We start from the raw sequence: 71,565 nt of genomic DNA on the forward strand, positions 1-71,565 counted from the left end.
GGTCACCTGCCACCACCACCATATCCTGCCTGGCCCTCGTACCAGCAGGGTCACCTGCCGCCACCACCACCATTTCCTGCCTGGCCCTCGTACCAGCCACCTCCACCCTTCCAGCCACCTCCCCCCTTCCAGCCATCTGCTGACCATCCACAGTCCCTGGCCCCTCCACCACCTGGCACCTTTGTCCAGCCAAGGCAACGTACGTGGAGACAAAAAAAAGCTGCCCAGGAGAACGAGGAACTGATGGCTAGGGGTGAACCTCCACGGAAGAAGTTCAGGGATACCTACCAGTACATTTGCAAGCAGTGTGGGCAGGGAAAAAACAAAAGTACTGGTCACACCCAGCTGAAGGGGCGGTGGTACTGTCCAGCCTCAGGACTCACCCTGGCAGAGTGGAAAGACCAGTTGACCAGTCTTGCCAGTGGTAAATAAATGGTAGAATACTGTATATAATAGTTATGTGTAAATAGTTAAGTATTGTATATAGTTGATATTGATATTTTAATTTCTGTGTTTGTGCATTGCATGGTGTTCTAAAAAATTAAACAAACAAAAAAAAGATAAATGTATATATTTGCTAAATATATACTTTCAGGTTTAATAAAGTGACCAAAGTTCCTTAAATTGTATAATACTGTATATAATAGTTATGTCTAAATAGTAAAGTATTGTATATAGTTATGTTTTTAATTTATGTGTTTGTGCATTGCATGGTGTTAAAAAACAAAACAAAAAAACAAAAAATTAAGATGTATATATTTGCTAAATATATACTTTCAGGTTTAATAAACCGACCAAAGTTTCTCAAATTCTGACTTCTGGATTTTTTTTCTCCTATTCCTCCTATACTTTATTCCTAGAACTCTTGCAAAGTAACTAAGTAGCCTACCAGTGCTATTACACTTTTTGTCAATTGTTTACACACAAATACATTTTAGTCACAAATACTGGTACTTGAGACACAATGACCACAACATGTAACTCATGCACCAACCCCCTGAACCAATTCTGCTACAAGCACAATTCCTGCTTTACATTCAAATTGCAGTTCTAAAACACACTTTTTTCAAAACGCTACACACAATCTCTGTATTTGGCTCAATTTTCATGAAGAAAATCTTTTGTTTTCACAAGGCACACACAGGAGAAGTGAGGGGTTTAGCCCATTGTGTGTGTGTTTTTTATTTGTGAGTAGAAAGTATGAGGTATGCGTTCAGAAAATGTGTGTTAACAATCGAGAAAAACTATTACATTTCAGCAATTCTGGAATATCCCTCTGCCAATGACAATACATTTCTGGCTTTCTGGCTTTGATCTTCCTGACCTCTTTTCTCACCTGGTTTGTGGAGAGGGACAGAGTGGAGCACAGCAGGGGGGGGGGGATGAGTGTTTGATGTTGTAGGGGGTGTTGACAGAATGAGAGGGGGTGGGGGTAAGAGGTGAGATGAAAGGGATGGGGCAGGAGAAGCTGGAGGAGTGGGGGTCTGTGACCTGAGTGCTGTGGAGGTTGAGGTAGGGCAGTGTTCTGGGGGTGCACCTGCAGCAGCTGGGGTGACTGGGCCGGGGGAGGGCCGGGTGGCTGATCAAACCTGTTGAAGAACAAGTTCAGGTCGTTCACCCACTTCTGGTCCCCCGAAGTCTGGGACAGTTGCTAAATATATATATATATCTGGGACAACTAACCCCTTAATCAGGATGAATGACACATAGCACTTTAAATACATCAAAAACAGATTTATTGAGTATGTTATGACACACATTTCTGGCTACTCTTAAACAATACATAAAATATTCACACAATTCACTAACAGTTTTTTACAATCGCTGTGACAGTTTTTTCAATACCTTAAACAAGTTTTCTAAACTCTTAACGCACCAACACACCTACCACACACAATTGGCAAAACAGTTAATTTCATGCTCAAAATCACACATTGTAAACTAAACTCAAACATTAATTGTCATAACACAAAAATACACTAAACATGACACCATGTCTACCAAACACTAACACATGTTCTCTTTTCACAGGAACATGTGTTCAATCATAGCACAATGTCATAAAAAACACTAACATCAGATGGAATTACAGAAACTGCATTCTTTTACGTATATGTGTCAGGTCTCACATTTTATAGATTATAGATTGTGTTTGCAATGTAGTTTCTTTTGAAGCCTCTACATTTTTGTTTTGTTGGGTTTAGTAAATGCATGCATTTTGTTTCTTTTGCTGCAGAAATTCAGAACAAAAAATGAATTATGTCAGAGTAGCTTTATAGAATGTACAGTTACTGTATTGAAAAAAAGAAGACAGAAACATAATTGCTGCAGTAAAGGCTTCCTTTTCAACAGGACATTACTGCGAGAAATATGCAATTTTGCTGCCATTTACAGTATTACCCTAGCTCTGGCACTTCTCTGAGTGCCACCACACATTCTATCTCCTCTCCCTTGTCCTTGTCCCACTCCTCTCCTTTGTCCTGGTTATTGTGTTCCTCTCCTTCGTGCAGGTATTACTGTATTCTTACTTTCTTCGTATTGCTCCATATTGTTTTTTTTCCACACAAGATCAGCACAAAGAGCTCCACTTTGCAGTATATATACCATATAGTCATGCGATTGAAAGAACCTCAACACCATAGTGTTTCCTAGTTCGGAATCAACTGTAATTCAGAGTATTTGCATAACTTCAACCAGCTTTTTCCCAGTAGCAATGGAATACATAAAATACAGGGGATATATTTGTGTTTCAATTCACAATAAGAACAGCTGTTCACTTTGACTTTAGCCAATAAATTAGGTTTTGAACATAGTGTTATCTGTTCTGACATACAGTGTTAAAGCATTGGTAAATTGGTCCGTAAAAATCGATTGTTTTGGTCTTGGTTGAGCTTGTGTGTAAAAGAAGTTCAAGCATTTAAAATGTGTGTTTACTCTATGCATTTTGTGTCAAAGCAATACAAAATGTGTTAATTGTATAGCCAACACAGGTGGATGTTGTGCTAACTGTGTCAAGAGTTTAGGAAACTTGTTAAAGGTATTGACAAAAGTGTCATAGCCATTGTAAAAAACTGTAATACGAGCAATATACACGTGATACGAGAAATAAAAATAATGTTATTGCATGGTGATGGTGATTGCTGACACGGTGCACAGCCTCGTCGGATCGAATCCCGCAGGAGACGACGTGTCAATGTTGTTGATAAAAGTGATGAAAATGAGCGCACATGTGTGTGAAAAGAACTTTAAAGGGGATGTGAGTGGAGAAAAAAACATGACAATTTGTTTGTTTTTCTCCTTTTCTCTTTCCGTTTTTTCTCTTTCCCCCCCTTCCCCCCTCTTTTTTCCTTTTGCCCCCCGCTAGCAGTCCCTTTTGCCCCATTTTTGGCCGAGTGGTTAAGGCGAATGACTGCTAATCCATTGTGCTCTGCATGCATGAGTTCGAATCTCGTCCTCGTCGGCAAGTTGTCCTTATGACATGTTCGCTTTATGAAATTGAAATTCTTCCGTCCCTGAACCCTTAGTTCTCCTACTTAGTGTCCCTCCACTGCATTTCCAACAACTTTTTGATTCCTTCCTCTGCTCCTGATAATGTTCCTTTTCACAATTGTGCCGGTTGCCACCTGCCTTTTTCCTTTTTTTGTGAAATGGAAGGATCTTTCACTGCCGTGGGCCCAGTGCTGTAAACGACGAGGTGGCCGAGTGGTTAAGGCGATGGACTGCTTATCCATTGTGCTCTTTACGCATGAGTTTGAATCTCATCCTCGTTGACAAGTTGTCCTTATGACATGTTTGCTTTATGAAATTGAAATTCTTCCGTCCCTGAACCCTTAGTTCTCCTACTTAGTGTCCCTCCACTGCATTTCCAACAACTTTTTGATTCCTTCCTCTGCTCCTGATAATGTTCCTTTTCACAATTGTGTCGGTTGTCACCTGCTTTTTTCCTTTTTTTGTGAAATGGAAGGATCTTTCACTGCCGTGGGCCCAGTGCTGTAAACGACGAGGTGGCCGAGTGGTTAAGGCGATGCACTGCTAATCCATTGTGCTCTGCACGCATGAGTTTGAATCTCGTCGACAAGTTGTCCTTATGACATGTTCGCTTTATGAAATTGAAATTCTTCCGTCCCTGAACCCTTAGATCTCCTACTTAGTGTCCCTCCACTGCATTTCCAACAACTTTTTGATTCCTTCCTCTGCTCCTGATAATGTTCCTTTTCACAATTGTGCCGGTTGTCACCTGCCTTTTTCCTTTTTTTGTGAAATGGAAGGATCTTTCACTGCCGTGGGCCCAGTGCTGTAAACGACGAGGTGGCCGAGTGGTTAAGGCGATGGACTGCTAATCCATTGTGCTCTGCATGCGTGAGTTCGAATCTCATCCTCGTCGGCGAGTCATCATTATGACATGTCCGCCTTATGAAATTGAAATTCTTCCGTCCCTGAACTGTTACTTCTCCTTTTTAGTGTCCGCCTCCCCCACTGCCTTTCCAACAACTCTTTGAATCCTTCTTCAGCTCCTGATAATGTTCCTTTTTACAATTGTGCCTGTCGTCACCTGCTTTTCTCCATGTTTTGTGTAATGGAAGGTTCTTTCACTGCCATGGAACCAGTGCTGTAAATGATGAAGTGGCCGAGTGGTTAAGGCGATGGACTGCTAATCTATTGTGCTCTGCAGGCATGAGTTCGAATCTCATCCTCGTCGGCAAGTTGTCCTTTGACATGTTTGCTTTATGAAATTGAAATTCTTCCGTCCCTGAACCCTTAGTTCTCCTACTTAGTGTCCCTCCACTGCATTTCCAACAACTCTTTGATTCCTTCCTCTGCTCCTGATAATGTTCCTTTTCACAATTGTGCCGGTTGTCACCTGCTTTTTTCCTTTTTTTGTGAAATGGAAGGATCTTTCACTGCCGTGGGCCCAGTGCTGTAAACGACAAGGTGGCCGAGTGGTTAAGGCGATGGACTGCTAATCCATTGTGCTCTGCACGCGTGAGTTCGAATCTCGTCGGCAAGTCGTCTTTATGACATGTCCGCCTTATGAAATTGAAATTCTTCCGTCCCTGAACCCTTAGTTCTCCCCTTAGTGGTTAAGGCAATGGACTGCTAATCCATTGTGCTCTGCACGCATGAGTTCGAATCTCATCCTCGTCGGCAAGTTGTCCATATGACATGTTCGCTTTATGAAATTGAAATTCTTCCGTCCCTGAACCCTTAGTTCTCCTACTTAGTGTCCCTCCACTGCATTTCCAATAACTTTTTGATTCCTTCCTCTGCTCCTGATAATGTTCCTTTTCACAATTGTGCCGGTTGTCACCTGCTTTTTTCCTTTTTTTGTGAAATGGAAGGATCTTTCACTGCCGTGGGCCCAGTGCTGTAAACGACGAGGTGGCCGAGTGGTTAAGGCGATGGACTGCTTATCCATTGTGCTCTTTACGCATGAGTTCGAATCTCATCCTCGTCGACAAGTTGTCCTTATGACATGTTCGCTTTATGAAATTGAAATTCTTCCGTCCCTGAACCCTTAGTTCTCCTACTTAGTGTCCCTCCACTGCATTTCCAACAACTCTTTGAATCCTTCTTCAGCTCCTGATAATGTTCCTTTTCACAATTGTGCCTGTCGTCACCTGCTTTTCTCCATGTTTTGTGTAATGGAAGGTTCTTTCACTGCCATGGAACCAGTGCTGTAAATGATGAGGTGGCCGAGTGGTTAAGGCGATGGACTGCTAATCGGTTGTGCTCTGCACGCGTGAGTTCGAATTTAATCCTTATCGGCAAGTTGTCTTTATGACATGTCCGCCTTATGAAATTGAAATTCTTCCGTCCCTGAACTCTTAGTTCTCCTACCGAGTGTCCCTCCACTGCCTTTCCAACAACTCTTTGAATCCTTCCTCAGCTCCTTATAATGTTCCTTCACAATTGTGCCTGTCGTCACTTGCTTTTCTCTGTGTTTTGTGAAACGGAAGGATCTTTCACTGCCGTGGGCCCAGAGCTGTGAATGACGAGGTGGCCGAGTGGTTAAGGCTGTAATGCTAATCTATTGTGCTCTGCTCGCTTGAGTTTGAATCTCATCCTCGTAGGCAAGTTGTTTTTATGACATGTCCACATTATGAAATTGAAATTCTTCCGTCCCTGAACTCTTAGTTCTCCTACTGAGTTTCCCTCCACTGCCTTCCCAACAACTCTTTGAATCCTTCCTCAGCTCCTGATAATGTTCCTTTTCACAATTGTGCAATATCTGGAAAATATTGGCCTTCTCTCCTTCACAGATTCACTACACATACTACTGCCTGGGCCTACTTCCCATCCAGTCTGCTTCCCACTCAATGCACACACCTCCTTGCCTTTTCTCCTCTCTCCCACAGCTTCTCTCACACAAAGATTCACCACACATACTGCTGCTTGGGCCTACTTCCCGTCCAGTCTGCTTCTCACTCCATGCACACACACACATACCTACTTAAGTGATTTTCTGAGACGTATAACTGGGAACCTGCTGTTTGGGGACACCCCTTTCTACATGGTTTAGACACAAAATAAGCATTTGGCTGCAATCCATGGCATGCCATTAAGAAGATTATCACTTCAAATTTGATCTGAAACACTTTTTTGACCACCTGACATTTTACCCTTACTTTGAGGACAAGTATTTTTTAGGTCACTTTTAGGGACATACTCACAAACTCACACACAAAGACAGATTTAAGTCACAAATGAAGACCTCACAGTAATTTGAGGGACACTGCAAACCAATTTCCCGAACATGTCTATTTAGGAACAGTATAAAGTACAAAGTCTCAAAGCATTTAACTTCCACTGTTTTGGCAACATAATGAAACTCTAGTTAACCATAGAGCAAAGCTACATTTTGAAACAACCACTACCCACGTTTTCCTCTGATCTCAACACGAGTGAAGTGCTGACACATCTTCCTCTCATACTCAGTCAGACATATGGCGATATCTTGATGGAGCTCTGATGAGTTTCTTTCTTTAAAGGCAGCCATTGGCATTTTTGATACCTCTCCTTCTCTTCGTCGATTAAAAATGATAACCTGTGCCAGGGTAACCTTTGCAAGATTGGCATAACTGTCTTTAGATGGACATATCCTAAGTAAACTATAAAACTCAGTTTGTTTCTTCTCCAGGTGTTCATGTAACAACCTCACATCCTCGGTGAACGGTAGGACCTGTGGGTTATTCCATTTGGCTTCTTTGAGAGTAGTTAAGGCACCTGCTGAAACAAACTCATTCCATCTGGCTTGATGTATTAGCCTGAAATCACGAGCAGAACCTGCTAGATCTTGGTCTCCTACCATCATGGCGTTGCTCTCTACAATGCTGCAAATCTTCTGTAAAGAGTGGCCAAGTTTAAGCGCAAGGGAAGGAATGCGGTACGTATTGTCTTCCGGCTTATATTCTGCTACAACTTTCACAGCGGCAATGACATGCTGAAAGTTTGAGGGTAAGACAAAGTCTTCCATTGTTTGCATTGGAGTGATAGCTTTGGCTTCTTTAAGAAGTCTGCCTACCTCTCTCATCTTCTGTCTGATATAGTCATGCTTGCCCACATCAGCTCCCATCCTGTTAAACAGGTGTTGTCCAAGTTGCATAATGCATTTATCATTCTGAACAGTGCAGGAAACTTCATCATAAACCATGTTGGAAAGTACATTCTTTAAACCCTCACTAATGTCAAGGCCAACAGGAGTGGTGAGAGCACACAAGGATCGTACACGTTTTCTTCCACCTTTGGGTTCACAATCTTTTTTCTTCAGTGGGCAGATTCGGACGTGTCTCCACAAGGACTTTTTAGAATAGAGACCTTGACAATGAATGCAATGAATAAAGTCAACAGCTTCAGTGCTCTGCTTTGACCGGTAACAGGGAATCATATGGCCACCTCCTTGTCTGACAACATCTGCATTGTGAGCAAAGTTGCCCCTTTTCCTGAGGTGGTTCAATCCATTTCTACGCTCTTTAGAGTTTTTTGGAAACATTACCGCTTTTACAACCTCCACCTCATTGCAGTGCACAGTTTCCAGGTGCCTGGCCATTTTTGAATATGGCTTACAGCAGAACAGACAATACTGCTTCTTATCATAAGCTTTAATGCGTACAGTACTGCTGCGTGATGTTGGGGATACTATAATAGTGCTCTGTTGGTTTCCTGTTATGACTTCTGATGTACCAACTGTGTCTTCTGTGAACAGCTTCCTGGGTTTTTTGACTTGCGGTTCTCCAATAGTTTCATCAGAAGAGCTGTCGTTGAAATCAGGAATGTAATCATCATCAGAGTAATGTGTGTTTTCCGAGTCTGACATTTCTGAGGCACTTGAGATCTGAAAAACAACAATCCCTGATAAATTAAATGCACACATAAAAGAGTAAAAAATAAAGATGTTCGAATCTAATGTATCAAAACGTAATTACATCCAATTAGAAAAACTTGACTTAATTGCCACATAACATTACCAACAAGAAAATGATTTATTAGTCTTTAACGCTGCCACAGAAAGCCACTGATGCTAATAAAATGTTCAAAACCAAAAGGCCTTTAATTAATTCACAAGAATTTTAAGATTTTAAAGGCCCATAGTTACTCCAATTACAAATATGGTCAACACTGATAAACACCTGTTTTCTTTTGGAAGACTGTTTTCCCCTGCAATGTCGTCTTTTTCTGCATGACAATTCAACTGCCTGGGGTGGAAGACTCTTTATCTGAAGTTTAAAGAATAAAAAAAAAAGTCTACAAAATATTTATGCCAATACTTTCATTAACAATTAGTATGCAATGCTTTAAGGTTTGCACTGTGGGATGCAAAGAAATAATGCAACCATAAAAGAAACAACTGATAATAGCTAAATATTTATCTGATGAAAAGGGTACCTGGCTTTCAGATGGTGATGTGATATCGGCTAATGAATCAGAGTTGAAGCTGTCCGACAAAAAATCGGAAGTTGATTCGTCTTCCATGATTGAGGCATCATTTGTTGAACAGGACTGCTTTGAACACAAAAAGGACAGTCAGTTATAATCCACTTTTATATGAAGAAAGTTACTTTAAATGTAGTAAAATTAAGTATTATGTACCTGTCTTTCACTCGGTAAGGAAACCTTCTCAAACTTTCCAGAAAAATTCGACAGTTGGTACTAGTTTTTTTTTTTTACATACCTCCGGCTGCGCCAGCTGTTTATCTAGCAAGGCTCGCTGTGACAAAAGATAAGTTTGTTGTTTCTCAAGTGCATTTCTTTTATAATCAGTGCTGCTCGGCTTTGTCGATGTAGCCTGAAATGCCTGTGAATAAACAAAAAAATATGTATTATCAACTACAAATAGACAAATTATGAATATTAAGTACTGTCTTAAAACCAAAAATATTATAATATTATAGTCTCACTTATGAAAGTTAAAGGATAATTGTTTATGTTTTGAGCCAACAATTGTATGATCAAGTTTAGCGTCCTACTAAGCATCCACAAAAATCTCAGTGAAAATAAAACATTCAGAACTATTTGAAAATCTAGTTCAAAAACAGCTCTTTAAACCATTTTCTCAGGACTGCGAAGGCGTGGTAGATAACGTTTTGATTGGCATCATGACAACTCTAATATTTAGAACTCTGTGTGAGTTCTAAATATTACCGACGCTTCCGGGAGAAATTGGGGACCAGACATGCCTTACACTTTGTGTCCCGAACTCTGACAGAGACAAATCGGGGACTTGCACTTTGACAAAAGACAAATTGGGGACTTGATGTACGAGTAACTTCATATTCCAAACACTAACAAGAGACAAATTGGGGACTTGCATACTTTTAGAACAGACAAATTGGGGACTTGACGTTAATGACACTTCCGGTAACCTTTCCATTTTTACCTTTAGATGTGTGCTTTATAAATATTACCGACGCTTCCACCAGAGTGAGTTATTTTTCCAAAACGGAAGCTAGCTAGCCTTAGTTAGCTTCCGTTACCTAGCAACCTAGCCTAGCATAATACTCGTAGCAATGCTATTACATGCTAGTGTTGCTTGTTAGCCTCCTAATTGTAAATTTTGAAGCCATACCATAGCGTTTGTCATATAGTTTTTGTCTATCGGAAAATAGTCGGTTTGAATGTTCAGAATCACACGTGCGACGTTACTCTGTGGGGCCCGCTTTTGAACGATCACATATGTGCGACGCTTCTCCTTAACGGGTTAATAAGAGACAAGCTGGGGACTCGACACAGCTTGCATTACATCTTTGATCGACCTTTCCATATTACTATGCACAAGAACCTCGCTTTTAGCAATACTCGTGGGCGGCGGACCCCTACTCTATCAATGACACATGTAAAATACCTCCAAGTAATGTTCACAAGGGTGTAGAGCTTACCTTTTGTTCTATGGCTGAAGAACTTTCTCCAGAAGCACTGCCTTGTGGTCTATCATGAACGTTTGTCATCTTTTCAGAGGTGGAGGTATGTGTTTGACCAAGTGACCGGAGCTGAAAAAGAACAGATCATTTTAGAAACAGGTCATACAGACAAGGCATGCGTTACAAACAGGATGAGGAGGTGGCAATGGAACATAATGCTGATCGAGGGCCTACTTTATTGAACATGTGTTTTCACGCAATTATCAGTTTACCAAAGGTGCACAAAGCAGTTTGGCAGATTACATGTGATGTCAATCTTAAGGCCCCCGGAAACTTGGTTTCAAGTAGTGAAATGCATGTATGATCAAGTTTAGCGTCCTAGTAAGCATCCACACAAACCTCGGTGGAAATAAAACATTCAGAACTAATTGAAAATCTAGTTCAAAAACAGGTCATTTAGACAATTTTCTCAGGAAGAAAAAGGCTTGGAAGATCACGTTTTGATTGGCATCTTGACAGCTCTGCCTACGTCAAACTCTCTCTCACGACCACAGTCGCGCATAGCAATGGCACAAGAAATCGTGTAGTCCAACCTATTCGCACGATACTTCATTTAAATTGGTCACTGAATGGCGAGTTCTTATCCATATTACTCCCGAGTAGTACAGCACAGTTTGCGTAACGTTACACGTGCAACGTTAGCTGAGATGCCCCTATTTGTTGTCAAAGCTAATGCTAACTAAGCTAGTGCATATCCGCTAACTAACAAGGGAGAAATTGGGGACCTGAAATGCCTTACACTTTGTGTCCCGAACTCTGACAGGAGACAAATTGGGGACTTGATGTACGAGTAACTTCATATTCCAAACACTAACAAGAAACAAATTGGGGACTTGCATACTTTTAGAACAGACAAATTGGGGACTCGATGTTAATGACACTTCCGGTAACCTTTCCATTTTTACCTTTAGATGTGTGCTTTCTAAATATAACCGACGCTTCCACCAGAGTGAGTTATTTTTCCAAAACGGAAGCTAGCTAGCCTTAGTTAGCTTCCGTTACCTAGCATAATACTCGTAGCAATGCTACTACCTGCTAGTGTTACTTTTTAGCCTTTTAATTGTAAATTTTGAAGCTATACCATAGCGTTTGTCATATAGTTTTTGTCTATCGGAAAATAGTCGGTTGGAATGTTCAGAATCACATGTGCGACGTTACTCTGTGGGGCCCGCTTTTGAACGATCACATATGTGCGACGCTACTCCTTAACGGATTAATAAGAGACAAGCTGGGGACTCGACACAGCTTGCATTACATCTTTGATCGACCTTTCCATATTACTATGCACAAGAACCTCGCTTTTAGCAATACTCGTGGGCGGCGGACCCCTACTCTATCAATGACACATGTAAAATACCTCCAAGTAATGTTCCCAAGGGTGTAGAGCTTACCCTTTGTTCTATGGCTGAAGAACTTTCTCCTGAAGCACTGCCTTGTGGTCTATCATGAACGTTTGTCGTCTTCTCAGAGGTGGAGGTATGTGTTTGATCAAGTGACTGGAGCTGGAAAGAACAGATCATTTGAAAAACAGGTCATACAGACAAGGCATGCGTTACAAACAGGATGAGGAGGTGGCAATGGAACATAATGCTGATAAAGCAGGAGAGAAAAGTCCAAATCAAGCACAGCAATTACATTACTAGAATGAGAAGAAAATGTGTTAAATGATGAAATTGTGAAATGGGTGATTATCTCATACCAGGTTGCGCCAAGGCCAATCCAAATCCCCATAGTTATATGTAATCTCTTCACCAGGTACAATGTTTTTCAATGCAAATAGGCAAAGATGTGGCTTCCCATCAACCTCAATTACTTTAATCTTGCAGTTAGGATTCTTGTGGTCGTCATTGATGAGTCTCCCCAAAGAATTATCTTCGACAGATGCATCCACGCTGTTCCGCAAAAAAGTCAATCTTCAAAGTTCAGTATTAAAATAAGTATTACAAAAGCTCCAGCCAGAGTACAGCGACAAGCCTAACTGTCTCAGTGTTGATCAAAGAAAGACACTTGGGTAAATCTACTCTCCAACATAAAAAAAACAAAAAAACACTCCTCTTGAAAATCGACAAAAAAGCAGGAAACTACTTCTGTAGCTGGCTAACCAAAATGTCACGTCACATATTAAAACATAAACAGGCTATACAAAAGTGCATGTATGCCAGTAGTTTTAAATTACCCATTTGTATTTTATTTCCTCAAGAGTTTAAAAATGCTGTTTAGATTCAACCATATACTTACCACCAAGATTTTCCTTTCCACTGGAAATCAAACAGGAACTGTCTCCTGTTTAAGATTCTTTTGAAAGTTGAGTTCCCCTCTGTACTCAAGCACAAACTCTTCTTTATTAAAGATTTTTGTTGCAAAAACACCATAACCTATAAATAAGAAAAATAAACCATCAGGTTTTTAAATAATCTACAAACCTTTTACTATTCATATTCACAGCTGGAATGTCTCTTGACTGCCTAAAACATCTATACAATCATGCAAGAAATATTGTCTGTACATGCAAGTTTTATAGTGGGATTTTAAGAGCGACAATCGTTTAACAATTGGCTTCAGGTGTTCAATTCAGAGACCATGGACGTGCAGTGCTGCGTTTGACATTGTTTGGATAAGAGCTCCGAGATCCCTAAATAGTTATCATATTCGGCCAAAGTTTTGCAATAATTAGAAATTGCTTTTATGATGATTTCAGTTGTGATCCGAGTAATGTAGGTACCAAAGCCACTTAGAAAAACTCAACAGCTGCATCACGAGCACTGTACTATCAACTTATAGTTCCATGAATCTGTGTGTGTGTGCCTCAACGACATCTTAACCACATAGTACATCAAAGTCATTGTGCACTAGAACACAAAATGTAAAGCTTTATACAATCTTAAGAATCAGTGGCATATTTAAAGGTAACACTACTTTAGAGAGAATGGAATTCGTTTTTTTCGACTGCGGAATGTGCTTTTTGTTAGATGTCATCACATTAGAGAGGATTGGCAATTTAGTCAGTGTTAACCTCTGAACAATACTGTAAAATCAGCCTAAAACGCCAAATTGAGGCACACCTACAGTTAATTAAAACATGTTCTTGAACAATTTGGAGTACATGCATTGGTGTTGGTCTCTTTTGAAAGGTGACACTCCAGCAGCCAGAATCACTAAGTGCTACTGGTTTTGAGACATAGGTTTACAAATGTGTTTTGCATACAGATGCCTGCAGATGGTTATAACTGGGAGCTATATATTAGCTATCAGAACAGAGTTGTCGTGGAGCTAGATGAAACCCTTATAAAACGCGTTAATAGTCAAATATTGTTAATTTATTAACTCAATTGAATAGGTATGTGTTTTAGACTAGTTCATGTTATGTAAGGGATAATGTATAGAATGCCGGTCATTTTCGGGAAAATAAGCCCCGACAGGGTGAACAGCATTTCGCCCTGAAGCGGCTCATTTTCCCGATAATGACCGGCGTTCTATATATTATCCCGCTTATTACACGGTTACTTGCCAACAAAATTACTTAATAACAAGTTAATAATAACTTGTTATTATTACACGGCTGTTAATAGTCCCTAATATTTATAAGCATACCTATTCAACCTGCGTTAGGAAATTGCTTTCAAGGATTTGTCCTCAGGCTACTGCTGTAACTACTGTACCGTTTACACTAATCTTTCCCGGTGTGAGCTTTTCCTCATTATAAAAGCCACTATATAAATGCAGCAACACTAAGATATTAACTACAAGTTTTCCACATTGATTTTCTGGCCCACACACACCTTTGAACGGGTCGATGAATTTCTTAAGAAGGCCAGCCCGGTCAACCTTCAATTTTACATAAAATTCTGCCTCCTCTTGTGGACGGACCCGTCTTCTCCTCGTCGATCGTTCATCCATTATCATATCTGTATGATTAGATAACCAATCAGCTATATTCTTTTGAGTAATGATCTTAACCCCTGTGTATATATAACGCAAAGTATATTGTAAATAACACGCAAGTGGGCAATTTGTCTCCAAGTTAGCTAACCTTACTGTACCTGCTGCTTCTAGAAGATGCTAGCTAGCTCTATCTAAATGACAAGTGTTAACTACGTTAGTAATCATTAAACCATGCTAACTAGCATGGTTGGGACATTATAAACTGCATGTAATAACATTATTACTATCTAGTTGGTTAGCTAGCGTGTTTTCGTTCATTTTAGCATGAACTAAGATAGCTACACAAAGATAGCTAGAGCTACATCAAAACGTGGCTTGTAATAGTACTAGCTATTACTAGAGCTAGGCCTACTAGCTCGTACTCAACTTAAATTTGCTAGTAAGAAAATATCCACTTCATATAATTTTCTATTAAATGTTACAGTATTTTCTTTAAAATAACCCCACTCTCTGATGCACTAGGAAAAAAGTAAGCCATTGAGTAGTTACTAACCTTATCTCCTGCAAGTCGAAAGCACAGTGAGCGGTAAATTAAGGCGCGCAGGTTACCAAAAACCGACCTTCTAATGGGGGGAGGGGTGGGGATCTACTGTCCACTCGATGTACTAGAAAACCTTCATGGGGAAAGCATCAGTGAACAGTGACTGAAGTCGCGCAGGTTGGCAAAAACGATTTTGTAATGGGGGGAGGGGTGGGGGTCGACAGTCCACATACTGTACAATAAATTCACAATGTAGCCTATGCTTCATGTTTTGTCTACCCACATTGTTTTGGGGTTTATGTCGTTGTTTATGTTGTGTGTTCTTGTTAGTCGCGTTGGATAAAAGCGTCCGCAATATGACTAAATGTAAGAAACGTTTTCGATTATTGGATTTTTTTCTATTAATAGGCGTATTTAGATCCCATTTCGGGGATCACCTCTACATTTTACTCTTAAGTGTACCGGCACCTTTTCTTGCGTACCGGCACCTTTTCTTGCGTGCCGGTAGGCTAGATTCGAAAAAGTTATCTAGACAGTATAAACTGATGCCTGAGTAAAACAGATTTTCTGCTGCTTTCAAACCTAGAAACTAAACGACTTTCGTTTGTAAGTAGCCTAATTATGTTAGCCTGGCTTCAGAAAGGCACTAAAAGAACGCATGTACCAGAGCCAGACACGTCACCAGAGGGCCTATTTACTCCCCTCCCCCCAGTTCTAGCTGGATTGTTACGAAGCATGCACACAGATTTATTAATTCCAATGTATTATTACAAGGTGGACAGACCGACAAACCATATGTAACTTCTTGATCGTAGACATGTTTTAATCGTGCTGACCACGCGGACTCCTGACACGCTCTGCTCTTGTCCGGCTCTGCTTGTATCTGAAGGGACCAGGGGGGTATTCGTCGTAGCTCGCTAAGCAGTTTAGCGAGCTAATTTTCAGGCTAAGATAAAACACGCCCCTATTTTTGGTTCGTGGAAGCAAGTTTAGATAAATCACCATAGTAACATATCAATTAGCACTAACCTGCTCGAGAGCAGGCTAACTTAAGTGTAGCTGGATAAGCTTGCCACACCCCCGGAAAATAATTGGCAGCTCCCTTTTTGAGAGACCCAGCTGACCAAGGAGATATAGTTCGATTAACTTTCCATATCAATAGAGTTCTTCACGATCGCCAAGATCCTTTATTTCACACGGATGAGTTCTTGTTTGAGCGATATCGATTCAGCTGACAAGGACTCATTTATTTGCAAGACCTTCTCGTGCCGTACATTGCAAATATCACACGCCGCAGCAAGCTATGCTTTATGAGCTTATGCTGCTGTATGTGAATATGTAACGCTATGTTCTAAGAAATGTCTTATCTGTTGTGCCTGTGCTTTTTATGTTTCACTGTGGTAGAGTGGGAAACGTCATATAGATTCCTTCTTATGTCTTGACGTGAAGAAATGGACAATAAAGCTACTTGAAACTTTTACTGTGCTTCAGACTCTCTGCATAGCCTTCAGGTTTTTCGCGTCGGGTAGGCTACATTTTTATACAGTATAAGCGATGCAGAAAACATTGGCAAAGCCACAGCATGCGTTGGTGTAAGAAAAGTGTACTTGGCGCTTAACCAGCTGATCAATCAATTGATCATATTCCTGGCCATGCCCCAGTCAATGAAATCAAAGAGGGATTTACACATAGGCCTACATGCATATACACATATATAGGGTGATATCAGGTAAAATGGGCCATTTAAGGTTTGGGGATCCCAGCCCTGACAAGTAACAGGGGATTTGATTGCTTTATGGTTGCTATGGTGGGCGGGCCAATAATTCAAACAATACTGCACCAGAAAGCTGCATGGTAAGTAGCCTGGCATACCAAATCTAATTAAACTATTATAAGGATGATAAATCTTTTTTTTTTTTTTTACATGCACATAAAAAACTGCATATCTGTCTTGATGGCATCAATCACAAATAATGTTGTTAGTTTGGTATATGAACATATTTTTTGAAAAAGTTATGTTTTTCTTGGTGGTCCAATTTACCTTAACCCACTGAGGTAAAATGGGCAACATGGTTTCAGATGAAATGGGCCATCATCTGTGTCACTCACAAACACACATACACGTGTTGGAGTGTGTGTGAGGGTGTGTGTGTGTGTCACACCATGACCCCCCCAACCGTAATAATGGTAGTAGATATTTTATGTACAGTGAGTATGGCGAAGGAGAAGGAAGAGAGAGGAGAGGAGAAAGGGAGAAGGAAAGAGAGAGAAAAGAGAGTAGGAGCAAGGACCAGAGAGGAAAGGATACAATGATAAAACAGGGATGGAAAGGAAGGCCAAACAATTACAATCTGTGGAAAGAGGAGAGGATGAAGGGGGCCTTAGATTAATACATGGAGGGAGAGAAGAAAGGAATTACAGTGAGTGTGCACCTCTTTTTCAAGAGCATGGGGTGTGCCGCAATCAACACTGCAAAGACGCATCAGTGGAAAGGTGACTGGCAGTGAACATGTGTCAGGGCAGAAGCCCTACCTTCCACAGGAGGCAGAAAGGGAGCTTGCTGCCACCCTCAACACATTGGCGCAGAGGGGGTTTCCCTTCACAAAACGTGATGTCCGGCAAGTGGCCTTTGATTTTGCAGCCAAGAACAACATTTCTGGTTTCTCCAAGACAGCAGGGAGGGCTGGATATTACTGGTTTAAGAACTTTCTAAAGCACAACCCAGAGCTTTGGATGTGCAAGCCAGAGGTCCTGTCTGCAGCACGGGCTGCTGGACTCAACAAAGAGGTGGTTAGCCAGTGGTTTAACCAGTATGAGAGCCTTTTGGTCAAGCTGGGTATTGAGGGCACATCGTCACATATATATGGAACTGTGACGAGTCTTGGCTTCAGGATCATTTTTTTAAAAATTATGGCACATATGAATATGTCTGTTTAATGCAGTTTAAATGTTTTGTGGCTGTATAAGCAACTGTGTTTTAAAAGTAAATTTGATGATAAATTACAATTTCCCTTTGCAGTTTCACTGGCCCATTTTACCTGAACAGCTGGTCCATTTTACCTGAAAATGCTTGTGCCAAAAAAGTTGGCACAGCTGATGTTTCAAGAACTGTAGGGCCTAAATAATTATATTTTATTACATCGTAAAAAAAAAGATCAAAAACAGTCATTAGTAATCATAAAAATACATGCAAAAGGAATATATGGTATTGTATTATTGTCCCAAACGATTTACCAAAAAGTGGCCCATTTTACCTGATATCACCCTAGTACATGCACTTTCAGTAGGCCTACATATATCCTCATAAGTGTCTATGAATTCGTATCAATTATACTCTTTGGCCTTGTTTTTATACTTATTCTGAAAAAGTTGATATAATAATTTTCGCTAGCAAGATCTCATTCGAGGATTAATTTCCATTAAGCCTACTGCCAGCAGGCACATTTAAAGAAATGTGATCTGATTGATCGGGGTAATAAGGCACTAAAGATGAGCCATTTTACCAAAATACGCATTTAGTTTATCGGCAATTTTTTTGCCAAGATGCCTGTCTTGCTCTGGCAGTGGTGGCGGTGTTTGACTTAGCCATGATAATATGCTTATGTGTCTTCGTAGAGACTCATTATAATAGTTTGCTCAGATGGCGAGAATATCACCGCTCTCTCTTTCGTCTTTTCCGCCATCATACCGTTAGAAAATCACGGTTTTGGTGATCGACCTTTCCTGCCTTTTGAAGTGTGGCGTGCTCGTGCACTTGCCCTGATAAGTTTAGCCTGATTGAAATTAACCACATGATTTGGATGCGGATCAGCCGTCAACGAACCGATATTTGCGGTTCTCAGTTAGCTCGCTAAAGTTAACAGGCTAAAGGGACAATGGATTAGCTTAGCTTCAACTCATACGACGAACGGGCCCCAGTTGCGCCTATCAACAAAACAATGCACAAACAGAAATAGTGAGTGTCAAGTCCATCCCATTTTACCTGTCTAGCTTTGAATCTGAAATGTTAAAGAACATAGGATAGGATACAATATACCTGCCCATTGCTATTTATTACCTTAATGGTCTGTGCTGGAGCATGTTTCATAGTCTCCCCTAGCATCTCAACCTCAACTTACATACTTTTGTAAAAGTATGTCAGTTCCCAAATAGTTTCTTGTTATTTTGGAATCTGTCCTTTCCAGCTCTAGTCACTTGGTCAAACTCATACCTCCACCTTGGAGAAAACGGCAAGCGTTCAGGATGGACCACAAGGCAGTGCTTCAGGAAAATGCCCTACCACACGAGTTTTGCTAAAAACAAGGTTTTTGTGCATAGTAATACGAAAAGGTTGATCAAATATGTAATGCTAGCTGTCGAGTCCCGAGCTTGTCTATTATTAAAATGGAAAGGTTACTGGAAGTGTCATGAACATCAAGTCCCCAATTTGTCTGTTGTGTTTTGTTGTTTGATCTGTTCTTTCCAGCTCCAGTCACTTGGTCAAACACATACCTCCACCTCTGAGAAAACGGCAAACGTTCAGGATGGACCACAAGGCAGTGCTTCAGGAGAAAGGCCTTCTGCCATAGAAAGGGAAAGGGGAAACTTTGCTCACAATGCAGATTCACGATCCTTGTGTGCTCTCACCACTCCTGTTGGCCTTGACATTAGTGAGGGTTTTAAGAATGTTCTTTCCAACATGGTTTATGATGCAGTTTCACACACTGTTAAGAATAAATGCATTCTGCAACTCGGACAACACCTGTTTAACAGGATGGAAACAAATGCGGGCAAGCATGACTATATCAGACAGAAGATGAGAGAGGTAGGCAGACTTCTTAAAAAAGTCAGAGCTATCACTCCAATGCAAACAATGGAAGACTTTGTCTTACCCTCAAACTTTCAGCATGTCGTTGCCGCTGTGAAAGTTGTAGCAGGATATTACTTTTTTAATAACCTTTATTTAACCAGATTTAAAAAAAAAAACATTGAGATCGAAACCTATTTCAGCCGGAATACAATACTTACCGTGTTCCTTCCCTTGCACTTAAACTTGGCCACTCTCTACAGAAGATCTGCAGCATTATAGTGAGCAATGCCATGATGATAGGTGACCAAGATCTAGCAGGTTCTGCTCGTGATTTCAGGCTAATACATCAAGTCAGATGGAATGGGACTGGGAGCAATTAGCTATCAGAAAATTTGAACAAAGACCCGCTACTCCAATTCTGCCTCCTCTTGTGGACGGACCCGTCTCCTCCTCTCAGTTGTTTTTCATCCATCATCATATCTGTGTGATTAGATAACCAATCAGCTATAATCTCTTGATTAATGATCTCATGTATATATAACGCAACGCACATTGTAAATAACACGCAAGTGGCCAATTTGTCTTCAAGTTAACCTTACTGTGCCTCTTAGGTGCTGCTTCTATAGAAGACGCTAGCTAGCTCTAGCCAAATGACAAGTGAGTGTTACGTTAGCAATCATTAAACCATGCTAGCTAGCATGGTTGGAACATCAGTAAACTGCATGTAATACCATTATTATTATGTAGTTGGTTAGCTAGCGTGTTTTCGTTCATTTTAGCACGAACTAAGTTTGCTAGCTAGCTGTTGTTGATACAAATGCACAAACACAAAAAAAGCTAGTGCTGGTAGAGCTACATCAAAACGTGGCTTGTAATAGTACTAGCACTATGCCTATTAGCTTGTACATCAACTTGTAAATTACTATTTACTTTTTATTTTTACTATTACTAATTGCTAGTAAGAAAATATCCACTTCATATAATTTTCTATTAAATGTTACAGTATTTTCTGTAATATAACCCCACTCTCTGATGCATTAGCAAAAAAGTAAGCCACGAGTATAGTAACCGACCTTACCTCCTGCAAGTCGGAAGCACGGTGAGCGGTCAATTAAGGCTCGCAGGTTACCAAAAACCGACGTTATAATGGGGGGAGGGGTTGGGATCGACAGTCCCTCGTGGTTTGGTTGGCCAGTCAATTGACATTTTGCATATAAATTCTGGTCACCATGTTATAATATTAACTCATGCATGTATAGCCTACAATCTCTTTTATCTTACATTTTTTTCTGAATGGCTGGTCAAAGAAAATATTTGCAGTGATTTGGTTAGTCAAGCGTTGCCTATATTCGTCATGCTCATAGGCTAATTAACAATCCGGTGCTTGAACAATCATGCCTTACAATTACTTTACCCTCATATTGCCTATTGTAGCTTATCTCTACTTTATATTAGGCTAATAGGCTATAAACTTGCTCCGGTGCTTGAACAATCATGCCTTACAATCACTTTACCCTCACATTGCCTATTGGATCACGGAGAACAGGCTGTTATGTTGCCACTGTCTATTTCAGTATTTAATAACAAAATATAGGAATACTCTATAGCCTACATATGACTATGTATAGCCTATCTCTACTTTATATTAGGCTATAAGTCTGTATAAACACTGTATTTAGAGAATTATGCAGCCCTCCTTTAGGTAGGAGTGTGGCTTCGGTCCAATAATGCTGCGACCGCATCGGTTCAGGTCTGATGGGCTTCCCGTAGAATCGAGGTCTCGGTCATTGCATTGGAAGAACCATTACCTAAACAAACTCTTTTTACTGAAACAATTCATTACACATATATTGTCAATTTTTCCAACCCTTCCCTGCTCCACCCTGCCTACTCTTTACTATTCAATCCTGCTCTGCTCTATTCAGGTTCTCCTTGTAAAATGTTAACCACTATGAATATAAATGAAAACAAATTCCATGCAAGTCTTAACATTAATGGAAAAAGGTATACTTTCTTAGTACAGTGACTGTTTACACTGACAAAGACTTAATAGGAACTTGTCTTTCGTCTCAGTGATGCATTTCTGTCCCTGACATAGTTCTTTATGACAGTTAGTTAGATCTACATTACCCTGCCTTCTGTGAGAGTAGTTAAGGCACCTGCTGAAACAAACTCATTCCATCTGGCTTGATGTATTAGCCTGAAATCACGAGCAGAACCTGCTAGATCTTGGTCTCCTACCATCATGGCGTTGCTCTCTACATTGCTGCAAATCTTCTGTAAAGAGTGGCCAAGTTTAAGCGCAAGGGAAGGAATGCGGTACGTATTGTCTTTCGGCTTATATCCTGCTACAACTTTCACAGCGGCAACGACATGCTGAAAGTTTGAGGGTAAGACAAAGTCTTCCATTGTTTGCATTGGAGTGATAGCTTTGGCTTCTTTAAGAAGTCTGCCTACCTCTCTCGTCTTCTGTCTGATATAGTCATGCTTGCCCACATCAGTTCCCATCCTGTTAAACAGGTGTTGTCCAAGTTGCATAATGCATTTATCATTCTGAACAGTGCGGGAAACTTCATCATAAACCATGTTGGAAAGTACATTCTTTAAACCCTCACTAATGTCAAGGCCAACAGGAGTGGTGAGAGCACACAAGGATCGTGAATCTGCATTATGAGCAAAGTTTCCCCTTTCCCTTTCTATGGCTGAAGAACTTTCTCCTGAAGCACTGCCTTGTGGTCCATCTTGAATGTTTGCCGTCTTCTCAGAGGTGGAGTTATGTGTTTGACCAAGTGACTGGAGCTGGAAAGAACAGATCAAAAAACAAAACACCAAAGACAAATTGGGGACTTGATGTTCATGACACTTCCAGTAACCTTTCCATTTTAATAAGAGACAAGCTCGGGACTCGACAGCTAGCATTACATCTTTGATCAACCTTTCCGTATTACTATGCACAAAAACCTTGTTTTTAGCAAAACTTGTGTGCGGCGGACCCCTACTCTATCAATGACACATGTAAAATACCTCCAAGTAATGATCCCAAGGGTATATATATAGCATTCCTAATCCAGTAGAAAGCGTGCAAGCGCGTGTTTTGGCTATACAAGGGTGTAGAGCTTACCTTTTGTTCTATGGCTGAAGGCCTTTCTCCTGAATCACTGCCTTGTGGTCCATCCTGAACGTTTATCGTTTTCTCAGAGGTGGAGGTATGTGTTTGACCAAGTGACTGGAGCTGGAAAGAACTGATAATTTCAGAAACAGATCATGCAAACAAGGCATAATTTACAAACAGAATAAGAAAGTGACGTATATATATGCGCCAAGACCAAGCCGAATCCCGGTAGTTGTCTTGTGGACGGACCCGTCTCCTTGTCGAATGTTTTTTATTAGACATCATCTTATCTGTATGATTAGATAACCAATCAGCTATATTATCTTAAGTAATGATCTTAACCCCTGTGTATATATAACGCAACGCACATTGTAAATAACACACAAGTGGCCAATTTGTCTCCTACTGAACCTTACTCTGCCTCTTAGCTGCTGCTTCTATAGAAGACGCTAGCTAGCTTTAGCTAAAGGACAAGTGTTACGTTAGCAATCATTAAACCTTGCTAGCTAGCATGGTTGAGACATGTAATAACATTATTACTATCTAATTGGTTAGCTAGCTGTTTTCGTTCATTTTAGCACGAACTAAGATAGCTACACAAAGATAGCTAGTTAGTAGAGCTACATTACATACAGTACTAGCACTCGCCTATTACTAGCTCGTAGCTACGTCAACTTGTAAATTACTTGCTAGTAAGAAAATATCCACTTTATATAATTTTCTTTTAAATGTTACAGTATTTTCTGTAAAATAACCCACTCTCTGATGCATTAGGAAAAAAATAAGCCATTGAGTAGTTACTGACCTTATCTCCTGCAAGGGAAAAGCACAGTGAGCGGTATATTAAGGCGCGCAGGTTACCAAAAACCGACGTTCTAATGGGGGGAGGGGTGGGGATCGACAGTCTACGTGCTGTACATGAAGTCGTGCAGGTTGCCAAAAACAATTTTCTAATAGGGGGAGGGGTGGGAATCGACAGTCCACGTTCTGTACAACAAAATCACAATGTATGCTTCATGTTTTGGCTACCCACATTGTTTTGGAGACTATGTCCTCGTTTATGATCATTGACCTATCACCTTTTGCTCTTCCTTGTAAGTCGCTTTAGATAAAAGCGTCTGCTAAATGACTAAATGTAAGAAAACATTTTGATTATTGGATTTATTTCTATTAATTGGCGAATTTAGATCCCATTTCGGGGTTATTTAATTTCAAAACCCGAACCCCCCCCCCCACACACACACACACACACACAATTTGTTTTTATTTATTAAAAAACAATATACCAACTAATTTGTAAGCTTTGGAGCACACAAAAGCCACTGGCCATTGGGCCTATGTGTAAATCTGACCAATGTTACCAACGGTAAGGCTCCTTCTATTACAAGAGTCTTGGAGACACACACGCAGCCTGGCAGAAGGGATCAGTTGTCTTGTCTCTTTGTTGGCGACCTATGTGTTGCACCTCAACATTGGTGTTTAAAAAAAATATTCACCTCCCCCACTATCTAAATGATCAGATTAATTACAAATGATGCATTTGGTGTGTAATACTGCCGCAGTTTTTTTCTTTAATGCTGCAGGCCTACCTCTAACAACAGAATCGGCCCAGATCAACCGCTCTAGCTGGATTGTTAACGTGCACACAGATTTATTAATTCAAATGTATTATTACAAGGTGGACTGACAAACCACTTGTAACTTCTTGATCGTAGACATGCTTTAATCGTGTTGCACGCAGACTCCTGATACGCTCTGCTCTTGTCCGGCTCTGCTTGTATCTGGCTCCACTCCACTGACTCGAGCCATTTGCCCAACTCTGAAGCTGAGCTGCACACGTACATTGATCCAAATCTGTTCCTCTGCCATGCTCCAAGTCAGTGGTTCCCAACACACCTGATTCAAATGAATGGGTCGTGATCCAGCTCTGCAGAAGCCTGCCGACTATGAATCAGGTGTGTTGGAGCAGGGAAACATCCAAAACAGGCAGAGGCAGAGGACCAGGTTTGGGAAACCCAATGTCACACATCCGACATTACCAAACCCATCCTTTGACTAACAGTGCGTGTCCACTACAGCGGAATCAATTTTCAATGAAACCGGGCGTTGACGCTCGTGTAGGGCATTGTGGGAGCGTACGCGAGCGCCAACGCCTAGTTTAATTGAAAATGGATTGGAAGCCGACGCTCCGCTCCGCTGTAGTGGACACGCACGGTAATACCCTCCCTCTCCACCGCTCCTCAATTGCAACACACGGGTGTTGTAATTGGTGGTGTGGTTGGCCAGTCAATTGCCATTTTGCATAAACTTTGGTCACCATGTTATAATAATAACGTATTCATTTATAGCCTACAATCTTTTTTATCTTACATTTTTTCTGAATGACTTATAAAAAAAAAAAACGATGGCAGAGTGATTTGGTTGCAATCAAGTGTTCACATATTTGTCATCCTCAGGGCTAATTATGATGAATCCGGTGCTTGAACAATCATGCCTTACAATCACTACCCTCACATTGCCTATTGGATCACGGAGAACAGGCTGTTGCCACTGTCTATTTCAGTAGGCCTATTTTATAACAAAACATAGGCGTAGTCTATAGCCTAGATCAAGGCCGTAATCATAATACATATTAAGGAGTAATGAGTGACCTGTTGTATCATTGGGCCAAATTGGAAAAAATCGGGTCCATGACTTTTTGAGCTATTGGGCCATTTAGCGGAGAAATATAATAATAAGAATACTAACAAAAACAATAGGTTTCCTCCTACCGGAGGAACCCTAATAATGAATTGAACGGTGAACACGTTCATATTATCTGAGGTCTATAGCTCAAACGTTACGGAATCTGTTCCTTCTCCTGAGGAGAGACGCTGTCTAAATCGAATGCTTGCACCATGGAGTTGCTCAGTGCCCGTAAAATGTTCGCTATGGGACATTTCTCCCTGACGTCACAACAACAACAATCTTACTTCCGGGTGGATAACGTCTATCTTGGCTGGCGAAAGTTAACCTTAACAAGCCAACAGGATTTTCCATGTCATTTAACCACAAACACGTTTTAGGATTATTATGATTATCACACGTTTCATGATTATGCTTGTGAACGGAAAAACGAGACGTTCCCGATGCTGTTGATATTGTTAGCGAATAACGGTAATATTGTAACGGTGTATCAAGCTCGTAGTGACTGAGATAGCTACTGCTGTAGCTACAATATCCAACTTAACGGTTAAAGATTTTCTGGAATGCGTGAACTTTCTAGCTATCTGTCTGGACAAAATAATTTTCCTTCGGGGGTTAATTAAGTACCTATTTATCTTATTGACTATGGAAACTTTATCATTGTAATGATGAGCAGTTTTGAGGATTTGTGGATCGATGAGCAAGCAGAGTTAACAGTAGAAAAGTAAATGTTGGATAAAGCAAACATTAAGATTTCTTATTATATGGCAACGACGGTACGAGCTTTCTGATTGGCTAATGGGTAGTCATGCCAGCCGCGTATTGCCCTCGGATCCGTATTGCCCTCTGACGTCAGCTTCAAAATGAGCGATATCGACGAGTCAGCTGCTGAGTTTTACTATCCAGATGATGCTGAAAAGATTTGTCATCGAAAGTGAGGATGAAGACTAGACTCTTTGAATCACTTGTGTCATTATTTTGTGTTGAAATTAAAGCCATTTTAGCAGAACCATGTTGTCCGCTTTCTATCAAAAGTAATAAGTTGCTAGGCAACACATGAAATACACCGTGAGAAGACTTGAGAGCTAGCTACAATTAGGCTGAACTTGTAGTCTGAACGCTATAATTAGCCTGAACCTCGACGTTCGGTCATGCCGGTAAATATCAAACCTTGGCTTTGCCATATCAACCTCGCTATCGCTCAGTCGATACGTTCCAGCCTCAGTTTGATATTTCCCGGCATGACCGAACGGTCGAGGTTAGTAAGTAGTTATTATCTGTTAAATACTGATTGTTTCATATATTAGGTACGTCTGTATATAGCGTATATATATTGTTTTCATATAGTTCAAGTTCAAGTCTTTTATTGTCCGATGCACATTCTTAAGACAATGCAAGCACCTGGCATTTACATATGCCTAACATTAGTACACAGAACATAAATTACATCTATGCTAAGCTTAAATAAGTAAACCCACTAAATATACAGATATCTATAAATAATACAATACAAATTACTGTAAATACTGTTTGTACTGTACTAGAAAGCTTACGCAGTCCAGAAAATCTTTAGCTAATCGTTAAGTTGGATATTGTAGCTACAGCAGTAGCTAGTAGCGATCTCAGTCACTACGAGTTTGATACACCGTTACAATATTACCGTTATTCGCTAACAATATCAACAGCAACAACATTGGGAACGTCTCGTTTTTCCGTTCACAAGCATAATCCTGAAACGTGTCCATGGTTAAATTACATGGAAAATCCTGTTGGCTTCAATGGCTTGTTAAGGTTAACTTTCGCCAGCCAAGATCGACGTTATCCACCCGGAAGTAAGATATTTGTTGTTGTGACGTCAGGCTGAAATGTCCTATTGGTCAATACGTATCACCTGACCTGTACGAAAACCCCATGCAGTACCACAAGTTCGCCACAAGAGGTCCCTTTTTTTTTACACAATTTGAAGGGGGGGGGGGGGGGGGTATACACTTTTTTTTCACTCAAATCAAGAAAAACTACATTTTTGGAACTTCACAGATAATAAGCCCAAACACCATTTTAGAGCATGCTGTATTCATCTGTAGTACTTGAAAAATGGGGACCGTCATTTTGGTCCCCAATTTGCAAGACGTCCCCGATGTACTGGTGTGTACTCATACAATTGTCCCGAAATTTCACATAGGTAAACACACACACACACACACACATCTTTGCCTGGCCTTCTCTCCTCTCTCTTTTTTCCTTCTCACAGCCTCTCTCCTACACAGATTCACTACACATACTTCTGCCTGGGCCTACTTCCCATCCAGTCTGCTTCTCACTCCATGCACACACACACACACATCTTTGCCTGGCCTTCTCTCCTCTCCTCTCTCTTCTTTCCTTCTCACAGCCTCTCTCCTTCACAGATTCACTACACATACTATTGCATGGGCCTACTTCCCATCCAGTCTACTTCCCACTCCATGCACACACACACACACACACACCTCCTTGCCTTGCCTCTTCTCTTCCTTTCTTCTTCTCCCTTCTACTCTCTCCCACAGCTTCTCTCACACACAGATTCACCACACATACTGCTGCTTGGGCCTACTTCCCATCCAGCCTGCTTCTCACTCCATGCACACACACACACACATCTTTGCCTGGCCTTCTCTTCTCTCCTCTCTCTTCTTTCCTTCTCACTGCCTCTCTCCTTCACAGATTCACTACACATACTACTGCCTGGGCCTACTTCCCATCCAGTCTGCTTTCCACTCCATGCACACACACACACACACACACCTCCTTGCCTTACCTTGCCTCTTCTCCTCTCTCCCACAACTTCTCTCACACACAGATTCACCACACATACTGCTGCTTGGGCCTACTTCCCATCCAGTCTGCTCCTCACTCCATGCACACACAGATACTGGTTATTGTACCAATGTGAGGACTTTGACTCAGACCCCATGAAGTGAGAGCCACCTTATCTGGAGAAGCAGGGAGCCTGCTAAACTATATTTCAGCACTAGGTGGCTCCCACGAGACCAGAAGTCACCTCAAAATCACGAAACACTCGTAAGAAAAAATGTTCAGAGGCCCGTGGGAGTGAGGACCATTTGGTTACTACTCAGTTACTAGGCCGATTTTAGATCACATGACTTTTCTTTTTTTTTATCCACCGGATCTCCATTTTTAATTTATGCTGCTCAAACAGGGACTATGGCATTTACTTACTTGTCGACAAACCAATTTGCATAAGTTTAAATTAAACTATTTCATGTAAATGCAGATTGTGGTGTACGCGTTTTTATTGACTTCTTTTGATAAAGTATTTTAACTACCGAACTATTACAGATGCGTTAGCAATTTTGTCATGAAATCATTTAGGTCACGTACGCACACAAAGATTATTTCAACAACGCAGAATGCAAATTTATTTATCTACTTATATAATGAAGCAGATTAATAGCGTTAAGTCAATCACAAAATAAAATACTGAGCACTTGAGGGCTGGACATGTTTGCCTATCACACAGACCTTTCGCAGTCAGACAGTGCCACCAACGCAACAACCTTGTTTCTGTATCATCATACAAAAATCTCAAAGAAATAATACATGTATAGTGCCTTGTAAAGGATAATGACTCACCAAGACGACAGGTCCATTTCTTATGAGGGCAAACGTATTTAATACCTAGCTGTTTACGTCTTGTAGAGGGCTAAACCGCAACAACAAATCTACAGTACGCTATTCATAACACCTGACGAGTTGGCTAGCACAAGGGATCTAGTTATTTAGCTTATAGCATCCTACATGTTTTCACATTATTTTGCAAACCTGGTGTATTCTAGTGGGGAGTATTGCTCCACCTGTCTCGAATAAAGTACTATTTAAGGTAAATCACGTATAGTTTTTAGTGATGTTGGTGCAAACAAAGTAGTTAAAGATAGACAAGTATTGCCAAGTATTAGTCATACATATGCATCCAGACCCCAGACCACTACAGCCTGATTGCTGTTTGAAAATTCTAGGCATTGTAACACCCTAACCATCCCAACAAACATTCTTGCTGGGAAACTCACCACCAGCTTCCACCTAGATGACCAACTTGCCCTGTGGATTATGGACTTTACGTGCTGGTCATCACCTTCTTTGACCTCCAACACACTTGAATCAGACAGTTCAGAGATCCCAAGGAATCTTAAGGCATGCCGCGTGTTCAGTCTTTCCTGGCTGTCCTTGTCAATATGTATAAGATATATTGGAAAGGTGACGGTTTAAGTTGACAAACTTTACCTTTATTAGAACTCCAACTTATGTCATAACTCTATGCCCAAAGCTTGGATGAACAGGAGGGACATCATGACATTTAATGAGCAAAAGTAGTTGGATCAGTAGTCAACATTTAAAACAGAACAATGCAGACCCCAAAGCTCCCCATCCCTACTAACCCTCTTTAGCCCCTAACTAACATGTTTTGCTTAAACTATACATGTAACTCAGTGGTTCCCAACCCTGGTCCTCAGGGCACCCCTGTCCTGCATGTTTAAGATGTTTCCCTGCTCCAACACACCTGATTCAAATGAATGGGTCATTATCCAGCTCTGCAAAAGCCTGCTTATGACCATTCATTTGAATCAGGTGTGTTGGAGCAGGGAAACATCTTACACATGCAGGACAGGGGTGCCGGACCAGGGTTGGGAACCACTGATCTAACTAACCACCCTCATCCTTAAACTAACCCAGGGGTGTCCAATCCTGGTCCTCGAGGGCCACTGTCCTGCATGTTTTAGATGTTTCCCTGCTCCAGCACACCTGATTCAAATGAATGGTCATTACCCGGCTTCCACAGAGATTGATAACGACCCATTCATTTGAAACAGGTGTGCTGGAGCAGAGAAACATCTAAAACATGCAGGACAGTGGCCCTCGAGGACCAGGATTGGACACCCCTTCTCTAACCCATCTTATTTCTTATCTTTTAATCCTGCTTCATCACGAGCCATTTTTTTCTTCATACTTTGAATAGAATTGTGAAGATAATTTTTAATGTCTTTCCAAGATCTTCTGTGGAGGGTAGGCTCTTTATTGAGGCATGTCATGCACTCAGTCTTCCCTGGTACTCTTTGTAAAGTTATGTATTTCCCCAGGTGCTGATAAACTGCATTCCTTTCTTCTGGTCTCCAGGGCATCTTTTGACCTTTCACAGCTCCTACAGAAAGGACAACAAAAATGAATACAAAGTAAATTATGTAACTGTTTGATGGTGTGCTTAGACCCTTTACAACTCACTATGGATGTCTCGAAATTGCCTCAAACTTACGTGACTCTTCATTTGCAACAGTGGAGGAAATTCTGGGTTGTTTCTTTGGTGGAACAGCACTCTTTGGAATCAGCTTACCCTCTGTGTCTGAAAAACATTCAAGCACACAATTATTTAACTGTTTAATGGTGTGCTTAGCCCCTTTACAACTCTCACTATGGATGTCTCGAAATTGCCTCAAACTTACCTGACTCTTCATTTGCAACAGTGGAGGAAGTTCTGAGTCGTTTCTTTGGTGGAACAGCACTCTTTGGAATCAGCTTACCCTCTGTGTCTGAAAAACATTCAAGCACACAATTATTTAACTGTTTAATGGTGTGCTTAGCCCCTTTACAACTCTCACTATGGATGTCTCGAAGTTGCCTCAAACTTACCGGACTCTTCATTTGCAACAGTGGAGGAAGTTCTGAGTCGTTTCTTTGGTGGAACAGCATTCATTGGAATCAGCTTACTCTCTGTGTCTGAAACATTTAAGCACACAAACTAATGTTTTAATCAAACAATATATACAGCCATCTGAACAAATTTGATGGTCAATATGTCAAGAATTCCAACAAATGTGTATAATGGCATACCAGTCTCATCATCTGCATCAAAATCCCGGGTGGGAGAGGAGCTGATGGTAAGAACTGTGAAACAAGCAAGACATGATTTAAGTTATGACACTTTCATCCTCCTAATTTTGACTGCATACAATCCCACAAGCCAATGAATTTTGCTCCAACATCTGTAGTTACAGGTTGGTTAACCTTGTAGCCTCTGAGGATCATGGCTTACCTTTCTCATCACTGTCTGAGGTACTGTCTGTGGCGTCTTCTCGTCTCTGAAGAACCCTGCTTTCTGTGTCTGAAAAATGTAATTTGTTTAGTAAACCAATTCATTCATTCATTGGTATAAGGGAAAATATATCAAGTTTACACACCAGTTGTGTTGACAGAGATTTCATCAAGAGATTTCGCCTTGTACGTGTGTGTCCCTGCTCAATGGCCATCAGCACTCTGCTGATTTTGGCAAGTTGAAGTGTGTTTTCGGTCATGCGGTAGTACTCTCGATGGACACGTATGTCATGGCCCTTGAACTTTGCAACCTGGTCCATTTCATTGTCTTTTAAATTCATGATTTGGCACAGTGTAGCAACATGTTTCCTAAGTTTGGTGGACCTGAGTCTCTCAGGATGAGCCGCTTTACAAGCATCTGCTAACTTGCGCAGGCAGTCTGCACCTCTGATGGGAGTCATTGCCTCGACTCTGGCAAACACATAAGGGTTGTCTTCTGGCACACCAACCTCAGATCGATACTTGTTAAGTAAGTCAAGTGATTCAGTCACCCTTTTGGTGAGGAGGATAGGTACTTTGCGACCTCTTTTCCCCATTATCTCTAGCCGTGTGAACTGTTCACTTAGTTCTTGCTCTAACTTTGAGAGGCTCTGGTAGACATCAGCATTAAGTGGAGCCCTGTTTCTGTTGTGATAGGTCTGTATCAGTAACTTTGATGCCTCCCCTTCACATCTCCGATTGAAGAGTATAACCTGTGCAAGCAGACTCTCGCATAGAACCTTCCAAGCTGTTGGACTAGGTGCCTCAAACAGTTGTTCTTTTGATTTCTCTTCCAAAGCCTTGAGGTGTTTTTGGAGTAGGACTACATCTTCTGTCAGCGGAATCATGTCATCTTTGTTCCATTTCTTCTCTTCTAGGTTAGTCCTGGCACGTTTGGAGACATACACACTCCAGTAGGTATCGATCAACTTGATGAAGTTTGCTGCATCCTTTTCCGACGCAGAATCTTCCTGTTGCACACTTTCACCCACAATTCTTTCAGCCACCCTCTTCAAAGAATATCCCAGCTTGCAGGCCAGTGATGGAATATTGAAACTCCTCTTTTGTTTTAAATATCCACAAACGTTTAGGGCTGCTGATACAGCCAACTTGAATCTAGATGGAACACAGACCTCCCTTAGAGTTTTGACACTTGGATCAATTATTTTGACAGCAAGGATGAATCTACCCAACTCCCTCATTTTTTGAGCACAGTAGCCAAGTTGACTTTCCTTGTGTGTGTCATACATGAGTTCTGCATATGTACAGATCAAGGGGTCTGACTTCAACTCCATAGAGCCCAAATCAACTCGCATTTTGTCCGTAACCTTTCTGCTTTCTTCGGAGGCATGACTTCCGTTCGGAATGAGGCAGGTTGCTGAAGCTTGTACTCTCTCCCTTTTGGAAGACTTTGCTTCTGGTCTTAATTTAAATTTTTTCTGGTGCTTCCAAAGGTCATTTTTAACAAATAAAGCTTAACAGTATTTGCATGGCAGGTATTTGCTTGGTGATACATCATGTGTGGGCTGCCTCCATGTTACAAGCTCTCCATCACGTCGTTTTAATACTTCAACATTGTGGTGATAGTCACCTTTGTTTCTGATTTTTTCAAGCAAAGCTAGACGTTGTTTGGAGCCTTTTGAGAAGCTGATTACGCGACTTACTTCTAGTTCCTTATTGTGTTTCCTTTCAAGGTATTTTGCTTTGAGATTTTTGACAATAGATACAGTAATGTTTCTTGTCCCATTTTCTTCTTCCCCCTACTTTACTGCACTTTTTAACAGACAATGTTAACTCACCATTATCCACTGTACTGTCACAGACTTCCATCGGAGTGACTGGAGACGATTTCAATGGGGATGCACATGAATCCTCAGACAGGCTTCCCTCTGGCTGCTTTGCGGCGCTGGCTGGCTGCTTTGCGGCGCTAGCAAGCTTTTTCAATGGGGATGCACATGAGTCTTCCGAAGTGCTTTCATCTGGCAAATACTCTGATACACTGCAATCCGTATTACTCTCTGCATACTGGGGATCCTTTAAAAAATGAAAACACAAATTGATAACATTCCCTGAAATGCTCCCTAACCAAAAGGTTTGTTTAAATATGAATATGTTGTACAGCACTTATTTAACAAAGTGGTACATTAACTACATACACACACACTGCACAATATCTTTAATTATATTGGTATAACAGCATTACTAGTAACAGTTAACCTATTATCACTTAGCAGTTGAATGCCTACAACTTTTCTCTCAACTTGACCGAGTTAAACTTATATAGAGGTTGAGAAATTTGTTTTAGGGGGAAAATGTGATATGGAGGGGATATAATGGAGGTTGTGTGGATCTAAAATATCTAGCGTATAGAAAACCAAAGACCTATTCAAACAAAATGAAGAGTTAAACTTAATACGTAGCAAGCATCTGAAATAACAAACAGGTCAATTAGGCGAGTTTACGGTACCGAGTGGCTATGAAGATGGCCTAACGTGCCACATGTGCGGCCTTTACTAAAGCTCGAATCACAACACAAGAAGGATGCATTTTAGACAGATAACAATAGATATAATTATCATCATTTATATACTCAGCATTTGTTGATGTACATTGAACCAAATACCTAGCTACTACAATATTATTATCGTGACTGCTAGCATTGGTTTTACGGAAACATCCACATGCAGCATCGCTGTTTGGCCTTTTCTCTTAAATGCTTTGCTAATATGCATTGTTGGAAAGTTACCATTAGTATCATTAGTAGCATTAGTAAGCTTCAACCATTAGTATAATCATTGGTAAATGTGAATTGTAATCATACTCCATCGAATTAAAATATTTTCACAGGCAATCAACTTTTCATCAAGCATCCGCCTAACTTACCTGGATCGGAGCTTAACTCTGAATGGCATGCGCTACGCTGTTTTGCGACTTTATAGATTTTCCTATTGCATATTCATGAGGCTAATTGTAGTATAATATAATATTAGTATTCAAAAAATACATTTTTATAAAAACGTGCTTACCTTTTTTACTGGTTTCTCTGTAGATTCTTGATCCGTAGTACGGTTCATGTACGTGTAATTTTGGAAAGTCATTTCACATTTGGCATGATGCAAACAAAGTTGATGCAGTCGCCTATGGAAAGTATCCATGTTGATCCAGTCTCATTCCAGAGACACGTTGATAAACACTGCTTAAGCCTATGCATAAATCTACGTGGACATGTGTCCACGTGCCCTAGTGGAACCCCTAACTAAATGTCTTTAATATGAATACATGTTCTGATAAAATAATATAAATGTTTAGTTATTCAGATTTTAGAACGTTATTTCGATTTGCTTGCCAATAGCAGGTGATTGGTAATAGATTAATGAGTGGTTCTCAACTGCCTTTTTGTGTTTATGTTGGTGTGCTTCTCAAATACCATTTGAAGTTACATATAATATGAAACTGACAATGTGACATGTACATTAGTCAAGAGAAATGTTAGATAGAAAAGGGGATGCAGTACATACAGTAGATAAGGAGTTTGGTGTAATATAATATCCTTAAAACAGCTGTCTTCATTCAAGGAATAAATCACATGTATTAGGTTACTGAGAGAACAGTCAGTCAGGCAGTCAGACATTCATGTAATCAAGAGTCCAGAACAGTCAGGTGGTCATATCTGACCTTGGAGGTGAGGGGACAGCTAGCCTTGTACAGCTAGTCAAATTGTTAAGACAGTCAGGCTTCTGCTCTTGATAGAACATGAAGAAATCTGTTATGTTATCAGTCATAAGTCCAGATGGCAAGGTAGCCAGAGCAGTTTGCAAATGAAACTCACAGCAGCTGGTCATTAAAAAGTCAGACAGACAGTTTTCCAGAGTCCCAATTCTCACGTAGTAAGACATGTATGAAGGCTAATGGGGCACTGGGGTGGAATTTGGAGCTAGGGAAACCTGTTTAGAGAGTCTGTCTGGTGAAATTCAAGCAACCAATGACAAATATCTAAGTAAAAGCGCTATTGATACCATTGTAGACAGGTACAAGTTTCTCGATGCTTGGAATGCTTTTTCAGGGTATAAACCCATCAGTGCAGTGTTTTGCAAACAAACATCCTTCTAAGTTCCCAGTAGTCTGGCCTGTGTGGCTGACTGTTCTGGGCTGTGTGGTCCTGTCCTGGCCTGTATGGTTCTTTGCTTGCATGCTTGTCTGACTGTGCTGGCCTGTGTGGACTTGTTCTGGCCTGTATGGTTCTGTGCTGGCCTGTGTGGTTCTGTGCTTGCCTATGTGGCTGACTGTGCTGGCCTGTGTGGACTTGTTCAGGCCTGTGTGGTTCTGTTCTGGCCTGTGTGTCTGACTGTGCTGGCCTGTGTGGACTTGTTCTGGCCTGTATGGTTCTGTGCTGGCCTGTGTGGTTCTGTGCTTTCCTGTGTGGCTGACTGTGCTGGCCTGTGTGGACTTGTTCAGGCCTGTGTGGTCTTGTTCTGGCCTGTGTGGTTCTGTGCTGGCCTGTATGGTTCTGTGCTGGCCTGTATGGTTCTGGCCTGTGTGGACTTGTTCAGGCCTGTGTGGTTCTGTGCTGGCCTGTATGGTTCTGTGCTTGCCTGTGTGGCTGACTGTGCTGGCCTGTGTGGTCTTGTACTGGCCTGTGTGGACTTGTTAGGCCTGTGTGGTTCTGTTTTGGCCTGTGTGTCTGACTGTGCTGGCCTGTGTGGACTTGTTCTGGCCTGTATGGTTCTGTGCTGGCCTGTGTGGTTCTGTGCTTGCCTGTGTGTCTGACTGTGCTGGCCTGTGTGGACTTGTTCAGGCCTGTGTGGTCTTGTTCTGGCCTGTGTGGTTCTGTGCTGGCCTGTATGGTTCTGTGCTGGCCTGTATGGTTCTGTGCTTGCCTGTGTGGCTGACTGTGCTGGCCTGTGTGTTTCTGTGCTGGCCTGTATGGTTCTGTGCTGGCCTGTATGGTTCGGTTCAGGCCTGTATGGTTCTATGCTGGCCTGTATGGTTCTGTGCTGGCCTGTGTGGACTTGTTCTTGCCTGTGTGGTTCTGTTCTGGCCTGTGTGTCTGACTGTGCTGGTGTGGACCTCCATCAAAACAACAATGGATCACTATCTGCTACTCCCAAATCAGCCCCACATGTTTGATAAGGAGAGCACAGGACTACGAGTAACTGACTATTAGGACTATGTTGCATGGACTGATTCACTTAACTATAAAGTAATTAAAAGTAATAATATATCTTAAAGTGACCACAACACATTTTCCTTCTAACATTTTTCCTCCCTAAATTGCCCTCTCTGATTTGAGTCCTCTGACTTACACACACCACTGACCACCTGCCATAAACATCACTTGAACCAGCTATGCCACTCAGAACCTAGTGAGGGAGGGGTGAGTGAGATGTGCTGGAATCCAAATCAAATGTAACAAACTGTCACTTACCAACCTCTCCCAAGGCCACACAATATGCAGCCTTAGGTCTCCCAACTTTTATGACTGGCACACAAATGTTTATTTGGTATATTAGGAGAATATTCAAAGTGGCCAATTAATCTATACAAAATACATTTCATGCAATTACATCATTGCATAGCCAATGCAATGCAAAATTTGGCTGAATATCCGAAAAAAAAGTGTAGCCATCTAGAAAATCTCATGAACAAACTAAAAGTTGCATTATTAAAAAAAATCCTAGATATAATTTATTTACATGTGTAAATAAAAATCACAGTAAGATTGATAGTCTCTGTCAAGATTTCAGATCGCATCGCAGTGAGTTCAGAGCAGAGGGGGTGGGGGAGAGGTATCTGCATAAAAACGTCCGCTAAATTACTAAATGTATCGTTTTCAAACTGCCACTTACCTCCCAAAGCCACACAATATGCAGCCTTAGGTCTCCCAACGTTTATGACTGGCACAAATGTTTATCTGCTTATGTTAGGGGACTATTCAAAGTGGGCAATTCATTAATTTATACCAAATACATTTCATGCAAAGTTGGCTGAATATCAGATAACAATTTACAGTTAAGTCACTATTGTCTCTAAAACCTAATGAGCAAGCTAAAAGTAGCATTATTCAAAACCTTTTCCTGAATTTGTACATAAAGAATTCATCAACATGTGTAAAACAATCATCTGTCAGGAAGTCAGATCGCGAGTGCAGGGCAGAGGGGTAGGGGAGGGGTGTCGTTTTCAAACTGCCACTCACCCAACGGCGCTTCGTGCTTCGCGTAAAGAATAACAGGCAGAAATTTGGTCAACAGTTGCAGCAAGCATCTTATAATTGATCAAATGGTGTTGGAAAAGGCGATATTTACAAAGAGTGGCAATGCAAATGTGCGCACACATTGAATAATACAACTAAAGCTGAACCCCGGATATTTTCTCAAATTTATAAATCTTGGCCAGACGTTTTTTAATGGTCCTAAAATGAGGACATGTACAGGAATAAAAACTAAAAAAAGTCATGCCAAAATCGCCATTGATTTTTATAAATGTTATGTTTGGCCTAGATTGTAATAAACTTTGAAGTAGCAGCTGTTTTACGTTTTTGCCCAAGCTCAAATATAATATGTGAGTTATTTAGTAACTGATATAGAAGTTAATCCAGGTCTATGTATTGCATTTGGGTTGCCCAAATGAAGAAAAGCAGGTGGCTGCTTGTGGTGGAAATTCTAGCCAATCAGAAAAATCGCCCTGATTCAGAAACCAATCAAAAAAAGTCTACAACTCAATGGGAAAATCCAACTGCAACACCAAGCCTGGCCTACAGGAGTACCCTAGAGCAGGGGTTTTCAAAGTGTAAGACAGTGAGCCTCCCTTGAGAGAACATCAAGTCACCGGGGCCTCCCCCATTTTAACGGGGTCATATAATTTTTATAGGGTATTTCACACTGTTCTTTAAGGTCTCCAAATAGGGTATGTAACATTGGTTGGGCTGAAAATGTCCCGGCTGCTGTTCTATGCGCCCTAATGCACCCTGTAAAATAGCCCTTGAATAAAACGAGAGGGTTTCTTCTTTCCATGGTATGCTCATGAATATATAGATGAGCTGCGCGCTGATTGGTTGGTTTACAACGAGTGAAGCTGCAGATCAAAGCGCAACATGGTCAACAGTAGGCCTACTCACTGAAACATCGAAGGTGGAGACTTGAAATAAAAACGTATAAATAAACCTATTGTGTCTGCACAACACTGTTTTCAACAGACTGACTAGACATTATTTGAAATGATAACGTTAGTTGTTTCCACTTCTGTTGTCGAGCAAACGGGATCAACATAGGCAGTGCCCACCACGCGCATTGTGCGTAGGGCACAAAGTGCTGAGGGGGCACCAAAAATAGCCTAATGAAAAATCATCATAGTCATAATAATTATAAAACGCCTACATATATTATTTTAGTATAGAAATATTAAGCTCTTTTTAGGCATGTATATCACAAAACAGCCAGAACAAGAGATATATTTAATTGCTCAAGAAAGTGACGAGGGTGCCCCCCCCAAAAAACACTCAACTTCCCACGCTCCCCGTGGGTGCTCTTCCAGTGGTCATCAGTGGTCTGTTGGATTGCGCCTGACGAGGTTTGACAGTAGGCAAAAAGTCAACCATTTGGAAAATGGCCTCGAAAAGACAGCAGGAGTAAGGAGCAGAGAAAAGACAAAATAAACTGTGAGATGATGCCCATGCATCACTTGCAGGTAAGTCTGTTTAATCCTTCTTAAATACGGGAACTGTGCTGCTAATGTAATGCTACACTTCGAACTAGCTGACGTTATTGCTAATGTAAGCAAACTCAAATAGGCCTGTTATAACTGAGGGAATGAGATTTTACTCTTAAACATGATATTTGCATTTTACAAGTAACTGACGCCAGCTAGCTGTTACTTTACATTATATTAGGCTTTTATATAAGACATATCAAATAGTTTATAAATAGCCCCTAAGAAATAATGGTGGAGAGCACCTTGGCTGAATGCTTTTAGTTTTGAATGTTTATAATTGTTTTCGGTATAAGATTCTTTGTTGGAATTTTTTGTCTCTTTCTATACTGATCCTTTTTCTTCGTATTTCTAAATTAATGCAGGGTCAAATTGTGAGATATTTAGGCTACAAGGAAGAGCACGTGGCCAAGGTAAATACAGTATAGCAACCAAACTATCGTGATTAGATATGGATATTAATTTCATTAACTAGAGAGCATACAATTTCTGGGGAAATTGTGAGGGTGTGCTTGTGGCTGCCCCAGCTTTCCATACACTCCTGGTGTTTACATATTTCAAAAAGCATTTAAGTGTATGACTACAGTTCTGACCATTGTGTTCCCTTGATAATAAGTTTGTAGAAATGACATGCATCACTCAGATGGAGGAGAGGTGATACTGGTTGGTTGGAAGAGAAGGAGGCCAAATGAAGCTCATGAAGATGCAGCGCTAGATAACTTATTAAATTGTAATCAGATATAAACAACTTGTTGGTTGCCCTATTATGTCCTATTATCCTCCTATCATCGCCCTATTATGTAATTTGAACGCCCTGAACGGCATCATTTGAGTAATGAGGGCAAGCGTAGGCTTATTGATTACTTAAAAAACGTTAAGTTTCATTATGCATCATAGAGGAGCCTAGTTAGAGAAGGATTTAGCAGTTTAATATTAGAAGCCTATTTTATTAATAATTTTCAGAGTAACCTCAAACCTTTCTTTTGTTTCTTTGACCTTACATTTTCTTTGAGGGCTTAGTGGTCTCGGTTTAACATCATTATTTATAGCGACATAATTACCGGACACTGTTAGCTCGCAATGTAGACAAAGAATGCCCCTGCAACAAAGTTGTAACTTGGTAACAAGTAGCCAGCTAGAAACCGAGCAGAAGTTTGTAGCCATATAAAGGCCTATAAATATAGGCTACTTGATTTGGCTGCAAGATTCGCTGATTTTGAGTGTCCAAGATATGATGGATTCTGATCTGGATCAACAGTCTAGCCATTTGGCTAAGGCTTGTCCGGGAAGAGTACATTTTTTTTTAACGGCAAGTCTGGAAGATCAATTTAGGCTAGTGCTACTTGCCCCGATGCACTGGACAAGTTATTAAAACTCAAACAAAATAAAATGCAATGTTAGGCCTACTTCACGTTATGTGCCACTCGTTACGTCTATCGATTTTATTTGAGCGAATTCTGCATCAGTAAAACCACCAACCCAAGATCTCTACAGACCAGCTAATTTCCTGCTCAACACTTCAACGGGGGCTTATTACTTGAAAGATGAATTAGGCTATTTACGGTCGTCTCAGTTACACCATGAGGGGTGGGAAATACTGTGATTTGCTTAAGAAGGCAAATGGCTAGTAAAACATAACATTTCATAATAATTTCAATAAATCAAGCAGCGCAGCAAGACCCAGTAAAATGTATATCCTACAGCTAAGCAAGGCTGAAGCAGGCTGACATTAATTATTTTCATGAACAGACAAAGTTTTGACATTGACAAAGTTTAGGCTGTGGCAATGAAGTTCAGGTTAGTAGTCAGATACTTTCACCTATTGAAAAACTTTTGAGTAAGGGGAAAGCCAAACATGTTCCGTTGCCGTTTGACTTTCTAAACATCTCTAAAGAGATGTTTTTGTTAGCTACTCATTAGTGTCTCGGGTAGGCTACAGCGTTGCAGTGAGCCGCCACACTGATTTGAAACCACAGGTAATGGTCATTTCACCAACAAATCGTTTATTAATGTCAAAATAAATCCTACAACAAAAACGTATTTGTGAGGAATGTTTATTTTAAAGATTGAAAACAGATGCATCATGACCACTGTAGTATGTGTTGCCCAAGCAACAGAGGCTAATGTCATGATGCTAATGCTTCAGTGAAATAGTAGACTACCGTTTCCGAAAGTAGATGTGGGCCTACTTACTTAATAATATCAGCTAATATTGTACATTACATTTCACAATTATGTTTCACACCTCAAAGTAAAATGATTAAATATCACCCTGGCCTCTTTGCTTGTGGCGTTTCTGCAGCTGCCTTGCAGATTAGTATCCCCCAAGTTAACAGATGGGAAACTAATGTTCTGCTAGAGATAGTCACGCGAGTTTTCGTGACGTTGGTGACGTTAGTGGCGTCAGTGACTGTGGCTAGCAAGTTAGCCACCGTTAGCTTCACTTTTTGCCACAAAAACGTAATTTCTACTTAAACCGTGCAATGGAACATAAATCCCAATACAACCAACGCAATCGCTACCGAGACGAACCTTTTGACATCGCCGTTGTCTATGTAGTCCAAATATTGAGGCATCCTTAGGGGGGCGAAAAGAAACAATAAATAATAAATAATATATATGTGAGATAACAATGGTTTGTGCTCGCCGAAGGCAAGCACACCCCAATAATAAGAACACTGTGTTAAAAAAAAATAGTTGCAAAGGGTTTGAAAAAGTTTATTTTGAACACAAGTCCTAATACATTTAGCCTACATTTAGTCATTTAGGAGCCACTACTCTCTTACGCTCAGATTCTCTTTTATACGATCTCTCATTTTAATTCAAATCAATAGGCTAATATGATTGATAATTAATTAGCCTACACGTCTATGCTATTTGTGCATGTTTCTGAAGTAAAAAAAAAAACGAACAAAAAGAACATTTATCTCATATCTATCACTTTAACGGAGAACATGTTAATGTTCCACCTCTAGGCTGGCTCTCTCTACCTAGGATAGGCTAATGGGAGCAGTGAGTCTGCGTCTTCGCTGCACACAGCCGGTGGATGCGGGGCTGTAGTGACGAAAGGAACAAGCGCATGTCACCCTCGACCTGCAGCCTCGACCGGTACTTGGTTTTGATCATGGTCAAGGCAGAAAACCCGCACTCACACAAGTAAGTGGACGTGAATGGGATAAGTACTTGCATAGCCTTTATGGAAAGTGACGGGAACTCTGTCTCCACAGACAGCCAAAAGTGTGCAAGCGACACTTCACGGATCTTCTGTTGCAACTCCATGTTAGAGCTCAGGTCAAGTAGGGCCTCCTCCTCTTGGATGCTTAATCCATCACAGAGCTCTGCTGGGAAGATGAATGGATTTCTAACCCATTGATTCCCCTTGGTGTCCTCTCCAAAATATTCCCAAAACTGCTCGCGCAACCCCTTCAAATGCACAGTGGCAACCTGCTGCACAGAGGCAACGGCCAGTCCTGCCTTCTCCAAAACGTACTCCAAGGTTGGAAACATTTCCACTGAGCCCTGTTCCACGCGAGCACACCACAGGTCCAGCTTTTTCCTGAATGCAGAGACTTTATCATGTACCAAAAAGACATGACACTGCAGAGAAGTGTTGAGCACATTTATCTTTTCAAAGATATCCAACAAATAGGCCAACCTTGCCACCCAGTTCATGTCCTCCATGTGTTTCACCAATGGAGAGTTGATTTTGGTGAGAAATAGGAGGACTTCCTCACGCAAGTCACACAGGCGGGTGAGGACCTTGCCCCGGGACAACCAGCGGACTTCAGAGTGCAGGAGTAGTTGGCGAAAGTGTGCGCCCATCTCATCGCAAAGGATGGAAAACAGAAGCGCATTCAAGGCGCGGGATTTGATCAAGTTGACTATTTTGACTGCCTCACCCAGGACCGCACGCAGCTCCTCGGGCATCTTCTTGGCCGCTAAGGCTTGTCGATGGATGATGCAGTGACTCCAAACAGCAGCGGGAGCAACATCTTGCACCCGTTTCACCAGACCACTGTGGCGACCCGTCATTGCCCTTGCCCCGTCGCTACATATACCACAGCACCGCTTCCAATCAATGGTGTTATTCTCAATGAAATCATTCAAGGCCTTGAATAATTCTTCTGCCGTGGTGTGAGCTGTCAGAGAATGACCAAACAGAAACTCCTCCTGGACGTTGAGCTCTCTGATGTAGCGCACGTAAGTCATCAACTGTGCGCAGTTAGCAACATCGGTGGACTCGTCAATTTGAATGGAGAAGTAAGGACTCTCACGAATACCATCCAGAAGCTGCTCCTTCACATCCAATGCCATGTCAGAGATACGGCGCTGGACAGTGTTGTCAGACAAGGGGATGACATTCAACTTGGCCGCAGCAGCTTCTCCCATCATCACCGAACACATATCCTTTGCAGCAGGTAGGAGGAAGGTTTTGCCGATGCTGTGGGGCTTACCCGCCTTTGCAATACGTAATGCTACCAGATATGATGCCTCAGTTGCCTTGCTATTGGTGGTGCTGAATGTTTCGACTGTCTTCTTCTGTTTGTTCAGTTCCTTTAACTTATTTGAAAAAAACTCCAGCGGCTTTAACACCAAACCTTTGTGCTTGCAGGGTCTCATGCTATCATTAGCCAGAACCTCTTTGCAAACCACACTTTGTGGTTTTTGAATATCGGCTGGCCCTATCCAAGAAAATCCCAACTTTAAATATTCCTCATCATATTTCCTGCGCTTTCTGCTGGGTTCAGACATTTTTTTATCGGTAAAGTTGCTGTCACTGCTAGCTAAAAATGTTTCGTGTCAAGTATATGTCAGGACTGAAAGATTAATTAAATGAGATTAAAATATGTATATATATTTGTGTATTCTATTCCATACATCTACAAAATGATTATTTTCCAGAAAGCTATTTTATTTTATTTTATATAATTTTAAAAATATATATTTGCCGCCTCCCCTGAAACGCATTGGCGCGCCTCCCTTGAAACTCTCTGGCGACCCCCAGGGGAGGCGCGCCTCACACTTTGAAAACCCCTGCCCTAGAGCATAGAGCCTAAACACAGTTTTTGAGGGCCTACCACATATGTGAGGACTTGTGGCGAAATTTGCAGAGGTGGATGTCTATGGTCATAGGGTGTGGGAGTTTGAAGTGATTTGCTAGTGAGGACCATCAAAAATGTCCTCACAAAGAAAAATGTCCTCACTTTAAAGGTCTTTTGTCAGGTTGTGGTCCTCACAAGTATAGAAATACAAACACACACACACACCTCTTTGCCTGGCCTTCTCTCCTCTCCTCTCTCTTTTTTCCTTCTCACAGCCTCTCCTACACAGATTCACTACACATACTACTGCCTGGGCCTACTTCCCATACAGTCTGCTTCTCACTCCATGCACACACACACACACACATCTTTGCCTGGCCTCCTCTCCTCTCTCTTCTTTCCGTCTCACAGCCTCTCTCCTTCACAGATTCACTACACATACTACTGCATGGGCCTACTTCCCATCCAGTCTACTTCCCACTCCATGCACACACACACACCTCCTTGCCTTGCCTCTTCTCTTCTTCTTCTCCCTTCTCTCTCCCACAGCTTCTCTCACACACAGATTCACCACACCTACTGCTGCTTGGGCCTACTTCCCATCCAGCCTGCTTCTCACTCCATGCACACACACACACACACTTTTGCCTGGCCTTCTTTCCTCTCTCTTCTTTCCTTCTCACAGCCCCTCTCCTTCACAGATTCACTACACCTACTACTGCATGGGCCTACTTCCCATCCAGTCTGCTTCCCACTCCATGCACACACACACACACCTCCTTGCCTTGCCTCTTCTCCTCTCTCCCACAGCTTCTCTCACACACAGATTCACCACACATACTGCTGCTTGGGCCTACTTCCCATCCAGTCTGCTCCTCACTCTATGCACACACCGTCTTAGCTGTCCATCGTATTTGATGATGACGCTTGCTCCAAGGGTTGGGTTGGGGAAGGGGGGGGGTCAGCGACGTTGCCGCTGGTGCCACTTCTCGTGGGCGTATAGACCAATCCTCGAGCCGCACACTCGCCTGCAGATGGAACACGGGAGGCCAGATGCCAGGGGAACACCAGCCGCCCGCTGATGTCGCTGGGTACGCCTCTCGGATCTTCTGTCCTGGGTTTTTTGGTGAATTTGGGAAACTGCCGTGGCACAGGTTCCCTGCCAGGCAGATCTGTTGGTGGCCAGGTTTTCAAGCTGAGTGAAGCGGATGTTCGCTCGCTTTAGGATGTCCCTGGTGTAGTCAGTGAAGCACCGCTTTTGTACTCCAGCGAAGCGCTTTGCGCCCAGTAATTGGCTGTAGAGGACTTGGCGGGGTAGGCGGTGTTCAGGCATTCGTATGGTGTGCCCTATCCAGCGCAGGTGTCTTTTGGCCACAGCTGCTTCCATACAGACAGAGCCAGTGTTGCGGAGGATTTCTGTATAGGGCATCCGATCTTCCCAGGACAGACCCTGGACCTTCTGTAGGCAGCGGATGTGGAAGGCCTCTAGGTTGGTGATGTGCTGGCGGTATGGGGTCCATGACTCTGCCCCATAGACCAGAGTGGAGAGACAGACAGCGTTATACACAGCAACCTTGGTGCTGACCTTCAGGTTACGGTTTTCAAAAACCCTGCTGCGCAGGCGTCCAAATGAAGATGAGGCTTTGTTGATCCGGGTGTGTATTTCTGTGTCAAGGGAGCAGCACGAGGACAGAGTGGACCCAAGGTAGGTGAAGTGATCCACTGTTTTAAGTGGAACACCGTGTATGTGAAAACTTGGGGGTGTGGGGGCGGGAGTGGTGAGATGGGACATGACCTGTAGGCCAAAGAATTGATACAGACCAGATATTGTATCGAGTGTGTGCTGCATAGAATCCGGGCTGTGAGCTATGACTGCACAGTCATCAGCATATTGAAGCTCACAGATTTGGCGTGTTTTTGTCTTTGTGTGGGCCTGGAGCCGGCGGATGTTGAAGAGGCTTCCATCAAGACGGTATTCAACATGGACACCGTCTTCTTGTCCCATGACCCGGTGGAAGAGGCAGGTTACGGCAGAGAGGAGGATGTTAAAGAGCACCGGAGCCAAGACACAGCCTTGCTTTACCCCAACGTTCACCTCGAAAAACTCTGATTTGAGTTCTCCTGTGAGCACTCTGGCTTGCATCCCGTCATGCAACTGCTGTAGGATGCTGAGAAACTTGGGTGGTACCCCAAGTTTGGTGAGGTGTTTCCAGAGCAACTCATGATTGACGGTGTCGAAGGCTTTGCTGAGGTCGATGAAGGCTATGTAGATGTCTTTGTGGTGTTCTCGGCTCTTCTCCAGCAGCTGCCTCAAGACAAATACCATGTCTGTTGTTGACCTGGTCTTCCGGAAACCACATTGTGTTTCTGGGAGCACAGCTTCAGATATGCGCTCAACCAGTCTGCTGAGCATGACCTTGGCCAGGACCTTCCCTGCGATGGAGAGGAGAGCTATTCCGCGGCTGTTGCCACATACTGCTCTGTCTCCTTTATGTTTATAAATAATGACAATGTTTGCATCCTTCCAGTCCTGTGGGATTGTCCCATGTTCCCAGATGTTGTGGATCAGTGCAGGTGACGTGTGAGCATGTATCCTCCGTTTTTGAACACCTCCGCGGGGATACCATCGGGTCCAGCGCTTTTGTTGTTTTTCAGCCCTGCAATGGCTTGCTGGATTTCTGAATGGAGTGGCGGGGTGTCCAGGTGAGTCGTTGTTGGCAGGTCTGGGAGATTATCCAGGATATGTGGGTCAACTGGGTTGGTGTGGTTGAGGAGACTCTCAAAATGATTTGCCCAACGGGCAAGAATCTCGCGGCGGTCTTTGAAGAGCGTGGACCCGTCAGCTGATCGGACCGGGGCAATCGCCCGCTTCCTGGGGCCGTACAATGCTTTTATGGCATCGTAAAAGCCATGGGTGTTATTGCAGTTTGCCAGGTTCTGGATCTCTTGCGCCTTTTGCCTCCACCAGGTGTCCTCCATACTCTGGAGGGCTCGCTGGGCTGCTGTTCTTGCTGCAGTGAAGGTGGATTTCAGGGTGGGAGATCCAGGGCAGGACAGGAGAGCTTTGTGGGCCTCACGCTTGGTTTTTAGGAGTGACTGTATCTCAGCTGAGTTAAAGTCAAACCAGTCCTGGTGACGTTTCCTTGACTGGCCGAGCGCCTCTAAGGCTGAGCTGTGAATAGCCTGGCGCAGAGCTGGCCAGTCGGCTGATTCCTCTGGGATGTTGTCGAGGTTTTCAGCAAGGAGCCGTCTCAGGTTGTCTGTAGTGGTGGGGCTGTTGAGAGCTGTGTGGTTGAGTCTCTTGTTTGGAGCTGTCCTCGGGCCACGGGGTTGAACGCTCATGAGGAGTTTGGATCTGACCATGAGGTGGTCAGTCCAGCAATCAGCTCCACGCATGACACGGGTGATGAGGACATCTTGTCTGTCCTTTTGACGGACAACATAGTCAAGGAGATGCCAATGTTTTGAGCGGGGGTGTTGCCAGGTGGTCTTGAGCTTGTTCTTAATCTGGAAGATGGTGTTGGTGATGACCAGCTGGTGCTCTGCACAGAGGGAGAGGAGCCTGAGCCCGTTTTGGTTCATTTTCCCCACTCCATGCTGGCCAAGAACCTTATTCCATACCAGGTGCTCTGTGCCCACTCTAGCATTGAAATCTCCCATGAGTATGAGCCTGTCTGTGGCCGGAGCTTTCTGTAGGATGGCATCAAGAGCTCGGTAGAAATGCTCTTTGGTGTTGTGATCGGCATCAAGAGTTGGTGCATATGCACTGATGAGGGTGGCGACTCGTTCCTTTGCCAGGGGAATGCGCCACGTCATCAGCCTTTCATTGATGCCGATGGGGGATTCCGGAATGCGCTGCAGCAGTTTGTTTCACAGCAAAGCCAACTCCATGGTTACGGCGGGTGCCTTCGGGGACCCCCCTCCAGAAGAAGGTGTACCCAGCACCAACCTCTGACAGGGAATCCTCTCCATGTAGTCTGGTCTCGCTGAGAGCTGCAATATCGATGTTGTATCTCGCGAGCTCCAGGGCCACCAGTGCTGTCCTTCAGTGGGGCCTGTCAGGAGTTCCAGTTAGGTCCAGCAGTGTTCGAACATTCCATGATGCTATATTTAGCATATATTTTACTTTAGTTTTTTTACCGCGAAGGGGGATACTCCGACGGTTGCAGTTTACTGTCCGGAGTAAGGAGAGCAGACAATTTTAGGAGCACCTTTTCTAGGTCCTTCCCCATCTCAGGGGTGAGCAGTGTGGGGCTGCTCAGTCGCAATGGAAGCTGCCGAAAGGACGCGCTGCTCCATCCCACAGTCCTAACGACCATCACTCCATTGCCGCCTGTGTGCATGTTTTGGCTAGACACTCCCAGCCACATCCTTGGCCTGTACCCACCGCCATTCCACAACACCACAGGACTTTTGGAGGAGGGGGAGGGGGGCAAGAAAGCTTGCGCGTAGGTGAGGGTGCACAGACCTCACTCCCACCATCTTCACTCCTACCAGATTGACCTCCAGTGGCATGAGAGAACCCATGACGACCTTCGTCTGGCAGGAGCTGCAGGGGGCTGCCGGTGGTCCGGTCAGTTGGACTCCGCCTGTGCCTGTCCCCAGATGCAGGTTTGTCTTCGGGGTTTGCTCCCCTAGCCACTGTACCCTCCCGAGTTAACCCACGTGGCTGTGGGGTTGCCTTCTTCCGCCTTCCAGCTGTTGTGGTGGTTCTCACACCCACCATCTTCCGCCTGTTCTGCCTTTGGGGTCTTGACTATTTACCAATAGTTGGGTCTTTTTGCCCATAGCTGGGACAGTGGTTGACGGGCAGCAGGGCATTTCCACTCACCGATGGGCCTGCATGCCGCGTCTCTGGGGCCCACTGCTGCTCCGAGATCCCGTACAACTTAGCCTGGAGCCGCAGGGGACCAGTTACCATGTGTGTCACAAGGAGGCGTGTACGAGATCTTGGCGGTGGAGAGGCTATGTACCAGCTGAGGAAACTTACGCACTCGGCTCCTCTTTCGCCCCTGATGACCAGGGGCTATCCGGTGGCAGTAGCTGAAAGCAGAAAGTAGCAAGCAGAAGCAGCAGCAGCATGCACTAACTACAAGCACTAACACTCCAACACTACTGCACTGACGCATCACACGCCCTGTGCAAGAACACACACACACAACCTTGCCTGGCCTTCTCTCCTCTCCTCTCTCTTCTTTCCTTCTCACAGCCTCTCTCTCTCACAGATTCACTACACATACTACTGCCTGGGCCTACTTCCCATCCAGTCTGCTTCCCACTCCATGCACACACACACACACACACACCTTTGCCTGGCCTTCTCTCCTCTCCTCTCTCTTCCTTCCTTCTCACAGCCTCTCTCCCTCACAGATTCACTACACATACTACTGCCTGGGCCTACTTCCCATCCAGTCTGCTTCCCACTCCATGCACACACACACACCTCCTTGCCTTGCCTCCTTTCCTCTCTCCCACTGCTTCTCTCACACACACAGTCACCACACATACTGCTGCTTGGGCCTACTTCCCATCCAGTCTGTTCCTCACTCCTTGCACACACACACTCACACACCTCCTTTCCTCGCCTCTCTCTTCGCTCCTCTCTCCCAGCCTCTCTCTCACACACACATTCACCACACCACTACTGCCCGGTCTCACTTCCTACCCAGACGGCCCCCCACCCACACGCTTATTTATGCGCCCATGTTAACCATTCTCTTCCTTTCCAGCTCTACACAACTCAGCCACTCCATCACCTAGCTTCTCACTCTCTGACCACACGCCCTCCCCCTTTTCTCTCTCTCCTCTCTCTGTCTCTCTCTACCTCCCACCTTTTCACTAGATTATTCGATCCATTACCACTTTTGGTGGATCACTTGAGGCACCCTGGGTTACTAGTGATGTGGTTTTTTCTTTTTCACATTCTCTGTGTCCCCCAGGTGGACCCTCTTGATCTCTAGTCGTAGGCCACCCCCATTTACCTGTGCTCGTTTTATTTTGGAGTCGCCTGACAAGTTCCACCATATAGGGAACAAAACCGGTCGCGGCCAGTTAGCCATCACGTTCGCTCCGTTTATTCTGGTCAGGGCCTACAGGTAGCTCTACCCGGAGTGCAATGTCTACGTTTTGGACTGCAACTTTTATTTGTCCTGAGGGACGCCCTCACACTGTCTCTCTCCCTCCCTTTCTCTCTCTCGCTCTGTCTCTCTAATACGCTCTCTCTCCTTCTCTCACACACACGCTCACCCACACTCCTCTCTCATCATACTCACGTATGCCTGCGGTGTCCTCCTCTGGCCATCCTCCTCTTCTCTTCATCGCACTCATGTGCCGCTACTCATGACCCCTTCCTTCCTCAGCTCGTCTCCTCCCAGACCATTGTTCATCAACTCGCCAGGATTGGTATAGCATTTTTTATTTTCCGTTCCCCTTTATTATTTTATCGCTCCACCTTTTTTCCACAGATTAGTTTAGCTACTTGGCCAGGTAAGACACGCACTCACTCACTCGTTCACTGACATACTCCCCAACTCACACACACTCACCCCTCCCTCTCTCTCCCTCTCTCTCTCCCTCCTCCCCTAGAATGTCTTCCCTGTCCCACCGCTCTTAGGAGACTCTCGTTCCTCCCACCACCTACGACGGGACTCCAGCCGCTCCCGGGATGATTCCCGTTACTCCTGGAATTATTCCCGCCCCGCTCACCACCAGCGGGAAGACCCCTACCGCCGCCCACACCCCCGGATTACCCCACTCCTCCCCCCATCCCTCCTATCAGCCCGCCCCAGACCCAACCTAGCTACGGTCCCGGCCCAGGACTCTTCGGGGCGGGTTTGGGTCCTTATGACCCCGGACCAGCTTCCCCAGGCACTGGCGCCCCGCAACAGCCCCGACCATCAACGGCGTTCACCGCCGTCCTCGCGCCGCACTCACCGCCACCGTGAGGGACACGATCCCTCACGTGCACGTGTAGCGCAGGCCAGCTCCTCTACCCCTGGACGGGCCCGGACCTCTGGCTCTTCTGCTCCCACCCGGGATGCTGACCGCCGGGCCCGACACTCCACCCCCTCCCAGGCTACTGACACCTCTGCACAGCCGCCTTGGCGGCGCCGGCGCAGAGGTTTCCGCAAGAACCTAGGCACGCCTGCGCTACTTAGAGCGCACCGCTGAAACTGCCAGCCGGACGGAACAGAGCAGCGGTCGCAGGACCGCGCCACCTACCCGCAGGACCCCGGCCACAGCCGCGGCCTCTACCGCGACCTCTGTCGCCGCACAGCCCGCGGCTGCACCCCTTGCTCCTCTACCGCTGACCACGGACCTACACGCGGTCTCGTGGAGCAAGGCGCCCAGAGCCCATGGGCCCCAGGTCACGGAGGCCGGAAAATTGATCTGCCGATTAATTAAGACGGCCTTCCACCGGGACCAGGTGAACCAATACCTGACCAATGGGGTCACCCCACCGGGCCACGATCGCAAGCCGACTTACGAAAATTGGGAGGAACTTCAGACCAACGCGGCCAACTGGTTCACCCACAACTACAGGTCCCTCCTACGCCATTACGACCTGGCGTTGGAGGCCAAGGTCCGCCACCTCCAGACCTGGTTCCCGGCCTTCGCCGGTTGGTCGGACGCCTGGGAACTTGGGGTCTGCTGGGCCGCAGTGGACCTTGGTGCCCCCATTACTTTGAGGCACGTGGAGGCACTCCTCCCGGCTCCCGTTGTTCCTATGGAACCCGCCGCTCCCTGGATTGCCCGTCTCGGCTTCCAGGCCCTCCGGCCAACTCCACACACCTCCCACCACCTCCCGCCCGCCTCTCACCTTTGAGGACCTGGACCAGGCCCCCGGAAACCGGCAGGACCAGGACGCCGCCACCCCGATGGAGGTAAGCTCTACCACAGCTTCCTCCGCCGCGCCTTCACCTATGGCCGCGACCCCCCCCAACCACCTCCACTTCTGCCCTCCCGCCCCTATTGGGGTCTGGACCCGCCAGATCCGTCACCCTGTCTGTCCATGCGGCGGAGACGGACCCAGACATCGATGTAGCCCCGGCTCCGGAGGCTACAGCCGACTCCTCGGTCCCGCCCAACCCCACTGCTCCTGTGGTCTCCGCGGGATCTAGCGACACCTGCCTCGATACTACAGGGGCCAGTGACGACGCTCTCCTCGCGGACCACCTCACTGACTTCGAACTCCAGTCCGACCCCCTCCCCCCACCTGCTCTCCCCCTCCTCCCCCACCCTTAGCTTTTCCCTCTCGGAGCTGGCAGGGGACGAGATCAATAATATCTTGTCTTTGCCTCCTCCCCCCGCAGGGATCCCGATCCCTCCCACCCTTACCCCTCCCCCTCGTCCTTCTTCCCCTCCCCTTCTTTCAGCCGGTAGCAGCTCCTCTGCTATACTTCCTGACCAGACTTCGGAGGTGCGCCCTTCGGTGGGCGCACCTGTCGCGTCCGCTGCCCCTCTACACGTGACACGGCCCGGGGCTTAAGAAGGACTGGTCCTTGAGCCCCAGAAGGCCAGACGTGATTATGGGGGATACGAACCTCCACCGCGTCCCTCCAGTTCTGCTGGACAGAGTGCAGGTGGACTGCTACCCTGGAGCCAGGTTCACGCACGCTGCAGACATTCTGAACAGCATTGCAACCCCCAACCTGCTCGTCACGCAGGTCATCCTGTCTTTCGGCCTAAACAATCGAACCTCCCCTTCGGCCTATGCCCACCCCCAGGCCGATACAATGATCCAGTAGTGCCCCTCCTCAATGTGGACCCAGCTTTACCTGCCTCCCAGGTAAACAACATCACGCGGCTCAACGCGTTTCTGGCGTCCCAAACAGCAGTGGTCCCCCTTCTTCCTGCCGCCTTGTTCCGGACGCAGGATGATAACATCCACTGGACGGCGTCCACGGCGCGGGCAAAGCTGGCCCACTGGACCCCTTATTTGGGCTAGCCGCGCCACTTGCCCCTTCATGATGAGGACTCAGTGCTCAGCCACCTCTGTGGCCGCAGGCGCGTTCCTCAAGGCTTCTTCCGCGCCCCCTTCGGGGGTGGCGCGTTTTCTACGCCCACACCTTTATACGTGGTCCTTATGCTCATGCCAGCAATATGCTGCGTGGCAGAGCCCCGGCTTCCTCCCCCATTCTTCTCCTAAAAGACCTCCTGGCCCCCGCCCAGGCCTCCCTCACCACGGTAATTACCATCTCCTCCAAGACACACCACCCCTCCGCCCACCTGAGTTTTGACACTGTTTCACTGGCATGCCTAGGTGGATACGGAGACGGAACTATCCATGTGCCCACCTCTGTTTTCTTGTCCCTCTGAGTGTTCTCCTCCACTCCGGAGGCTGGGTGGCTTGCAGACCACAGGACACCCGGCCTGGGGTTACCCTTTTGGGGTTCCTGGAGAGGCTTAGCCCCTGTCTCTTGGTGTTGTTTCCTGGGGTCCCTTGAAGATGCCAGTGCCTCAACTCTGATGCTTATCGGTTCTCCGATCTGCTTGGTGATGGGATTTCTCAGACATCTAACCCTAACCCCACCTGCACCCTATCCTAACCCCAATCCTAGACCCCTGGTGGGTCTCTCTCTTTCTCTCTTCTGAAACCTAACCCTAACCCTGCTTTCTATCTTAACCCTCTTTTATTCACAGGACAGGTAAGTATTATTGTTATTATTGACACAGGTTGTTTTATTGTTAATTAGCCCAGGTAGGTATTATTATTGACATTTGTTTGATTGATTAGTGGTTTTTATTAGTGAAATTGCTTTTTATTTGTAAAGTCGCCAGTTTATTGTAAAGTTGCTTTGAGTTAAGGGGTATGGACATTCTGTTAGTACTTTCCATTTTTTCTCAGGACTGCATTGTGTTGGACGTTTTTTTCTGTGGACCAGACGTTTTCACAAAATTCAGGTGTTGATTTACCAATTGGACTGGAATCACACACTGGGGATTTGATCCACCCTGGTGGGCCTGCCTATGGTGAGGGTGTCTAGTGTTTCGAAGGCCGAAACACCCAATGATCCTGGGTATACTACTGATGATGTGATTCCACAATTTAGATTCATATTTGGCTTTAACTCTCACTTCTTCTTGACTGACAGACGCTGTGACAGCTATATTTACTTTAGCAATAGGTAGTATTGGAGTGGTATATCATCCAGAGGGATGCTTGTGTCGATGGGCTCCTACTTGCAAGGAAGGTCAGATTTAACAACAAGGAAACAACGTTTGAAGAAGACTCGGACACAGGATATTGGATGAAGACTGATGGACTCCCATTTATTAAAAGGGTCAGGTTTGACGACAAGAAAACACAGTAGTTAAAGAAGACTTGGACACGGGATGTTGGATGAAGACTAGAGGGATCCGGATTTAGACCGACTCTGTACACATGACCTTCTGACCATTGAGGCCTGGGCCGGTGTCTCTTGAGTTTATTTTGTCTCGTGGGCTAAGATCATAGTCTCTGAATCACCTGGACTCACTGCTGGGCTTTTAGCCCTCTACAGTGATCTTAATCTTGGGCCTTGTCGTGGGACGTGGTCTCGGGTGACTGCCTGGAGTGGCCGTGGGCATCAGGTATATCGGATGTGATCCTGGTGTCATGCTAGCCGGCGGTCATCTGTCAGGGCATTGATTAGGCATCACGGTCTGCACTGTTGGTGCTGGGGAAGATCGGATGTGACCTCAACCACTTTGCGGGCTTTGGTGGTCTGGGTTGTGTTATTGTTCAGAGTAGGGATGTGCTTGTGTGACATGATTTCTCTGTGAGACTTCTGGCCCTGGGCTTCTGGATGATGTCGGTCTTAACCTTTACGGGGATTCTGAGTCTGAGAATGGTTTTAATTATTCTTGCCATCCCTGAAGAGAAGAGAAGGAGGCGCCTATTGAGCAGACTATTATTGAAAGGTTGGCCTTAACAATGGTTAGCGGTAGAGTCTTTGAACAACAGTATGTCACCCCTGAAGAATGGTTATACTGGTAAACCCCATTGTTCATTATCACTAGATTAGTGTTGAGTCACCTCCCATCACCACAGAGAAAGTAAAAAGGAGAAAGAAGGCAAAGGTCCATGGGGACCTTTTTTGACGATAGGTAGTCGTCAAGTCTTCGGACCACTCTGTCCCTGTGGGATGTTAATACTACTCCTATTGGTCAATGCTACTGGCAGAAGAGAAGATGTAGCCTATAGAACAGATTTGCTCATTCATTCATTTCAGGGGGACGGTGTGAGTGGGGTTTCAGGTGCGCTTGCCTAAGTGGGGTCTCACCTGTACTGCGGTCCCGTCGGGGTCCCGCAGGGTGTTTCCTCGTTATTATTGCCACAGCTAACCCTAACCGGGCCCCCTCTGGGTCTGTTTTGACCTTTTGACTTCTAACCTCTATTTCATCCTCAACCCAACCGGGCCTCCTCTGGGTTGGTCTTGACCTTTGACCTCGTTCTTTATTTCTTCCTATAACTCAACCGTTCTGGTTCCTAGCTAGCTTAATCCCTTGGAATACGTATTTGTTTACCTCTTAACCATTCTTATATACTATTCTTATTATAACTCGTTTTATATATATATATATATATACACAAACAAACATCCTTTCTTCTTTCTCTCTCTCTCTTTTTGTCTCTCTCTGCCTTTTTTTCTCTCTTTTCATCTGGTTCCTACGCACAACCAGGACGACTCCTCTCTAACCCTAACATTGGCCCTTTTTCTTCAGTTTCAGATCCGGATAGTCCAGAGTTCGGGGGGTTTGTTTGTGTTCTCTCCTCTCCTCTCGGATTTCTTTATCCTCTCTATTGCTCACATCTTTTCACTAGCTTGGTTAAATCTGGTTACCGATTTTGGTGGCTCAATGGAGGCTGCCTGGGGGACAAGTGATGCGCCTTTGGATTTTTTTGGGCATTTTCTGTGTCACCCAGGCTGCCTCTTTTGATCTGCAGTCGTAGGACGGCCACATTTGCCTGCTCCCCCCTTTTATTTGGCTATCGCCTGACGAGTCCTAGCCTAGTAATGGACGAAACCGGTTGCGATTCGGGGGCCGTCGCGTGTGCTCCGTTTATTCTGGTCAGGATATGCAGGTAATCCCGACATGGAGTGCGATGGGTAACATTCTGGAATTGCAAATTGTCTTTGTTCACGTGGTGAACGCCTCTCTCTCTCTCTCTCTCTCTCTCTCTCTCTCTCTCTGTGCTGGCTGTCAATTTGAACTCGTCTCTATTGTTAACCCCTTCCATCCCACAGCCTCCAGATGGCACTCATGCGCCTCTGCTTTTTAACCCTTCTTCCAGTTTTCCTCCCTCTGATGACCTCTACTCTGCAGACAGCCGAGATTGGGTATAGTTATTTTCTCTTTTCTCTTTCTATTTTTTCTTTCAGGTAGACCAGAAGAAGGAGCTGAGTCGAAAGGCGAAGCTCTCTATTTACCAGTCGATCTACGTCCCTACCCTCACCTATGGTCACGAACTATGGGTAGTGACCGAAAGAACGAGATTGCGAATACAAGCGGCCGAAATGAGCTTTCTCGGCAGGGTGTCCGGGCTCTCCCTTAGAGATAGGGTGAGAAGCTCGGTCATCCGGGAGGGGCTCAGAGTAGAACCGCTGCTCCTCCGCGTCGAGAGGAGCCAGCTGAGGTGGCTCGGGCATCTGATTAGGATGCCTCCTGGACGCCTCCCTGGTGAGGTGTTCCGGGCAAGTCCCACTGGGAAGAGGCCCCGGGGAAGACCCAGGACACGCTGGAGGGACTATGTCACTCGGCTGGCCTGGGAACGCCTCGGGGTCCCCCAGGAAGAGGTGGTGGAAGTGGCCGGGGAGAGGGAAGCCTGGGCCTCCCTGCTTAGGTCGTTGCCCCCGCGACCCGATCCCCGGACAAGCGGAAGATGACGAGACGAGACGAGAGGTAGACCCCCCTTTCTTAGCTTTTCAGATCAGATTAGATACTCGGCCAGGTATGACACGCACTCACTGATACTTTTATTTTTCTCACTCACCCACGACCACCCACGTCCGTGTAGTCCATGTTGTGTTTCTCTCTAACCCTTTGTCTCGTCTTCCCCCCTCTTCTCCTCCCCTCCTCTCTCATTCTCTCGTCTCCTCCATAGCATGGCTCCTCCCATACAGCACCGTGGGGTAGTCCCCCATCATATCCAACACACAAACACGCCCCATCCATTTCTCCCCCTTCCTTCTCCCTCTCCTCTTCTTCCTCCCTCCATTCTTTTCCCTCAGTATGCCCACCAGACTCCTCATTGGGTCCTTATGACCCCGGGTTCACACCAGTCCCCCTATCCGCCACAGCCTACCGTACGCCCTGTAGCCCCTACTTTAAGGCTCCTGGGAACTATTACCCATATGGCTCTCCCTATCCCTCGCCCTACCAGGCCCCTCTTCGTCATGTGTTTCCTGTCACCCATCCAACTTTCTGGGCTCCCCGACAAGACACACCGCCTTACTTGACGGGTTTTACGCCCGAGTCTGACTCCCCCGCACCCTCGCCGCCGTGGTGGCAAACGGCGTACCCCGGCCCAACAGCAAAACAGGCAACGGCACTCTGCCGACCGACGTCTCCCCGATACCCCTCGACCCACTCCGGGTTTCACCTTCCCTCCCACTTCTCCATATCCACCACCCCTTCTGCCCGACTTACGACGGGCCGCATCGCCTCACCTGGCCTTACGCTCGGTTTCCCCTATCCCCCGACCCCGTATCCCTTTGTCCCCCGTCCCGAGAGGGATTCAGGCTTCGTTGGCAACACAGCCTCTGTGACTGCTCCGGGCCTTGAGGTCAGGGCTCACACTTGCGCCCCCACCACCAGCACCCACAGTCCATCCTTGTCGGCAGCCACGGCCTCGATGGCTGCTTCAGGCTCTAGTACTGGGACCAATGTGGACGCCACCCTGGCCACCGCCCACATCCCAACCTCGTCGGCAGCCACGTCTACCGTGACTGCTCCGGGCCCACTCCCGGACAGTGTCACCTGTGTTAACGCGGGTGTTCTCTGTTTGCCTGAACAAGTGGTCCCCGAGGACCTTAGCACTGCTCCTCCTTCTTCCCTGAAGACAGCCCTTAAGGACGATACTGTGGTCGATAGGGCATCCAGTTACGATTCCCTCCCCTTATCCCCTCTCTCTTCTCCTCTGTCACCCCCTTCCTCTTCTCTTTCCTCCTCATTGCAGGCTGTCCTTCACACAGAGAGTGCGAGCACTGCCACTGCCCCCTCGGCCGAGGGCCCTTCCACCTCCACGACCGTCCTTCGGACAGCCCGATTTTCACCTTTGCGCTCCTTGGCCCCTCTGGAGACCCCTGGTGGCCCTTCGGCTCCATCTCCCTTGACCCATTTTCCTTTTTTCCATTCGACATCTTCGGCCCCCACGCAAAATCCACGCCCACTCCACGCCTACACCCGCTACGACCACAATAATAACAAACAAATGTGGTCCCTTAACCCTGTCAGAAGCACCGTTATCATGGGTGATTCTAACCTCCACCGCCTGCCCCTTATACTCCGGGAGGAGGTCCAAGTGGACTGCTACCCGGGGGCCAAATTGTGCCACGCCATCACCATCCTGGGTGGCATTCTGACACCGACCGTACAAGTCACTCGGGTGATTCTCTCTTTTGGCCTTAATAACAGGTCCACGCCCGTAGACCTCTCCATTCAACAGGCCCGCGCCATGTTCGCCGAGGCGGTCGCGACCTTTCCCTTTGCGACTGTGTCGGTCTCCCTGATCAATGCCAGCCCTTACCTGCCCCAAGGGGAAAGGGATACGATCATGACCCTGAATAATTTCCTAGCCGTCCACCTACCCATCATCCCCCTCCTTCCGGCCCGCCTTTTTTCCACGGGACCGGACAATATCCATTGGTCTGCGTCCACGGCCAAGGACATGCTCCGACACTGGTCCAATTATCTGGACTACTGGTTTTGGTCCCATGAGTACACTGCCTCCTTGCTTCGTCACATTTTATCGTTGACTGCTGGCATGAGGTATTTCTACTGGTTCGATCATCTCGACCTCCCGTCGCCCCATCCAGTTGATTGTTGGACACGCTAGGCCCATGCCCCTCTATTATGAACATAACGTCACAACCCCGCCGCTACTTATCCCATGGACAGCTTCTGACTGCTGGTAGCCCTGTTCAGGACTCCCCCGCTATTACGTTCCCCACCCACCCCTTTTCACAACTTTGCAATAAAAACCTCTCCTCTCTTGCACCTCTAACACACTCACTTTCCTTCTATTTTACACTGCATTCACATACACTAAAACACAAAAACACCCGCGCACACTCACATACACACTAACACACAAGCACATGCACACTCATGTTATCCTCACACGCCCTCTCAATCCAGAGAAGAAGGGTTCACGCACATATATATATATATATACACACACACACACACACTCATTCCATCATCACACACCCTCTAAGGGGTACATTCACACACGCACGCACACACACACTACCTCTGGCAGTTTTCGATAGGATGTTCAGAGGCCATCGGACATTCCAGGTGTGACGTGCCTCTTCCTCACACTGCCTGCTTTCGGCAGTGTTCGGAAGTTTGACGACTGCGCCTCCTTGGCAAAGCCTGGTAATATACCCCCTTATGTTTATTCACATCAAATCATCATAATTGTTGTTGCTGCTGCTGCTGTTGTTGTGGTTGTCGTTCTTGTGATTGTTCTCTGTATTGTGACTAGTAGTAAGACGGAACCTCTGGCAATTTTCGATAGGATGTTTGCCATCGGACGTCTCGTGAGTGACGTGCCTCTTCTCGGGGACCCGCCTGGTCTTCCGTCATGACAGCGTCTCCATGGCCCCGGTAATGATTCCCCCGTTTATCCTGGTCATTACTGTGGTGGTATGTGATTCACATCAGTAATGTTATGATAATGTCCAGTAGTATGATTGCTATTAAATCAAATCAAATCAAATGTATTTGTATAGCCCTTTTTACACGCAAGCATGTCACAGAGGGCTTCACATACGCCCATAGAACTGCCCCTCAACCAACCTAAACCCTCAAGGAAGACAAGGAAAAACTCCCAGAAAAACTCCCAACGGGAGAAAAAATGGAAGAAACCTTGGGAGGAGCAATTCAGAGAGGGATCCCCTCCTCCAGAGACGGTTGGCAAGAGAGAGGAGCAGAACACAAGCTAAACATAGTCATACAGTGTCAATGGGTTTTGAAACACCAAAAATCCATTGTTCGGCTTTATAGACGTTGGATGGGACATGGAAACTCGCTGTTGGCCGTCATGGAGGCTGGTTTCCGGTTGACGACCTGGTCCAGCGTTGGTAGACCGACGACCAGGCAGGTCCTGACAGCTCAGACCCCCCACACCACAAGGGATGTGTGGGGGGCACAGAGAGGAGAACAGGGATTAGAGAATGCCAGGAGCAGCTAACAGTTTCAGTCGTAATAGAATGAGATCCCCACCGGTCAAGTGTGGACTAGTGCAGCAATTTAACAAAGCTAAGAGGGTATGTGATGCAGCCCCACACACCAAGACAGCGACAGCCCCCCTTGGTTGGAACATGAAATCTGTTCCAGGGGAAACAACTCTAAAATAGGTTATATTTATACGAATAAGGATGAAAACAACCAGCCCCCCGTTGTCTCCAACTAGTAAACTATAACAATTAAAATATACAGCAACGGAACTATTACAGTAACAATATACAATAACAGGTTTACTTTATTTGTAACATTTAAATGGGCAGTGTGAACATAAGCTAAAATTACAATTTAAAAGTTACATGTGATACACACATAGGCAAACGCACACCCCAGGTTTACATAGAAAGTACACACATTTAACAATCATAGGATTGACTAAACAGGAACGTTTTTAATCTAGTTTTAAATGTCGAAACAGTATCAGCCTCCCTAATTGAGACAGGTAATTTGTTCCAGAGAAGAGGTGCTCTATATGAGAACGCCCTACCTCCAGCAGTTTTTTTCTTAATTTTGGGTATTACCAGATAGCCGGCATCTTGAGATCTTAGAGTCCTTGCGGGGCAATAGGGTGCAAGGAGACCGGAGAGGTACAGTGGTGCCAATCCATGTAGAGATTTGTAAGTTAGTAGTAAAACTTTGAAATCAGCTCTGGCTTGGATAGGGAGCCAGTGTAAAGAGATAAGAGTAGATGTTATATGATCAAACTTTCTTGTTTTTGTCAATAGTCTAGCAGCAGCATTTTGTACCCGCTGTAAATTTTTCAAGTAGGTAATTGGGAGGCCAGAGAACAACACATTGCAGTAGTCCAATCGGGACGTAACAAAAGCATGTATTAGTTTTTCAGCATCATCCTTTGAGAGGAATTTTCGTATTTTGGCAATATTACGTAGATGGAAAAATGCAGTTCTGGTGATTTGTTTAATATGGTACTCAAACGAAAGGTCTGGGTCCAATGTGACTCCTAAATTTTTTACCAACTGGCTTTGAGATACTTTGACACCATCTAAGTTTAAGGTCAGATTGGATACATTATTTCTGTATTTTTTAGGGCCGAAAATTTGAACCTCGGTTTTATCCGAATTAAGAAGAAGGAAATTTGCTGTCATCCAAGTTCTCAACGCGGAAACACATTTTTCCATAGCATGTGGAAATTCTCCAGGCTTTATGGACATGTATAGCTGAGTATCATCTGCATAACAGTGAAAATTTACCCCAGAGCTTCTAATTATGTTTCCTAAATGCAACATATAGAGTGAAAATAACAGAGGGCCTAGAACTGAACCCTGTGGTACTCCGTATTTTACAGTAGTGCTCCTGGATGAGCAACCATCATAGTGGACATATTGTGATCTATCAGATAGATACGATCTAAACCACTGAAGTGAAGTACCAGAGATCCCAGCATAGTTCTCCATACGCTCCAGGAGAATCTCATGATCCACAGTGTCAAATGCTGCACTAAGGTCTAGAAGAACCAGAACAGAGATAGAGCCCGCGTCAGAGGCTAATAATAGATCATTGACTACCTTAGCTAATGCAGTTTCAGTGCTGTGGTGAAGACGAAATCCAGACTGGAGAGGTTCATAAAGCTGATTTGAGGAGAGGTGCTCAGTTAGCTGTTGTGCCACAGCTTTTTCTAAAATTTTGGAGAGAAATGGCAAATTTGAAATTGGCCTATAGTTGCTAATACAACCTGGATCCAGGTTTGGTTTTTTAAGAAGGGGCTTAATAATAGCTTGTTTGAAATTGTCAGGGATTTGTCCAGTTACAATAGATTCATTAATAATACTAAGCATGGAAGGTCCAATAATAGGGAGAAGTTCCCTACAAAGTTTGGCAGGGAGGGGATCAAGAAGGCAGCTGATGGGTTTCGAGGAATCTACCAGCTCGATGAACGCTTCCATAGAAATAGGGTTAAAGTGGGTAAGAGCCTCAACATGCAGCATGCTGGGTATAGAGTCAAATTCTGTGTTGATGGCCACTCCTCCAGGCCTAGTCTGTAGTTTGTCCCTTATTGCATAGATTTTTTGGTCAAAGAAATCTAAGAAATCATTGGGAGAGAGATCTGAACTAACGCGGAGTGTACTTTTCTTAGTGAGTTTTGCAACAGTATCAAATAGGAACTTTGTGTTGTGTTTGTTCTTACTAATCAATTTCGAGAAATATTCTGATCTGGACCTGATGAGGACTTGCTTGTACTCAATTTGGCTGTCCTTCCAGGCCAGGCGGAAAACCTCCAATTTAGTGGTACGCCACTTATGCTCTAATTTTCGAGTGGACCTCTTGAGAGTGCGGCTTTCCTCTGAATACCATGGAGCCATTTTCTTGTCTTTTCTTTTCCTTGGTTTGAGTGGGGCAACAGAATCTAGGGATAACTGAAGAACCAAATTCAGATCCCTTGTTTTAGCATTTAATGATTTATTTGGGACGTCCAGTGCTTCTAGTGCAGCAGGTAGAATATTAGCCAGTTCCATAGCTGTGTTTGGGGTTATGCAGCGGCTAGTAGAAATATTCTGGGTGCCTCCAAGGCTCTGGCAGAGATCCATTTTAAAGGTAACCAGGCAGTGGTCTGATAATATAGGATTGTGGGGGTGGACAATTATGTCACTAATCTTGATTCCCCGTGTGAGAACTAAATCCAATGTATGCGAGTGAAGATGGGTAGGTTTAGAAACCACCTGAGTGAGACCTGTGGAATCCAATAGAGCAGTAAAGGCCTTACTTAGAGGATCTTTTGGGTCATCCACATGGATGTTAAAATCACCCATAATTAAGACATTATCAGTATATGTCACAAGATCAGCACTAAAATCTGCAAATTCCTCTAGGAAGAGGGAATACGGGCCGGGGGGCCGGTATAGAGTAACTAAACTAAATGAGGGAGGGGGGGCAATAGTAGAAGAATTAGTCCTTTTTAGAGTAGTTGGTGGTTTCATGCAAATTATCTCAAATGATTTAAAGGTATTTACGGATTTTAGGCTAAGGTTGAAGCTAGCTTTATATATCATAGCAACACCGCCACCTTTCTTTGAGACACGAGGGATGTGCGAGTACGCAAAATCCGGAGGCGATGCTTCATTCAGGGAGGAATATTCTTCAGGTTTTAACCAGGTTTCGGTGAGTCCAATCAGGTCCAGGTTGCATTCAGACATCAGATCATTAATCAAAACGGCCTTTGGGGATAGAGATCTGATGTTTAGGAGCCCAACATTCCAGTATGGGTTTTTGGCAGCTTTAGACGTAGGTAATCTTTCTGAAAAGGTGGCACTGCTATCAGAGAACTTAGTAGGAAGAGCAACGGGGGAGCAAGGCTGAATACATATCAAATTGGTATAATTCCTAATAATTGAGGGCCGGAATTTGGAAAAATGGCGGGGGACAGACACTGTCTCAATGGGAGAAACAACATCAGCATCCACGCTGGCTACACTACAAGCTGAGCTATCGGGCCCCCAACAGCTCACAACATGCCTATCAACATATCTATCAGACTCTCTAAGAGACTGTGGCCCGGCTTGTTCTAGTGAGTGTCAGGCCTGCTCTAAAATAGCTTCAATATTCCTAGACAAAAGAAAAGCACCTCTCCAGCTAGGATGGAGCCCGTCACTTTTCAACAAGCCAGGTTTGGCCCAGAAACGAGACCAATTATCTACAAATCCTAAACCCTGTTCTGAGCAAAAGCGAGCCAACCAGCGGTTGAGAGAGACAAGCCTGCTGTAGATCTCGTCAGTCCCCCTAACAGGTAGTGGGCCAGAGACTATTACTCGATGCCGACTCATCTTTTGAGCAAGGTCACATGCCCGAGCTATATTAACCTTCGTGACCTCTGACTGCCTCAGCCTTACATCATTGGTGCCGACATGAATGACAATATTCTCATACCTATCATCAGTGCGTGCGCCATGTGCCTTAGCTTGGGCCTTTGCCTTTGCCCTAGTGCTAGCCAGCACCCTAAGATTAGCTTCTATGTCGGTAGCTCTGGCCCCCGGTACACAGTAAACTGTCGCTGGTTGCTCTAATCTAATGTTACGAGTGATGGAGTCACCGATCACTAACGTCTGAGGAGTCCCACTCCCACCATGCTGCAAAGGTGAAACCGGTGGGGCTAAACTTGAGTTCTCCCTCACGCTAGGACTCCCTGTCTGTGATGTTGCGCCAGTCGCATCTAAAGTTACTAGCATACGTTCTTCCTCAAGCGACTGAACGCGACTCTCTAACAGAGTCAACTTATCGAACAAAATGGCACATGTAGGACAAAGTGAGTGGTCGTGAGACATTATAGTTAACTTACGTGAATAGTTTATGCCAACCAAGATAATCCGTCAAGAGCGTTGAGTTGGTTAGTTCAACGGGAACAGTAGCGTCGAGCTCCAAGGAAGAAAGCCGCGCCGAGTAAACCTATAACTAGACAGTAGATGTATGGATTAAATCGGTAAAGACAAAATAAATGAATAAACGAATTAATATATAATATATAGCGGTTAACAAGAAAAAGTTTGGGAAAAGTTTGGAGCAGCTCAGGTGCAGCGCGGTATGTCGTCAGACAGGAAACAGAGGCTAAATCAGCACATATTAGGGTTATTGTTGTTATTAATAGTATGATGCTTATTATTATTATTATTATCATCATCATTATTATCATTGGGATCCCTATCTCACTGGCGTGTCTGTGTGGATACAGATGGAGCATCCATGTGCCTGACCTTGGTTAGCATTCTCTTGTGCGCTCTCTCTCTCTGTCTCGGTGCCCACTTGCACCTCGTGTCAGGAGGTGAGTGGCCGTTAGATACCAGGCCCGGGTTCCCTTTGGGTTCCTGGAGGGGCCTAGCCCCTTGTCTCCTCGTGTTAGTGGTCAAGGGCTCTGGCAGTGCCCGTGCATTTAACCTCGACCCCTGCTTTTCTTCGGAAATTGTCAGGGTGATGGGATTCTCTGACTTATAACCCTAACCCTGCATATTGGGTCCTTTCTGTCACTATGCTCCTTCCTTTGTCTCTCCCTGCCTGTGATGCATGCCTTTGTGTTGCATCACAGCCTGCTCCTTCTGGGGGGCCACGCTTGGCACCCCTCTCTCTCTCTCTCTCTTCATTTGCAGCCTTTCACCTCCTCTCTCCTTGTTTAGATGTTTATTACATTTAATTATCCCTCTCCCCAATTTATGTGGAGCTACAGGAAAACATCCCTCCCCACTCTGCATCCCATTGTGCCTGCAGGGTTAGTATATGGACCCAGCCCTCCCACCCCACCTCTCTTTGACCCCCCCTGACCTTTGCCCCCTCTGGTCACCTCCTGTAACCTATTGGTGATTTATCACTGATTGCCCGTCTCCCTTGTATGACCCTTCTTGACCTTTGCTTCCCCAACGCACATCCCCTGACTGACTGCTGAGTGATTGTGCTCTTTCCTCTCTGTTCTCTCCCTTATTGTCCTGGATGTCTGGTGTCTCTCTCTCCTCCCTCCACTCTCCCCTTGTAAGACCCCTGTCTGCTTTGGGTGCATGCCTCTGATTGACTGTGTGGACTGACTGTTGTGTGGTTGTGCTCTGCTCTCTCCCTCATGTTCTCTCTCCCCTCTCGTCCTGGATGTCTCGTCTCTCTCCACTCTCCTCCTCCTCCCTATAGGTGTGCATGTCTCTGACTGGTTGTGTTGACTGACTGCTGTTTGAATGTGCTCCTTCCTCTCTGTTCTCCCCCTCCTTGTCCTAGATGTCTGGTGTCCTTCTCTCTCCCCCTCTCCTCCCTCCACTTTCCCCATGTGACACTCCTGTCTGCTTTGGATGAATGCTTCTGATTGACTGTGTGAACTGGCTGCTGTGTGGTTGTGCTTTGCTCTCTCCCTCATGTTCTCTCTCCCCTCTCGTCTGGGATGTCTGGTCTCTCTCCGCTCTCCTCTTCCCCATAGGTGTGCATGTCTCTGACTGGTTGGGTTGACCGACTGCGGTGTGAATGTGCTCCTTCCTCTCTGTTCTCTGCCTTATTGTCCTGGATGTCTGGTGTCTCTCTCTCTCCCCCCCCCCTTCCCTCCCCTCTCCCCTGGAAAGAAAAGAAGAAAAAGAAGAAAAAACACTCCTGTCTGCTCTGGGTGCATGCTTCTGATTGACTGCCTGGACTGACTGCAGTGTGGTTGTGCTCTCCTCTCTCCCTCATGTTCTCCCTCCCCTCTCATCCTAGATGTCTGGTCTCTCTCCACTCTCCTCTCTGGGGTATGTGTATGCATACCTCCCTCCCTCCTCCCCCCCTATCCCCTCCCCCGCCCCATGATCCTAACCACAACCAACCTGCCCTGGCCTAACCCTAAGTCCCCTCCCTGCTTAACCCTAACCCTGTGTCCTCCCCTCCTCCCATGTCTCCTCCCCCCTTCCCTGACCCTAACCTCAACACCTCCTACCCTTGCCTGACCTTAAGTCCTTCCCCTGCCTGACCCTGTGTCTTCCCCTGTCCCTGACCACAACCTTCCTTTACCTCACGTTTTTCTCCTCTCTCACTTTGGATGTTTGTCTCCCCTCTCTCCCCTCTCGTCTTGGAGGTCTGGTCTCCTTCCACCCTCCTCTCCCCTGTAGGTGTACATGACACTGTCTGCATGTGCTGACTCACTGCTGTGTGATTGTGCTCCTTCCTCTCTGTTCTCTCCCCTCTCATCCTGGATGTCCGGTCCTTCTCCACTCTCCTCTCTTGTACATGTGTGTACATGCCTCTGACTGGACGTGTGGACTGACTGCTGTGGTTGTGTGCTCCTTCCTCTGTGTGGGTGTGCTCCTTGTTCTCCCCTCTCCTCCTGGATGTCTGGTCTCTCTCTCCACCCTCCTCCCTCCACTCGTAACACTCCTGTCGGCTTTGGGTGCATGCTTCTGATTGACTGCGTGGACTGACTGCTGTGTGGTTGTGCTCTCCTCTCCCCTCAGGCTCTCTCTCCCCTCTTATCCTGGATGTCTGGTCTCTCTCTCTCTCCCGTCTCCCCTGTAAGGGTGCATGCCTCTGACTGGATGTGTTGACTGACTGTGTGCGTGTCCCTGCGTGAAAGAAAAGAAAATAGCTAGGTTGACTGACTGCTGAGTGATAGTGCTCCCTCCTTTCTGCTGCTGCTTGTTACTGGCTGTGTGGACCATCTGCTGTATGTCTGTGCTCCGACCTCTCTTCTCACTTCCTCCTCATCCTCTATGACTGCTGCTCCTTCCTTCCGAGTGACGTACCCCTGACTGGTTGTCTTGTCTGTCTGCTGTGTGACTGTACACCCCCTGCTGCTCGCTCCCCCTCATCCTGCATGGCTGGTCCTCTCTCCCCCTTCTCCCTTTCCCCCTTCTCTGTCATGCAGTGAATTGGTCACACTCTGGTCTCTTGTATACCTGCCCCTGCTGATCGTTTGGACTAACTGCTGTGTGGCTGTGTCCCCTCTCTGCTCACTGCCTCTCCCTGCTCTGTCCTGGTCCTCCTTCCTGGGCCCTTCCAGACACACTAGGTGTCACCATTCTCCCCCATGCACATGTGTTTAAAGGTGTATTTCTCCCTCCCAGTGTTTCCTCCCTCCCCTCCCACGGGCCCCCCCCCTCCTCTCTCTCTCTCCTCCCTTTTTCTCTCTCTCTCTCTCTCATTCTCTTGTCCTCCAGCTCTCACCATTCCTTCTCTCTCCCTCCCTTTCCCCCACACCCACCACGTAGGGATCCACGTACACATGCACGCTCACACCTGCTCTCACACGTGATAGGCTGACTCCATACTCTCTCCCTCCCTCTCTCTCTCTTTCTCCCTCCCTCCCTCCTTCGCTCTCACACCCACCACCTATAGGCTCACGCACTCATGTTCCTACAACAGCACATGGTTCCACACGTACTCTACTGACTCCCCCCCTCCCCCCTCCCTCCTTTCTTCCCTCCCCCTCCCTCTCCCTCCTTCTCCCCACATCTCCCTCCCTCCCTCGCTTTCACACCCACCACCTATAGGCCCACGCACTCATGCTCCTAAATAAGGCACAGTAGATGTTTCCACACATACTCCACTGACTCCCCCCCTCCCTCATCTCTCTCTCTCTCTCCTCCCCTCCTTGCCTTCACACCCACCACTTATAGGCCCATGCACTCATGCTTCTTAAAAAGGGACAGTAGATGTTTCAACACGTACTCCACTGACTCCCCCCCTCCCTCATATTCTCCCCCTCTCTCTATCTCTCTCTTTCTCTCTCTCTGCCCCTCCCTCCCTCCCCCACCCCCCACTAACCCTAATAGCACGCCTTCTCCTTCACAGATCCATCCTGGCATCACACTAACCAATGCGTTTCTCCCTAGGTGGATCCTCCCTGTCTCTCTCCACACACTCTATCCACACCCCATACACCCTCTCTCTCTGTCCTCTTTTCACTAGATGATTTAATGACAATTAATGGAGATTACCGATTCTGGTGGGCGCCCACGGACACAGGGGGTACGAACACCCCCCTCTTAAGAGAGCGAAACTGCAGTCGTGGCCGGTTAGGACCCCACATATCCCTGTTTAATGTTGTGGCATGGGCCTGCAGGAGGTACCGCCCGGGGAGTGGAGTTCTGCGTTTTTGACCACCATTCTTTTGGCTCCGAGGAGCCCCTCTCTTGCTCTGCCTAACACACACACACACACACACACGCATCTCTCCTCTCACTCCCACACACACACACACATCCACCCTCCTCTCGCTCACCCATCTCATGCCCTGTCTTCCCCATACTCATGTATGTCTGCGGTGCTCATCTCCTGAGCACCCCCATTTTGCTTTCATGGCACTCGTGTGTCCTGTCCACTAACCGACCAGCCCTCTCCCCAGCAGCACACATGGTGCAGAGGTCGTCTACTTTTCAACCTGCCCTGGTTATGGTATAGGTTATTCTCTCTTTCAGGCAGGCTCCTCTTAGAATTTCAGATTAAGTTAGCTACTGGGCCCAGGTATGACACGCACTCACACACTCACGTGCATCCACTCACTCACGACCATGCCCCATCTCTTCAAGGGGACCCGGATTGGACTCCACAGAATCATCGTTGCCTGGGGGCTGGACCGAGGGGGACTTCGTCCTCCATATAGCCTGTGATCCTGTCATCTCTGATGACTGAGCTGCCACAGCTCCCTCATTCGGTGATGTACTCGGAAAGCACATCATCTGGCCCTTACACAGCAACGGTGGAGTCTTTTGACCCCCTCCGGCCGTAGGCCCAGGCTACAGTCCAGCCCACCCTACCACTTCTTTTTAAAGCAGCCCTGATATGGCTACGGTTGATCTTCACACCGGCCTCAGGCTCGGGCCACGGTTCTGCCGGCTCTACTGCTTTATCAGTCGCTCCTCCCGACCAGACTCGGGGGGAGATGACAGGAGTGACAGACGGAAACAAGACACCTTGGCTTCGCGCCTCGGCACTCGCGCTTCGCGCCTCGGCACTCGCGCTTCGCGCCTCGGCACTCGCGCTTCGCGCCTCGGCACTCGCGCTTCGGATCGGATATGGAGAGCCCCCAGTGTTTACACTCGAATATAGCACGTACTACGGTTACCGGTTACCTCTGCTATCCACGAGTGACCTTTTACACCTGAGGTCTCCTACCTCTCCTCCCCTGGGGTCACCTCTCTTGTGGGGACAGAAGACTTCAGAGCATGCTCCTGCTTAGACCTGGTGCGCACACTTACATTAGTGGATACGGGGGTGGGTTACCCATGTACCCGTCGGTTGCTCACGTCCTCTTAGTGCTTAGGCATTTACCTACCTCGGGAGCGAGCGTGACAAGGTCTACAGGCCTGGGACTCCTTTGGGGACACTTTGGGGTCCTGGAGGGGGTCTATTCCCCTACCCCCTCTGATGGAAGATCTACATGGCTCTAGAATACTTGTGCATTGACCCTTAGCCTATGCGGGTCGAAGCACTGAACTGCTTGTCGATGGGGTCATCAAAGTACATATCCTAACCCTTGTTCAGAGTAGAGATGTGCTTATTTGACATGATTTCACTGTGAGCCTGCTGGCTCTGGGCTTCTGGATTATGTTGGTCTTAACCTTTATGGTGATTCTGAGTCTGAAAACGGTTTAGAATAGTCTTCGGACAACTGTATCCCTGTGGGCTGTTAATACTACTTCTATTGGTCAATGTGACTGGCAGTAGAGAAGGAGGAACCTATAAAACAGACTCTTGCTCATTTATTCATTCCGGGGGGACGGAGTGAGTTGAGTTTCAGGTGCGTGTGCCTTAATGGGGTCTCACATGTACTGTGGTCCCGTCGGGGTCCCACAGGGTGTTTCCTCGTTATTACTGCCACACCTAACTCACCAACCCCTTAACATAACCTTTTTGATCTCTTACCTAAACTTAAGACCACAACCTACCTGTTGACCGCTAATATCCCTATCCTGTCGGTTATCCTAACCTTAACCAGTAATGTCCATACCTAACCCTAATACTTTGACCTCTTCTCCCCCCCCCCCCCCTCCCTCCTTTGCTCTCCCTTTCTGGCTCACACTCTCTCTCTCCCTTATCTGTGGGTCCTGGCACATTCTCTCCTTTTCAACAGATCTCTCTAGGCCTTCTCTCACAGGGCCTACACATGTATATTGATTTTGGTTTAACACTTTTTTCTCCTGACAGGTTTCTCCCATTATACACACACGCGCGCCCTCCCTCTCTCTATCTCCCTCCCTCCGCTTTTGGTGGGTTGACAGAAGGGCACCGGGGTGACCACAATCCTCCTTCTTTGGTGCAGCCCCGAGGTCCCCTTTCAGTTTGTAGCCTAGGATGGCCCTTTTTCCTGCTCATCTTTTATTTCCGTCACCTGACGAGTCCTGGGAGAGGACGAAACCGCTCGTGGCCAGTTA

At 45.3% G+C, this 71,565-nt stretch overlaps 4 protein-coding genes and 5 non-coding genes across 9 annotated transcripts in view; 6 read left to right on the forward strand and 3 right to left on the reverse strand.

Annotated features, from left to right (window-relative positions):
• Nucleotides 1-813, forward strand: part of LOC146256683 (uncharacterized) — a 1,955-nt gene extending 1,142 nt beyond the window's left edge. The window contains exon 2 of the mRNA XM_084675053.1: nucleotides 1-813. This exon is cut by the window's left edge and continues 484 nt beyond it. Within this exon, the coding sequence (XP_084531179.1) occupies nucleotides 1-432 (432 nt within the window). The 3' untranslated portion in view covers nucleotides 433-813.
• Nucleotides 814-3,688: 2,875 nt separating this feature from the next.
• Nucleotides 3,689-3,770, forward strand: trnas-gcu (transfer RNA serine (anticodon GCU)). Its single transcript has one exon. It is a non-coding gene; the product is annotated as a tRNA-Ser (tRNA).
• Nucleotides 3,771-4,302: 532 nt separating this feature from the next.
• Nucleotides 4,303-4,384, forward strand: trnas-gcu (transfer RNA serine (anticodon GCU)). The gene has a single exon. It is a non-coding gene; the product is annotated as a tRNA-Ser (tRNA).
• A 233-nt stretch (nucleotides 4,385-4,617) lies between these two features.
• trnas-gcu (transfer RNA serine (anticodon GCU)) lies at nucleotides 4,618-4,699 on the forward strand. The gene has a single exon. It is a non-coding gene; the product is annotated as a tRNA-Ser (tRNA).
• A 232-nt stretch (nucleotides 4,700-4,931) lies between these two features.
• trnas-gcu (transfer RNA serine (anticodon GCU)) lies at nucleotides 4,932-5,010 on the forward strand. Its single transcript has one exon. It is a non-coding gene; the product is annotated as a tRNA-Ser (tRNA).
• Nucleotides 5,011-5,373: 363 nt separating this feature from the next.
• On the forward strand, nucleotides 5,374-5,455 carry trnas-gcu (transfer RNA serine (anticodon GCU)). Its single transcript has one exon. It is a non-coding gene; the product is annotated as a tRNA-Ser (tRNA).
• A 24,921-nt stretch (nucleotides 5,456-30,376) lies between these two features.
• Nucleotides 30,377-31,800, reverse strand: LOC146256689 (uncharacterized). The gene is made up of 6 exons (XM_084674660.1): nucleotides 31,779-31,800; nucleotides 31,308-31,361; nucleotides 31,107-31,193; nucleotides 30,920-31,006; nucleotides 30,733-30,819; nucleotides 30,377-30,621 (listed from the first exon to the last, which is right to left on the reverse strand). Exons 1-6 carry the CDS (start codon nucleotides 31,798-31,800, stop codon nucleotides 30,377-30,379), a joined length of 582 nt encoding a protein of 193 aa, XP_084530786.1.
• A 10,451-nt stretch (nucleotides 31,801-42,251) lies between these two features.
• Nucleotides 42,252-43,871, reverse strand: LOC146256690 (zinc finger BED domain-containing protein 5-like). Its single transcript, XM_084674661.1, has one exon. It carries the CDS (start codon nucleotides 43,869-43,871, stop codon nucleotides 42,252-42,254), a length of 1,620 nt encoding a protein of 539 aa, XP_084530787.1.
• Nucleotides 43,872-60,206: 16,335 nt separating this feature from the next.
• LOC146256691 (uncharacterized) lies at nucleotides 60,207-65,290 on the reverse strand. The gene has a single exon (XM_084674908.1). The coding sequence runs from the start codon at nucleotides 65,023-65,025 to the stop codon at nucleotides 64,279-64,281; it is 747 nt and encodes a 248-aa protein (XP_084531034.1). The 5' UTR covers nucleotides 65,026-65,290; the 3' UTR covers nucleotides 60,207-64,278.
• Nucleotides 65,291-71,565: the final 6,275 nt, after the last annotated feature.

The sequence above is a fragment of the Hypomesus nipponensis genome, chromosome 15 (assembly GCF_054491055.1).
Source record: "Hypomesus nipponensis isolate SF chromosome 15, ASM5449105v1, whole genome shotgun sequence".
NCBI lineage: Eukaryota > Metazoa > Chordata > Actinopteri > Osmeriformes > Osmeridae > Hypomesus > Hypomesus nipponensis.

Bases quoted from the DNA above. Each gene is read 5' to 3' on its own strand.
- LOC146256689 (XM_084674660.1), bottom strand. From the start codon at position 31,800: ATGACATACGTGTCCATCGAGA. The intron at 31,194-31,307 runs GTATGCCATTAT...TAAATGTTTCAG, and splicing joins TGATGCAGATGATGAGACTG to ACACAGAGAGTAAGCTGATT. The intron at 30,820-30,919 runs GTAAGTTTGAGG...AATGTTTTTCAG, and splicing joins TGTTGCAAATGAAGAGTCAG to ACACAGAGGGTAAGCTGATT.
- LOC146256690 (XM_084674661.1), bottom strand. From the start codon at position 43,871: ATGAGACCCTGCAAGCACAAAGGTTTGGTGTTAAAGCCGCTGGAGTTT.
- LOC146256691 (XM_084674908.1), bottom strand. From the start codon at position 65,025: ATGTCTCACGACCACTCACTTTGTCCTACATGTGCCATTTTGTTCGAT.